Here is a 72,089-nt window from a genome sequence, read left to right on the forward strand (position 1 = left end):
TGATACCTATTGTAATATACAGGTGTGTATATATAGAGAAAGAAAGAGAGAGAGAGAAAGTATGTGAGAGAGATAGAAAACAATATATGCTGTAATTTTAATTACAACGTAAAAAGTTATTGCAATTCATAATCTGGATTTTTACAAAGCGATTTGAACGCTTGAAGCGACTTAATATTCATAAAGCATCTTTTTCTTGAAGTGTCACAAATTGTCCGATGCTTTGTAATATGTGCCAAAGAAATAAATGCATGTTTTTAACAGGATAGTATCGTCTACCTTTTGCTTCAATTGATGGTATAAAATAATGTTGAGTTGATTTTAACATCCCTTTCAGCATCGAGGCTATATGAGACGTTTACCTACTGATTAGCGTGAAATCCGAACCACATGAGCTCACACCGGGAATCGAACCGGGTCTCTTACGTCAAAGGTGCATATGCTAACCGCTTGGCTACGAAGGAACTCGGTATGAAACTAGAATAGCACACATTACCCCATATTATTTCACCGAAAGATTTCTGTTTTATGATCAGTTAAAATAGTATTTCTGGACACCGTAGCGAAAAATGTATTTGCTTTTTCAAGTAGTGTACGAAAAATACAAAGAATAAACATAGTAGAAACGAAACCAAGAAATGAATTCAAAGTAAAGTGCTTTGCCTCTCTCGAATAAATCACTCAATGTATTACAAGTGCATATCTCGTGCATTTCCAGTAGCATTATTAAAACGCGCTGGCTTTATAAATTGGCTGTGTGGTCTAGTGGCTAGCATGTGTGTCTGTGGTGTAAAGGGTACCGGGTTTGATTCCCGGTGGGAGAACGTTTGGAATTTTAAATGTTCTCGACCTGTCTGTGTTTGTGTCCCTATCATTCAAGGTTACTGTAAAACGTGTATAACCGAGTAGGAAATATACAGAAAGTACTGATAAGGGGAAAGTAGACTTTGGTAAGTGAACTTCGGGGCCGCCTTTCGCGACGTAAATTAAGAAGAAAATAAGTGGGTTTAGCGAGGCGCTTGAAATTACAGTAATGATTGACGGTTCGGTTCCCAGTCCGGTTTTCTTTCAATATAAGGATATTTTATTTTTTCTAAATACAACGTTACATTTTTAACATTTGAATTGGTTATAAAAACAAAATCAGATAAACTGTCAGCTTTCAAACCTCTGTCACTTTTATTCATCATCTGTTTGTATACGAAGATGGCGCTATGGAAATGCTAGCACTACCAAAGTTCAAATAGATTTCTGAGTTAATATCAAATTGAAAACACACGCCCAAAAATGAGAATATATGTTTCTGCTTTATATGTATAGTTCAATTATACCAAACAAAATCCGCTATCCCCATTCCCTTTGGCGGTAGGGGTAACTTTAAAATTTTAAAGTGGGACCCCCATTTCTTATTGGACATTTCGATTCTCCAGAAAAAAGTGACTGATTTCACCCAGAATTGAAAACAATTCCTTCACGGATGGCACTTTAATCGATACGGGAAAAGGAGGGGTAGCAAAACGTTATGAAAATGTTTTTTGTCAGATCCGTGCTCTGTGGTCATACAGTTAGCATACTGGACTGCACAGTCAGAGATCCTGATTTCAATTCCTAGGGGAACACCAAATGAGTACATAACAAGTAGTGACTATTTTCATGAATATATGCATCATATAAAAATCGCTTAAAGTTTGATACTAAGATATTATTATTATTATTATTATTATTATTATTATTATTATTATGTTACATATTACTTGAGCTTATAATTAGGAAGACCTAGGCGCAGATGGGAGGACAATATTAAGATGGATCTCGCTGAAATAGGAATACAAAGTAGAAACTGGATCCAGTTAGCTAAGGATAGAAGTCAGTGGAGAGCTTTTGTGAATGCGGCATTGAACCTCCGGGTTCCATAGGCCATAGAATTAATTAGTTAGTTAGGAGGGTAAGTGTGCCTAAAGTCAGCCGTCTCCAGTAGTCAGCCATTTTTCAGTAAAAAGCATATTAAATAAACATACAGTAGCTTGTTATCAAACAAATAATCAACTACAACTTAAATCAGAGCTCCAGTATTCAACCTCATTTGTTCTGGCCTGGTGTGACTCCTCGTGGCAGAAAAGAAAGATTATCATTTGAGGTCTGCTGATGCAAGTGAGCAAAGTGCGCATTTTGTTAATAAAAAAATAAGGAAGAAGCTTTACTTCAAAGTTAAGTTAAAATTATATTATTGTAAAATAGTACGAGTTATTGCTTTCTTCTATGCATGAATGTATCGTAGCTTATCAAAAATTCGTGGTTTATGATACAAAACAAGATATTGCGTAGAAATAAGGGGGGCTGACTACAAGTTGCATTTTTGATAACGTTTTCCGGTAGTCAGCCATTAGGGGCTGACTACTGGAAATGACTCTTCACTTCAATTTCCAATGGTCAGCCCCCCATTACTTTCAACGGACGACTACTGGATACATATACTCCAGTAGTCATCCACTTATCATTCATTCAATTTAAATGACACATGACATACAACTAAGACACTTAACTAATACGTAGAAGACTTTTCTAACGATTTAATGAAAAAGTAACTGTTATGATGTCACTAATTGCATCATACAAGTATAATACAGTTATAATGTACGGGACAAAATTAAACGATCGAAAATGCCATTAAAACTCATGACGATGTTGGTCGTTTATTTTTGTCCCGTACTTTAATATCAGTCTGGTATTGTAACCATTTCAATTCTTGTATTTTTCTAGAACTGAGGGAAAAAAGTTAAGGATTTATGGCTGGTCTGAATTATTTCTCTAAAATTTAAAAAGGACAGGTAATGAGTATTTATTTTACCCTAAGCATACGCCCTACATAAGCTTTGGGGGCCCGGGCCCCCCGGCCCTAGCAGGATCAACGTCCTTGACCCTGATCATAGCTTAGTCTTTTAATCTAAGGTAGCTATGAGGAAGTAAGGGTTATCCATACCTAATTGATTTATTTTTTTAAATTACTCCGCACAATGTCGCGTTTCTGCACGTTTTTAATTCCAAGGCTGCAATTGCTCTTCAACTATTATTATTATTATTATTATTATTATTATTATTATTATTATTATTATTATTATTATCTGTTCTTATCTGCTCTGTTCCTAGAGTTGCTTGATTGCCGAAACAATACAGAATAATCATAAATATTTACATTCTAACTCACTATGAGCGTGAGGAAAATATGTCTAACAGTTTAAGAACGCGTGATTCAGCGTTTCTTTCAACCAGTCCAAAGACATCTACTGGAATAGACTCAGTATCAGATGTTTTTGCAATCAGGTGCGTTGAGCATACTCTATCCAAAGAGTCTTCTTATTCTACACTAATAAACACATATAATGCTATTGTTCTGTCCGAAGAGGATCGATCTGCTATCAGTAGATACTTGCTAGTGAAATGCTCGATATCTTAGTCCTGGAACATACCAAATTTTAGCAATTGGCCGTCTAGAGCCAATCATATCAGAAATAGACGTTACGTCTGACTCAAACCAGGAAAACAACATATCCGTTATGGCATCTTGTACTGAAGCGACGCAAGGTGAAAGGTCTGCTTCTGTTTCTACAGTCAGTAGAGCCAGAAATAACTCCATATGATCTCAGAAGAAATTCAAAGAAAACCTTCGTAAAATACTTCCATATCATCTGGCTTTGATTAGCATCTTTTCTGGCTAGCTCCAATCAAAAACAAAACTACCAAACATGTGCCCAGAGAAAAAGTTCAAAGTGCAGTATCCTCCCAAGCATGGAGAAATTATCAGATGGTAAATAATGAAAAGAAAAGAAAACTAGAAGAGGAACGTCTAAAATGAAAAAGGGAGAGAATACAAAAGAAAGGAAAAATTTTAAGTCAAACAAAAAGAAAAGGACTGTCAAGCCAAGTAGCACTAGTAGTTAAAAAGACGAGACGCAAGAAGTTGTTGAAATGTCGTCTAAGGCCTGAAGAAGAATTCATAAATGATATTGAGAACGATACACTTAAATATATTGGGTGTCACTTTTGTGATCACTGGTACCACTTAAAATGCTCGTGCCTCAGTGTATTATCGTACGAGGAATCTGCTAAACAAGTGCTTATGTGTCCTCAATGTGCTTAATGAACTTCATATTAAAGGGTTAATGTCATAGCTAAATATAAATTTCAATGTAAATATAAATGTAAATATAAATAGGCCTATATATTAGTTTTAAATAGGCTAGTCTAGGCCGAGGCACATTTTTCTTAGTTTATGGTAAATATCATACAAGAAGTCTTTTTTCCTGTATCGCAATATATTTTCCACCAGGCCTGCTTCTAGCCACAGAGGTTTGGGGGAGGGCATAGATATGTTAGGGGGGGCAAGTCATTAAAAATCTCTTACACATATCTAAATTGTGTTTTTTGTGTTGAGGTCTGAAGAGGCCACGAAAAGTTTAGGAGGGCCAGGCCCCCTAGCTCCCTCTAGTTGCGGGCCTGTTTTCCACGTAGTTTTTCTTTGTAGGAACTCTGAGTGCAATATATTTGTCCCTTAATTTGCTACTGAGGAATTGATCTCTAAAATTCCATTAAAAAAGTCAATTCTATAGTGTGGCTGAGTACTGGTTAAGCTGACCTTTGGTTTTCATAGGCCGACTACTGTTTTTTTCAGGGTTTCTGTTGTTTTCTTTTTCCTGTGTAATTATGTATAAAAGATTTCCTATGCGAGCTACACAAACGTAAAATTTAAACACTGTTCTTTCTAATGACATATGCAGTAAAAGTTATTAGTAAAAATGATTATTTTATACTTTTAGTTGAAAATCTCCTTAAATGGTCGACTACTGACACATTTACCCTATTAATTGAGATGCAAACTATAGGTGCAATTTTTTGAAGGAATGTTGCCTAACTGGAAAGTAGAACTTTACATATTGTTTTGTCTGTGAAACATATGCTTGTTTAGCTTTATTTGAAAGTGTTAATTTTGCCAAAAATATTGAACGTTGGAAAACCGCAATAGCATTTCCTTATAGGGGCCAAAAAAAAAGAGAGCTGATATTTCTAAAGGAGGCAATCGTAACAAAAACGGATAGGAGATAAACATAAATCGAAAATGTTATGTTGAAAACATTTTCATTGATTTTGTCTTCTGCCTCAGGCACTGACAAGGTCAGACAAATATTGTCTATTACGTTTAAAATTGCCTAAAGGAAAGTTGAACAGAATACCACAGATCTTATCACTCAGTAATCAGTTGTGAAGTGCTCCCTTGTAGTCAAACAACATATATCGAAATAACGTGTTTTCTGCCTCTTAGCAAATAAAAACTACGATCTTACTAGCTCTTGGAGTAACCAACTGCGCATGTCGTTTAATAGCTTCAACTAAAAGGGGTGTTCATTCAACGTGCAACTCGTGAAAAGGGTAGAAGTCAGAAATGGCTGAGAATAGAAAAGAGCGTGTTCTTGCTTTAGTGCAAGAAGGCTATTGTGCTGAACAAGCCGCTGAAAGGTGTGGAGTTTTACCAAGAACAGCACAGAAGTGGATAAAGCGTTTTCGAGAGACTGGAGAAACTATGCGGCGCCGAGGTAGTGGTAGGCGTCGTGTGACAACACCTGAGCAGGATGCCCAGCTTGTTGCTGCTGCGCGACTTAATCCCAACATGACAGCCAGACAACTTCGGCACGCATCAGCTTTTCCAGGCTCTCGAGATACTGCTGTACGGCGTCTTAGGGAAGCTAATCTTCACGCCCGTCGTGCTGCGATGAAAGAATTCCTCTCGGAAGAGCATATAAGACGACGGCTTCAGTTTGCGGAAGAAAATGTGAACCGTGATTGGAGACATGTTGTCTTCACAGACGAATGCACATTTTCTTCCTCAAATAATGGCCCAGTAGTCGTGTATCGTCCGAGAGGCTCCAGGCATGATCCCAGATACGTTTTCCACAAACGTCACTGTGGACGCGTATCTGTATCTGCTTGGGGTTTCATGACATCACAGTGTCTTGGAGTACTCCATAGGGTAGAGGGGCGTCTTACAGGTGAGCAATATTTACATATCCTTCGGGATGTTATGTTGCCATCTGTGCGTTTTATCTACCCCGATGGAGTAATCCAGTTTCAGCACGACAGGTCTCCGGTTCATATGTGTCAATTAGTTCAGAATTGGCTCTCGCAGCAGGCTGATTTAGAGGTCCTAGATTGGCCACCGCGTGGAGCCGATATGAATATAATTGAGACAGTATGGGCAGAGGTCAAAAGGGTGATGAAGGAGAACTGGCCTAACCCGCCTCCATCCACAAAAAATCAACTATGGGAAATCGTTGAAAACAGCTGGGAGGAAGTCTCCCGTAATGAACGCTTTCTCCGCAGACTTACCGAAAGCATGCCCAGAAGGCTCCAGGCAGTCATCGATGTAGAAGGTCATTGGACCTCCTATTAGACACTTATATATAAACAGCCCTTTTCAGGGCTACGTATTCCCTTCCATTCTTCTTTTTTTTTTGAATGCCAATGAAAATGTATCTACGTCACTTTCACCGTTAAACAATGAAAATGAAAAAAAAAACATAATAGCAGTGGACAAGACTCGATCGTGCGAACTTGTGTATTTTAATCTCTCACTTATCCCCTGAGCTACGAAGTAACACGTAGATTTTTTGAAAAAGATAGTAGTTCATAACAACACACTCCCTTTTTATGTAATTCATGTGCCCCTTGCTGCTATCGATAACGTGAAAACAAAATGCTACACATTACCCCATATCATTTCACCAGTAGATTGCTGTTTTCTGATTAGTTAAAACAGGATTCCTGGATATCTAAGCGAAAAATGTATTTCTTTTTCATGTGTTCTACGAAAAACCTAAAGAATAAACAAAATCGAGACAAGCAACTTTCTCAAACAAACCACTCAATGTATCAGTGTCATTGCAAACAACGTCTCGCTGATGTAATGAATAACAACATGCAGTAAAGATCATGGGGTCTTCAGATCAAATATAGCTTGTCATATGGTTTTGTTTTCTTCAGCACAATATAATTTTTTAAAAAATTATCCAGTCATGTGAGAAAAACAAATTTTGCAGAAATATAACATTTCGTTTTGAGAGGCATATTAGCACGAAGAAATAGTTTTATTTCTTGCAATCCAAACCGTGAAGAATGAGCTAATGAATAGCGTGTATGGGTCTTTCAATAAGCACCATCCAGTGTGTTGTCGTCGGCAACGTTACGTTTTTCCTTTTCTTTTTTTCTCTTTTTCGCGCATCACATTCTGTTTTTCAATGACTTATAATGCTAAATTTTAATCCGCTGTTAATTCGTTCGTCGTTTTCACTTCCACCTACAATATTAGATTTAGGCATAGCTGACTATCCTCTAATTTGTATCGAAGTTTTGTCAAGTTTCTAGTGAACGTCAGCTAACCATTTTCTTCCAAGTACTAAATGTATTCAAATATTTATTTCAAACGGCTGATTTGATTTCCCGTGATGATCGGACAGACAAACACGACGTCACTTTTACATATTGACCGCCTTATTTGGAACTTGCCCCATTTCCCCCTCAAAAGTGGATTTTTAAGGACAACGGAAGATGGGCTCACATATTTTAAAATAAGGTGTTTATATCCATCTGTTCCTCTTACGACATATGTGTTAATGAATCCGACTGGACCAAATGCTAAATACCGTATATTTAAAAGATAATTTCAAGTGCTTCATCCGTTTTGCTGTGAAGACAAGACACAATCTCGATGTCATCATTCTTAAATATTTAGCAAAAACGATACAAATTGCCCCTCTTCTCCATTTAGTACCGAAATTTCTAAACACGGTCGGACACGTGCACACTCGTTTTAAATAAGGAATTTATGTATCATATTTCATCTCACAAACGTGAGAGATTCTATTTTTGGCATACATTTTAACCCCCTCTTTTCTGTTTGGATACGCATTTCAATAAAAATGGCGTGACAACAACCCAGTCCGAGGTAGGTGTTAACTATGTTAATTCATTTCAAACGGTTCAGCCATTTTTCGTTATGATAAACAACGTGTTTTTAATTTATATACTATGCAAATATAGGTTAATAGTATTGTTCTGTCTTGTTATTTATTTATTTAAGTTATTTATTGATATAAAATTGAGGTGTTACGTTTAATGTTTAACAATACCTAGCATTAACATGTTATCAACCGTGAAGTAGCGAATTTTGTGTCTAATATTTATATTATATTCAATTTAATGTGTCACGCTAGTAGCAAATTAAGCATAAATGCGAAAACATTGTTCACTTTCAGTTCTCAAGAGAATTTCTTTCCTGTCTTTCTATTATTTTGTCAATAGCTTACAAAACACTGGCATCAGACTTTTGCAATTATATTTTTTAACGTTTTTCCCATAAACTCCCCTGAAAATTTAACCTGAATCGACCCTTACCGGGAATCGAACCCGAGACTACAATAACTAAAAACACTCGCGCTAGCTACTATACTTTTTTTATTTTTTTCCACGTTAATTAGTAAGCCCACGTTTCATATAGCCTCGCTGTTGAAAGTGTTACGTGAATATAGACTAGACCAAAATTAATTGTTGGTGTCCATTTCAGGATCACTCAGTATTATGTTTTTAAGTGTTAGAGTGTTACAAAATCCAACACTTTTCAGTGCCTTATTAAACAACTTATTTTAAAAAAAAGTCTTGAATGTGTTTTCACGGATACAATAAGAAGAAAAATCACTATTAGAAACAAACATTTTCAGTAAAAGGAAAAGCAGAAACTATTTGTGTAATAAAAATGTATATCTTTGTCAAAATATTTGTGACTTGGTGTAATCTATATTCACGTAACATTCCTCCACTAAAAACATGCTACCGAGTGATCCTGAAATGAACACCAGTAAAAAATTTTGGTCTAGTCTATATTCACATAACAAAAGGAACAAGAAACTAAAAATCAACTCAACACTACTTTTATACCACCAATAGCAGCAAGGGGCAGACGATACTATCCCGACAAAATGCATTTATTCCTTTGACCCGCATTGCAAAGCATCGGACAATTTGCAACATCAATTACAAAAGCTTGAAGAGAAAGAATCTTTATGGACAATAAGTTTCTTACATACAATATTCAATTATAAAATGCCTACTACTTATCTTTCTTATTTAATTTATGGGGCGCGATGGTTCACTGGTAGAGCGCTTACCTTTGGTGCATGCGGTCTCTGGTTTTATTCCGTTCAAGTAAGCTTGTGGTGGACAACATTATGTCCGTGACTTTTCTCAAAGCATTTCCTTTTCCTTTCACTTTCTCATTCCACCAATTCTTATATCATTTTTCTTACTTTAATTATCTTCTCCCTTAGCCTAAAATAGCAGGATTCTAGAACACTGGTCCGTATACCAATTGAGTGGTGATGAAGAAAGCAATCAACCTGGTTAACCTGCCTTCACTCGCTATCGCTTGCTCGACATTACTATATGAATTGTGTATTGAGATTTGATAAAGAAAAGAACCAAACTGGTTACTAATCGAAATTCTCCTCTATGTGAGGACCAGCAATCTAGAACATTCCCGCCTAAAGGGCGTAATAGTGGGATGTTAAATATTTCATTTCATTTTCTAATTTAATTTAGCTCTTCCACATAATATTTTATCTGAAATAATAATAAGATATTATCAAGTGCTCGCAAAGCTGGGAGCGATCTCGGAATCTACCGTAACGTGCGGTAATCTTATTAAATATGTTTCACTACTAGATCAGTTGTTGAATGTTTCATAATGCTATACTAAATTCCTAAACATTCAAGCGAAATAAGTAAAATTGATGAGATTGACAATTTAAATCGCACAGTATTGCAAAGCTGGCGGTGTAAATATTTACTCCATTACGCAAACTCTGTTTCAAATACAACCATTATTATACAGTTCATTTTCATAAACTTGTTCTTATAGCAACTATATCATTTCCTATTTAAATTAAATTTATAGATAATTTTGTGTTACATATCAGCTGATACTCATGCAATAAACTATACAATAAGTTAACATTCGATGTAAATAAATAAGAAATGTATAATGTTACAGATTCTGGAATTGCAATTTAATTCAATTTTAAACTGTATACATTTTCTATATGATTGTTTCATTTACTTTATAAAAATCCAGATTATGATTTACACTAACTGTTTTAATTAAAAATACAAGCTTATACAGGGTGCGGGGAAAGTCCCGGAACGGTCCAATATCTCGCGAAATATACAGATCAGCAAAACAAAAATAACACATGTTAAACAGTTTTAAAAAATCTATCCAATGATACCAAACGCAACCCTCCATTCCCACACGGGGGTTAACTTTAAAATTTTAAATGGAAATCCCCATATTTTGTTGCACATTTGGATTCTTCAGAATAAGTAACAGTGATTTGACCCAAAATTGAAAACAGTGCCTTCACGGATAGCACTTGAATCGACACATAAAAAATGGAGGCGGCAAATCTTTATGAAAATGTGGCCTCTCAGTGTCGAGCTCTGAGCCATGCGGTTAGCGTACGGGACTGCGGCATCAAAGGTCATGAGTTCGATTTCCACGCAGAGTAAAATTTTCATGTGATTTTTTTTACCCACATAACGAATTCATACATTTTAATTTCCATAAAATAATGCATTTGTCCATATTTATTAATTTGCAAGAAAATACAAAAATGGCTTATTTTTGTTGTAAATAACCCTACTACTAAGAACTACTTCATAAAGCTACTTTGCAAAACAATTATCGATATTGTATTCCATGTAACTTCATCTTCGCACACACTGTTTTCAATTTTTGATCAAATCACTATCACTTTTTCTGGAGAATCCACATATGAAATAAGAAATAGGGGTTCCCATTTAAAATTTTAAAGTTATCCCCCGTAGTCCCCAAGGAGGTAGGGATAGGTGATTGTGTTTTCTATCATTGGATAGCTTCTTTAAAACTATTTAACATGTGTTATTTTTGTTTTGGTGATATTTATACTTCGCGAGATATTGGACCGTTCCGGGAATTTTTCCGCACCCTGTATACAGTATTTTATCTCTCTTTCGCACTCTCACTCTCTATATTACACACTCTATATTGCAATACTGAGTGTTGCAATAGGTATCAAGAACATGAATAATTTTCATTTTGGACGTATGGTTTAAGGTTGGTATTCAGATCACAAATCTGTTCTCATTATAACGGATGTGGTATTAACGCTAATAAGGATCGTTAACGTTCCACATTTTAGTGTCTTCGTATATAGCCTAATTGATGAACATAGTGAATAAATGTGACTGAGCTTTGAAAAGTGATTGTTCATCTGGTCTTGTGTTTTTAAGCACTTCAAACTAGACATTTTAAAAAATATTTCACTATATTGAAAAAAAAGCGTTCCGCACTCAGGCTCGAACTGCCACTCTTCGGTTCTAGAATTTCAACAGCATTGCTAAACCCGCTTGGCCACGAAGGCATATTACGAAATAACGCGTTCTGATATTAGAAATAGACTCGCTCCAAGCGCAGGTTTACACTTGGAGTTTTAAATAGCCATTTTCTGTTTTTTTCAGTAATTTCAACTGAAGATATTGATTGATTTCCCATATTGGAATTTCACGTGAAGTGTGAATTGTATGTTCATCTCAAAAATACATTATTTTCTGTTCCTTCAATTTTACGTATTTGTGAGTGCTCCTAATACCTGTGCACTGTATGGAGTGAATTTCCCTCGGGATATTCTTCGCGTAATTATCTGACAGACTAAAGTTTCATAACAATCACAGTTTTTTGCTTATAATTTTCTTATTTTGCTTTATTTTTTCACAAAAATCATAAATAATTATTCATTACTACACTGATTTGTTAAGGAAAGCACAAAGAAGCGATAATATATTAAGAAAACTGAGTTATTAATGAAAATGTGGAAGTTACAGTATATGCGAACTTTTTTTTGCGGATGACGATACAAAGAATTTAATTTTTCACTTACCAGTGCTGTAGATTCAAGAAGTCTGAATTTATAATCCACTCGTTACAATAGGACTAACCTCTGTTTCCACGGTAATTTTCGAAACGACACGATAAGGACATACCTACCTCACAGTAACAGACTTTGAATAACTAACCGCGGCTCGACTTCTTGGCTGATAAAATTGGCAACTATTGAAAGATGTAAGCAAATACTCATAAGTGTCTCAACAATGGCAAAACCACAGGATCTTGTTATAGAGGCGACGGCTCGACGCCATGATATAAATCTTGAAAGTGATCTCAGTTCTCTTTCTGTTGGGTTTCAAATTGTTATTTTTCCTAAACTCTCAAGAATTGTATTGTCAGGCCACTATACTTTGGGCTCCCTTTTATATTCCGCGATAGGAAGCGTGTAAGATTTCATTATTGGTTTTACTTGTACCGACATGACTTTGAAGCTGGCATGGCCCATTCTTACTTTATAGGAGACATGAGTCGCAACAAAATTTTTATGAAACGCTCGAAGAACTTGATGTAGTATGCAGATTGCCGCTGTGACTGTTCACAAGTTGTCGCACACATTCTCTACATTTTTTCTCTTCCTCGTGACTTCCTCTATTAAAATTTTCATTTGGCCCCTGTCTGGGCGGCCATCGCCGCCTAGCCACCTGGGCCAGTCCGGCCTGGTGTATCTGAGGCTTTCCAATAATTTCAACGCCTTTGTATAGAATCAGTCGAGAATGAAGGATTGAATTCCACTCCCTCACTGTGGATTAAAAATGTGTCTTAAGATAGCTTTCGTAAAAATACATATTCATACTACTCGTATATGTGGACTTTCTCCCAAACGTCTTATGGTTTGACGTAAATGATGGAGTCCAGTTGCAATAAGCCGTGTCTTGACTGTCACGTGTGAACATGCTAAAACAGCTTTGTCAAATCAACCATAACTAAAAACGAGTATTCAAACAGGGGCTTTGTAGACCATTTTCTTCATATTTAAACCTTAATCGTACCAAACAGAAGAAACGCCAATGTATAACTACAAAATCCTGTAAAACCTTTAAAAATATTTTTAAAAACCTAAAGAAAAAATTCGATGTAGGGGCTTCTACCAAAGGTAGGTTCTAAGAAGCAAAGTAGACTATTTTAGACATTATTAAATTTAATCAGTTGCTATACTTGCTAATGAATCGGGGGGGAGGCACTGCGGCTTAATGGTAGAGCGCTTACCTCTGGAGTGTGGTGTCTCTGATTCGATTCCCGTCCGGAGCTTCTTCGTGGCTAAGCGGTTAACGTACGCGCCTTTTGCGTGGGAGACCCGGGTTAGATTCCCGGCGGGAGCTCATGTGGTTCGGATTCCACGTTAATCAGTAGGTTCACGTCTCATATAGCCTCGCTGCTGAACGGGACATACTCAGCTCAACTCGATCCCCGTCCAAGTAAATTTGTGGTGGACAATATCGTGTCCCTTGGTATTTTCGAGGTACTCTCGTCTCTTCCCACCTTCTCATTCCATCAATTCTTCCATCATTCACTTGCCTTAATCATCCGCTTCCCTTAGCCTAATGGATATACTTGCTAATGGCAGTTAAACTGACAAGTTTTGCTAATGAACCGTTGATGTCACTTGTTCTTTCTGAGATATACACAAATGAAAATTAGGTTTTGACGTAAAATCCGACATGTAGTAATTTGATTTATAAACAAATCAGAAAAGAGCCAGTGGATCAGTGACCCACCCCTTGCATTTATCGCTACTTTAGTCACTTTGTAACGACAATATTATAGTCAAAGAGACGTCAAACTTGTGTTAAGTTTCTCAAGGCTTGACTCTTTCGAGACTTTAATTCAAGATTAGATGTCTCGTAAGCACGCAAGATACTTGTGTTTTAGCACATAAGGTTGAGTATTTTTGTTGTTTCAATATCTTCCACTTTCATTGGAGTTTGTTAGTATAAATTATTGCTTAATTTACAACAGAATTTTTCATAATGTTTGACATATTATATTCGATATTTTCAAATATAAATGTATCATTTTTTCCACGTATGTATGAAATGAACTGGCACAGCAAGTTGTTCTCTGCCTTGTTTAGAAGATGACTATTTTATTTCTAAAGAAAAGATTATTTTAGTTGTGTTTGGTTCCACAAATAAAGATGATGGAAGCCAAATGCTGACGACAAACCAATATCTGATATCCATTTCGTTGATTGTAGCTGTTAATGGACTATAATGGAAAAGGTTCTCAACTGTAAACCTATTTCTAGTTCTTATTAATAGAAAAATCTAGAATGCTCTTTATATTTGAAGACTACAGGGGAAAAAAGAAGGTAAGTCAGTATTTATGATTTTATACAATTGCCCTGTTTCCCACTGACTTACCTACTTCTTCCCCTGTAGGCGAAATCTTTAGCATGAAATTTCTTAGTTACTACTGTAGGATTTAGTCCATGCAAGCTACACTTTTCAGGCTACATTATTCTGCTGTTAACACATTTTCGACCATTTTCTGACTTACCTACTTTTTCCCTTGTAGTCTTCATTTCTAAAATGTTATTTCATCCTCTTCTCTTGACAAAAAAAGAATCATAGAAAATTAAATCACATTTAATATTATAATCATAATTTACTTTTTGATTAATGAAAAACGAAAGAAACGTAGAATCGAACAGTGGTCGTGTAAGTTTGAGCTCGTAGAAATTCAATGAGCGACTGAACATCATGTAACAGAACTAGTATGTAAATATGTGACTAATAGTCGTAAGTATCTAGTTGTGAAAGAAAGTAGTTTAATTTCCTTCATTTTATTGAGTTCTGTGTTTCTACAGTGACTTGTGTGCACTGTGAAAAGTAAGATTATGCATTTATCGATTTGGACAGGGATTATGAGCAAATCACGAATAGGTAGAAAGCCATGCGTACCGATTTAATTTACTTAGTGAGGGCAAAAGATACTATTCCGCTTACAATATGCATTTTTTATTGTGAAAGATAATATCCTCTGCAGCCTTGAATTTGTCATTATGCAGTATGCCAGTTCTTTTGTTCTATCTACTATTTTGTCATATTTTATGTTTTCTACATGCCATTTGTATATTTACTTGGCAGCAATATACAGATGGCATATTTCTATCTATAAAAAATACGGAACTCGCTCGTGGCTAAGTGGTTAGCGATCGCGCCTTTGGCGTCGGAGACCCGGCTTCGATTACCGGCGGGACCTCATGTGGTTCGGATCCCACGTTAAGCTGTTGGTCCACATCTCATATAGTCTCGCTACTGATACTGTCGCTAAACTCAAAATATAACCTTTTAAAAATTTATAAAGATACGCATGTTGATCCATAATTTGTGGCATGCTGCTCCATTACCCCGTAGATTTCTTAGATATTTCAGTGTGAAGTGGCGTTCAGTTCTATCTGATATTATGTTCCTAAATAAATAAATAAATAACACAATGAAAGGAAAATACGTAGATTTTCCTTGTAAGCAGACCCAAGGGACATAAGGATCTACGTTCAACTTTTGGACTTAGTCTGTGGAAGTTAGTCTAGGTTTTTGGTAACAGAAGTGTACATTTTCTAAGACTCCATTAATTAATTTATATAAAAACGTTAACTCAAATACTTTCCGTCTATTTGTGATAGACTCATAGTTAAAATGTTTTAATATTGACTGTAAGGTACACTATCTAAATCTACTGATTTATGATATTCTTTCTAACAAAAATATCCAAGTATTTTGTTTTGGATGATCCCTATTTGATTGCTATGCCTTCTATAATTGGTATCATACTATATATGCATCCATATTCCAACTAACTTCGAACCAATCATTATAGAACCAACTAATTGTACTAACATCGTAACACTTTTGCGTGTTCCTTATAACGAAACCAATTATTTCATAAGCCTCATTAGTAATATTATCAATATGTAACTGAATGTTACACCCAGACCCTTACATTGATACTTCCCTTCCAGCTCCGTGCCTTATGTGAATGCTCATATAATATCCATGATTTATATCAGTTTTATTAGAAAACTCGTCAGAAAAATTAAATAATAGCATTTCTTTATATTAACGTAACTTTTAGTTTTGACACTTCATTTAAGTATACTACTTATGTCTTCCTGTAATTTGCTTACATATTCATCTTTTCAAAATTGTTTACATCTTCATGCATTAGACATTTTTCATCATCAACGGTTAATGGTAAGTCATTTAATGTATTATCAAAAGGAAGCGTCCTGGATTACTTTGTTGCACCTCAGAGTCCATCTTATTAAGAGACAGGATTCAAGTTTATTGTTTCTCGGGGTTCTCCCGTTTCCTCCCACCTTCTTCATTCCACCATTTTCATTCATCACTCATCATCACCGTCTCCTTTAGCCTAACCGGCATAACCGTGGGACGTAAAACTCAAAGATTTCATTTTCATTTTTTTCAAGTTTATTGTGTGTCACATAGTGCTTTCTATCTTTAAGATGCAACTATCCTTATAAATGAATATCGAAGTCTGAAATCTGACTTCATGATTTATCAAACACTCTCGCAAAATCAAAGGAAATAGTATCAATTCACTTTCAATAGTGAATCATGTACATCTTGAATTAACTTCATTAAATTCGAAACTGTTAATCTACCGCATATAAAACTGTGTTTATTTGGACATTTAAGCTATTAAAATGATGACACGTACGCCAGAACATTATACTTCGAGGATTTTAGTAGAAGCATGAATAATTGAAATGGGCTATAATTTTCAATCTACGTATATTCAATACATTCTTTAAAATACAGCATACCTTAAATATTCTCTAAATATCAGGAAGAACTTAGTTTTTGATAACCATGTCATAGTTCGTAAAGGATCTCTTAAGTACTTTTGACATCCGTTTAGAATATAAAGTGGAAGTAAATCTACTCAACATAACTTTTTCTTTAAATGGTCTAACAATAGTCTCATTCTTTTCGAGTAATTAATTTTGATTTTAATCTAATATTTATTTCATTATCATCTGCTTTACAACTGTATGATTATATCTTTAAAATAAACATACTTGAAGTACATCCTAAAACTAACAATTACAGTCATATATTAAGTCATAATATATGAATATAGAAACAGTTACTATATTTATTATTAAGCACCTGTTTTCATAAAGTTTTTTTTATACGTAACTCTACCTTTTTCATATCATCTTTCTTTACCATAGAATAACACGAAACCATGGTAAGGTGCTTTTATAATTACCCTGTACAACATTATTTTTGTTTCAAAGTGTTTATGATTCCTTCTGTAAAGCAACTTCGATACTTCTCATTTATAAATATATATATATATTGACTAGTATTAAACACAAATCGTACAAATTTACAAAAATACTTTACTGCCTCATTTACATCATTAAAATTTTTCTAGGCAGTCAATATACCTGAGACTTATACATTTCAAGATAAATTGTTGATATTCTGTCATTTTCATAATACGGTATATATATATATTACACAAAGCAGCATTATGCATTATTACTTTTAATTACAGAAAATCCATCTTGAATAACTTTAGTACATAAGATCACATTTAATAATACTAAATGTTATCCTTTTTCCACTATTATTTTTATTCGTATTCATAAATGGTAATTTAAAACAATTCAAAGAATGTTCTGTAATTGGATCCTCATTTCATTCAAACATATTCTGATCCATCTGCTAATGGCAACTTTCCAATAATCTTGGCTTCATTATTTAATAAACTATGGCATTCCTCAAAAAGATATAAAATTCTAAATTATTTCCTAAAGTAAATAAGGGACTAAAATACGCTGCAATAAACTTATATAGCCTATTACATGTATTAATGTTTTAACAAATAAAAAATGTTAATAATAATTCCTTTTCTACAGTGTACTTTTAAGCTCGTTTGATATAATATTGCGCGTCCCCTTTCTCTTGCCTATTCTATTAGAGCAATATACTTTATAGAACAACTTTTCATTATGGACTTCATACTTTAATTGAATTTCAGTTAAAATTATTACACTATACTCCTAATATATTAACATAACGAGTTTTGCTTAAACTTATTATTTTAGTGTACAGACCTCAATCTATGATTAAAACTAGGTAAGTACATAGATACTTCCATTTCTATCACACAAAAGAATCACTACTATCAACATTTACAATATTTTAATTACATCTTCAATTGTTTCCAATACATTCACACTTGTGACTGACTTTTACAATTTGATTGTGGCTGACCGATATATTTATAAATATACAAAATTCATTTAGCGCTATGCTTTCGGTATGTAGTAATCCTCTGATTGATATAAATCGTCTTATTGTTTGTGTAACCTATATGTGTATTACTAAATTTCTATTCACTCGCCGCCCCTTTGAAAACAGTGAGAGTCTAAGGTACTTAACAATTATTCAACTATTTGTCTGATAAGGAATCTCTGGTAGCCATGACAATCATCTGTATTTTTTCTGTGATATGAATATCCAAAACCTTCCCGATGGTTTCATTTTTTTTTTTTTTTTTTTTTTGTACTTTTGATTTACCATATATTTCTACCGAATGTCTTCTGCTGTAGGGTTTAAAGAGCACCCGGCCACATTACATTTTAGAAGTAAATTTTCTTCTTTAAGTTAATAATCCATCTTTACTAAAAATGAACTTAATTACTACTTCTCTATTTATTAATTGAACATTTTCATCTCGTTTCGAATCAGATAATTTCAAAGATTTTCAACTCTTTTAAAGATTTGAATCATTTTCGTTTAAACCATGCAATATATTATAAATATCTGTAAGTGTTGATAAATCTTTTCTAACACAGCTAGTTCCAAAACTTCCAAGTAGTGACTTTATCTCATTGTAGTAGTAATAATATATATATATTAATGAGCGTTTAGTTAAAACTGATGAGGGATAAACAGCACTCTTGTATATTATATAAAATCAATATACAGACTGAAGAGTATTCAAATAGTGCACATGTGTGCTAAAAGTGTACTCATGAATACCGTTCAGTACATGAAATTAACTCATCTGAAATACTTAGTTAGGTAAGTATATTCTACACGTAATATCGCTCATCTTACTAATACTTTAATGTTATTTACGAAGAGTAAAAAAGCAACTGTAAATACACAGTAAAAGGAATTGAAATATTGCGAGAGACAGAATACAAAATGGACGGTGAGTTTTATTACAGAAAACGAAGATAGTAAGAAAAGAAAAATACTTTGATCAGCACCTCCAATTAAAGCAATTAATAAAAGTCAGATAAAGGAATATATCAACTTAAAAGAACAGCATGAGCGGCAACTTCATTTGAAGGCAATGTGACATATTCGATGCGAAACCTTTCATTCCAGATGTTCTGAATAATTAATTCTGGAAAGTTGTTGTCATTGGAATTGTCCATTGATACATGTGCAATGCGTGGGTCCGTTATTATATCTTTAATTAGCACTCCATTCGATGGTTCGGAAGATGTGTCGTGTACCACCGCTTTCCAGCAGTCGAAAGTTGCACAAATATCATTGGAAGTAGCTCCAAGAGCAATCCATCCAACTGGGCCTGCAGCTATACCCCCTACAAGACCTGCTGCTCCAGCACTGGTAGATGAAACAGCTCCGGCAGCAGCGCTACCGACCACAGCTCCTGCACCAGCTGCAGAAGCTGTAGCACCAGTAGCTGCACCTGCAATTGCACCAGTAACAGCTCCAGCTCCAGCTGATCCGGCCACGGTAGCTCCAGTTGCAGCAGCTCCTGCACATGCTGAGTTGACAACTCCCACGGCTGCACCAGCTGCTGCGGGAGCACCTGCTCCTCCGGTAGCAATTGTTGCAGCAACTACGCCTGCAGTTAATACAACCATCTTGAGAAACTCGTGATGCGAGAGACCTGGATGAAAGTGACAGGAAAAAAATTGATTTAGTGTACTTCTTTACACTTCTTGAATAAAATAAAATGCGTTACTTATAAAGGAAATAAGATGATAAGAGAATTGATGTTGGTTACGACAACTGAACTTCTACACCAATCTTTTCCAGTTATCAACAGAAAATAGAAATGAATAGTTGTGTTTGCATCAAGTATATACATCATCGCAAAAGGCCACGACATATGACATCAACTTTTCCTACCTATAGAAAAGGGCCCTTCTTTATGCAAAATGTTACCGAAAATTAAATCAAAAAGCACAATTTGTGCGTTAACATTGGCGATTCTGAATATTCTAACTCGAGCCCAATACACGTTGAAAAACAGACGGAATGGTAATTAAGAAAACGGAAAATATAGAGACAATTTGATTGAAACAATATCATCAACTGTACGCTGAATAAAATAAGTCTTTCCAGAATTAATTATTCACAACCTGTAAAACCATAATTGATTGGTAATTTTTCCATTTTTCATAGAGTTAAACGATACATTGAAAGAATGAAGGTTATAGCTTTCAAGAAGTGGTATTGGTAGAGTTGTTTTACTGCTTTTTCGACATGGTTCGTTTTTTAATGGAATTGTTCATATTATAAAAATGCGAACAGAAACTAGAACAACTTCACAGAGTAGTTTTATTTTATGTCAGTAACAATGTGCTCTTAGTAATATATGTTTCTATTTTTATTATGTGCTGTATAGATTACGATTGTGTACCGTGTAAAGGCATTCTGCAAAATTAGTTCTGCAAAGTGATTCTTGTATATGAACAAACATGAAAATTATCCCATGGAAGGCTGGAATAACATAAGTCATTTCAGTACTGGCAAAGTTAATAACAAAGATAATGATTTTTGAAACATTATTATTTTTAAAAAATATTGATTTCATCTTCACTCATCAGACAAAATAATTTACAGTATTTCGCTAATAAGACAATAACTCACTAATAAGCTATCTACGAAAACAGTTTTAATAGATTACATAAGCAAATATTACGTACAACCTCAGTATTTCCGTTTTATTCATAAATGTATTATTTTTTGAAACATCGTCACGTTTAACTGACAGAGATATAGACTGTTTAAAAAAGGTTGACAACTTTCTCGATAGAAATCTTGTGAAATGAAATAGATAAATTTTGGCAACCATAATTGGAAAATTGACCTCAAACACTGTTCTATGCATATAGGTGTAAACATCTTTATTTAACCATAAATTTATTTCAAATTTGACAATATTTCGATGTCCTGAAAACAAACACTTTATTGGCCCATTTTTCCTAGGACTTCTTTACGCCGTTTTACGAGAGCTTTTCATCGTAAAAGTTCGTAATCTTCTCTAAAACATCTTTATCAAAGAAAATTCTGGCTAAGCAAAACAATATGGTCGAAGTTCAAATAATTCATAAGTATGGGTGAATCGAGCGACTAACAATTAAAGATAGTTCGCATACAAATAGTTTGTGCCTTTATAAATCAATTTTAGAAGTGCGGTAATTGTATATGAAATTGATAAAAGATAATTTACTTTTGAAACTTAGCATACACTGGAAGTTCACAGATTTTTAGCGTATAATCTTTATAACTACATTTCACATACTTAGGGTTAATGCACATACAGCCAAAAGGTACATGATAGCTTTTATCATTTAATTTACTTTTGGTAAAGGAATCTCGTTTAATTTTAGCAACAAATAATACAAATAATTTGAGAAAATATTTTTATTAAGTGAGTTTTTTATGTATGAATATTCACTGCATGAGCAAATACTTCCTTGGATGGCAAAAGAACGTATTCAATTCGAAACTTTTCGTCCCAGCTATTTTGCAAAATGATTTCTGGAAGACTCTGGTCAGAAGTGCTGTTTACGATTACGTTTTTAATACGTGGGTCTTCAACCATATCTTTCAACAGTCTTCCATTTGATGGCTCCAAAGAATATTCATGCAAAATCGGCTTCCAGCAGTCGAAAGTGCAAGTCGCAAATGATTCTTCAGTTGTCGTCCCAAGCACAACCCATCCAAGTGGTCCTGAGAATATTGCTGGTACAGAAGCACCTAATGTGCTAGCTATAGCACTGCAACCACCTCCTGAAACTCCTCCTGCAAGTGCGCTCTGTAGACTTCCACCAATAGCAGATCCAAAGATAGCACCAGCTGATACACTAGCCCCCACTGCTCCTGCTAATCCACTGGTTATTCCTTTACCAATCATTTGACCCAATAGCCCTATTCCTAGTCCAGTAGTTGTGCCGGCGAGTGCACCACTTACAACACCCGCAGACCCAACAGTAGCTGTGGTTCCTGATACTATAATTGTCATCTGTGGGAGTAAACAAAAACAACTTTTTACGTTCATTCATGGGATAAATGACATTGCGCAAAACATTTCCACATTTGATATATTCAAAGTATAATTTAGAAAACTAATAAATTGTTTTGGGAAAGTTAGGGTATTTTCTCACCTTAAGAAACCATTAAGTATACTAAAACAGAAATATCAAATTTAAAATAACTTCTCTTCCTTGGCTTTTAGTTCAAACACGATAAAACTTCATGCACTGAAGAAGTAAGAGATCATCATATCAATCCGCACAAACAACTCGCTACAGACATTCCAGCACCTTGCATTGGTACTTTTGCTTTATTTTGGGCATATGGCCACGCTTTTCTGTTCTGTTTGTGTTCATGCTTTTTTGCACTGAGTGACGCAGCGGATGAAAGACACATCACAAGTTCCATGACTTGTCATATCTTTGGACGCCACTACGATTTCTGTATACATACCGAAATCAAAATGTTTTGCTGGTGTGACTGCTGGATTAAATCCGCCTAAGACTATCAGAAAGTTGTTAAGGGAAAAAAAAGAGAAAAACTGAACTCTATTAAGAAGATAGCGTCAGAGCAATCTGTCGTGAGAAAGTGTTTTCACATACTCATTATAGGAGATCTTTTTCATTAACTTTATGCTTCTTGCTTTCATTGTGGATTTCATTCTTTGGTTTTCTTCCAAAGAAGTTGTCGATCTTGTTTAAGTAAACGTAAACCAGAGTCTCAGTCCTTCAACACAGCTTTCCATTCAGGCCACTACACCACATGTTCTCTCAGTGCACCAGACTCTGCCTCTATAGGCTGCTATCTCGTAACTTATCTCTGGGTAAGAACACCCAACGAGACCCGATGCACACTAGCAGCGTTAGGCCTGCATCTTTGTGCAGAAACATACATTATATGAAGTAATGGAGCGAAAAAAGCGGGTTTTTAGGAGCCAGCGTATCCATGTTTCCGAAAGTGGCACACGGTAGTCTATAATTTCTTCCTTAAAACACACTCTCATGAGAGTGGACCTCTCCAGTGTTTTTCAGCCGGAAGACATGAGATTCCTCTTGCGGCTGGAGAATCTAAAGAAGTTGCAAATGTCCAAAATGGGCTAACCAAGAAGGACATGTCAGGAGTGGAAGACATGGTGAGCTTGTAAAGTTCGTCATGTGAAAATGTAGTATATAGAATAGAGAAGTATGAATCAGCTTTCTAGTCTGAGGAGCCTCAAAGAACCGAGTGCTTTTGTGCATAACAAACTAACAATGAGAATAATTGACATAGTAAGTGTGTTTTCTAAGCATGTCAGTGTGTTGCTCAGGCTCCTGTCCAAAATAAGCAACTTCTTTCTCGTCCGCCGTGCTTTCGCTGTACAGTGTTTTACATTGAGTGTTCAAGTGAAGAGCTTTATGGTTTATTATCTCGTTTTCAGTGTGTCTCACACTCACACAAAAAGCGAAAGCACTGAAAACAACGCAGCATCCCAAGTTCCGTTTTTGAACTCGTAGTCTGTATTTATTACCACCACAAGTGAAAAAAGTCACAATTTCTGTTTTTGGAAAGTTAGCATGTGAAGATGCATAACACTAGTACCTCATTGCGCGGTGCAGACGTACTGATCGCCGTTCAGTGTTTCATACAGAGTGCAATCGCAGGGGCCACCAACAAGTTTAGAGAGTTAAAAAAGAATTATTGTAAAAGCAGTGAGAGCTGTTGGGGACAACAATCTATGAAAGCCAACTTTGCCTCGGGAAGCGATCACAGCGGATACGAAAGCACGCAAGAAACCAAGGGTGAAGTGATGCGACATAAATATCGTAGCATAGGTACAGTTTGGAGAGGTAGTCATAGTAACGTTCATTTTCTGCGATAGACACATCAATTCTGAGTACATCAATCAATCATTGAGACATTTCAACCCTCCTTTGAAATGAATGTAGATATTGTCAGTGGACTGCACACAATTCCTTAATTGTGTGCCTAATGTCATAGGACAAAATTCACCAGCAGCTGGAGGAGCAAAAATCTGATTCAACCTCTGTCGTGTCCTGGACAATCCACAAATATAAATCCTATATAAAATATTTGGCATCTGCAGTAAGTAAATTTGCACAAACGGTCACTGAGACCCTCCAAGAATGAGGAGTTACTTGTGGCACTCTGCAACTAGTGGTACACCCTGCCAAAGAATGCCTTCCACTCCAACATCTCGGATGGTTCCTTCTGTACACTGACATGTAACGTTGGATATGAGCAATGGCTGAAAACATTTAACAAAATGCCCATATTAGCTTGTAAAAACAAAAGCGAACATATTTGTTTCTGATCGTTGTTCATCATTAGATATGTTGTGTAGTAGTTTATTAGTATTCATATACGTAGAAGTAAATATTGACGTATCAATCATTGTAGTGAGACGTTATTGTAGATTAAGTATAGAGAGTAAATTATAATAATTTTACTGTTTATTATGTAGTAATGACTACTGGCTGTTTCTTTGGGTGTCTGTTTACTTATGTCAGAGCAGTGAACATATTTTTGTCTAAATATTGCCTACGAACTCAATTGTTTTTGTAATCATCTAAATTTTTAAATACACATTGAATTAAAAAGCACTCTTTAAAGACTAAATTTCTGCTATGAGTTGACACCTTAGTAAACTATCTCCAGTTGCGTAAGCAGTGGTGCCCACCCCCCCTTCATGTCCATGACGCACCCCCCCTCAATTGTCTATCCGTAGGTGTTCTTCCATGAAAAAAAAATCTTTTCGATTAATTTTTACACACCTTCAAAACATATTTATATAGATTTTTAACCCCCCCTCAAATATTTCAATGACGCAGTTTGCGTCATAGCCCCCCCTTGTGGGCACCCCTGGCGTAAGTGTGAGTATCGGTAGGCATGTCCTGTCCCTTCCAATCTTTTCCTTCGTTTCCCAAACATAATAGAGCAATGTTATCATTCTAAGGAATTTTATTATGCTATTTAACAGAGGTTTGGAGTCCCTTCTTGATAAAGTTTAGTATTTTTACGCTCCAATTTTTCATATAGAATAGCACCTGAATGTTTGAGTTTTTCATAATGTTATAAGCTGAAATTTCTTACAGGTTATATATACAGTAAATAATTTTAAAACTAAAAAGTAACATTATCAATAACGATAAAAAAACAGTTACTTGTTCACTACATATACCAACAAGATGTACGTTAGAACATGTGATGAACTTTTTGCCTATGAAAGATACACATGTACGTAGCGCTTCGACATTTGAAAAAGAGAGTTCATCTTTAAAAAATTGAGGTCGCTATTTACCCAGGTTCTAGAGTTACAGGTTTCTAATTACATGTTATCCTCGTCAATTCTGTTGGCGCGCTAAGAAGTATACCTAGGTATAATCTTCAAATGCAGTCACAAAAGGATAAAGTTAATAGATTTTGTAATTTTAATTAGTCTTAGGAAGTAGGAGAATAAACCATTAATTATATGAAGAATAAAATAGAGTCAATGTTCATCCGCTGAAAATTAAGTTTCTAACGCTTGTTTTGAAAAGAAAAATAAAACATTCAACTTGAAATTGTGAGTCACGCGGTTTATTATTATTAAAATGCGTTGTTGAACATGTATTTTATAGAAGCACAATAAGTACATTTCAATAGCGTTAAAAAATAGATTTGAAAATTTAAAATAATCAGTGATACAGGACTTCCCTTGTAATGAAATATTTTCCTAAGCCACCTGTCAATTGATCTTGCATTGAGTGCTTCAATTCTGATCTCCCCTGTCTTCATTGACAAATTTGTTCTGCTTACTGATACTATGCAGGTCTGTGTTGTTCATTGGTGAAGAAGAAAATCTACAGCGTTAATTCTATCAATTCTCCCACTGAATGTTATATCATAATCTGTTTCTTGTGGTTTGCAATCAATTGACTTACGTAAAAAGTAAGTACTGTCACATACCCGCCAGGAAGGACGAAGAAATTTTAGAATAGTAAATGACTGGTAATAAACGAAAACTGAAATTAAACTGACTTAAACCTGACCTTGCATGCTAACACCCAACCTTTGAGAACTAAATAGAAACTAAACAACAAAAATAAACTGTCAAATAAAAAAGTGGGTGGAAGCAGGGGGTCATCTTATTGCTCTGCATCTCATTATGTCTCTTTAATTTACGACTGCCGAGCCCACAAGCTAGCACGGAGTGGACCTTTCTAAAAAATGAAACTAAAGATGGTGCTGTAAGTTTTTCTTTTTTAGCCTCTTAGTTTGAGCTGTGGGTTGGGTAGTGAAAATTGGTATCCATGAGAGAATAATATATTTATTACCACTGTACTATCTACTAATTTTGTACCAATAAATCATATTTTGTTTAAATTAAATTTTATCGTTCAATAGCTTTTGTTTTAACAACCAAAAGCAACAGTCTAAAACATTATATATATGTGTTTAATATATATGTGTCAAAAAAACTCTCAGAAATAAAATTATAAAAAAATATTAAAAATTTTATTTTTATTTGGCTCTACCGACTTTTATCTAAATTTTATTAATTTCTATTAATTTATTTAGCATAATCTTAAACTTTTCATTAAATTAATATAATACAACATTCCTGTAGGTCGAATTTGCATATAATTTCCATACGGAGATTTCTCTTTTCCTCCCCTGCACTTCACAGTGTCAAGAATCACCTTCCAAACGTTGTGGGTGTTGTTTTGAAACACCCTATATATATTTATTACCTATATATATTTATTACCTATTATATATATATAGGGTGTTTCAAAACAACACCAACAACATTTGGGAGGTGATTCCTGACACTGTGAAGTGCAGGGGAGGAAAAGAGAAATCTCCGTATGGAAATTATATGCAAATTTGATCTACAGGAATGTTGTATTATATTAATTTAATGAAAATTTTAAGATTATGCTAAATAAATTAATAGAAATTAGTGAAATTTAGATAAAAGTCGATAGAGCCAAATTAAAACAAAATGTTTATATATTTTTTTTATATAATTTTGTTTCTGTAAGTGTTTTTTTATACTTTTGGAGCCCCTTTTGGACTTTTTTTGATATGTGGATTTATGCATGAGTTATTTGCCACCTTAGTGTATTAAAGACTAGATGTGTAGTTACTTTTGGAAGAACATCTGACATTAGAAAGAATGTAATTTAGAAGACTTGCAAGAGAACAAAATTAGTACATGGGTATTACTTACCATACTTGTTGAAACTTAGCTTAGAAGGAAACAGTTTCAAGATAATTGAGGGGAAACACATTTATTTTATTCACTTACTATTATCTATATATATAAAAGAGAACGTACAAATCCTTTGTTAGCTCATCACGCTAATACGGCTGAACCAATTTCTTTCATTTTTGGGGGGTTATTAATATTTGGACCCTAGATGGTTTTTATCATATCACTTTAATTTTCAATTACCAGTGTCTTGAGATAATTGACCATTCAAGTGTCCATAACGTAGAAATCCTTTGTTAGCTCATCATAGCTAAATCTAACCGTATTTATATGCAACCCACATGACCGTGTCACTCGGCGGGTTAACATAAATGACAGGCGATATAATGTTAACATTTACTGCAATCTTCTATGGTTTTTATCATATCACTTGAAAGCGAAAAAGTAAAAATTATCTAAGTAACAAAGTTTATTGCGTTCCGGGCTGACCCCAGCGAAGCGGGGTGAACGCTGCTAGTTGAGCATAAAACACAATTATGCACAGATATTTACACTTTACTAAAAAAATCTAACATTACTTCAAATGTCTTTATTAGAAACTTAGCTTAATGAATTAATATTTTAAATTACTTTTGCTAGGTATTCCTTTAACAGTTTTTTATTTATTTTTTGGAGAAGTCTGTTTATTTTACCTTTTTTATTCCTGTAGGTTCTGAATATTTTTCTATTCTGACGAAGAGCTATGCCTTCTTCTGGTGTCAGTAGCATTTGGGCTAAATTAAAGTCCTTTTTGCCTGAGAACGACTGTAATGTCACTAATTGAAATATGCATTTGTATCTTATACATACATATATATATATATATATATATATATATATATATATATATATATATATATATATATATATATATATATATATATATATGGAATAAATATTGTGTATAAGAACGTTTTATTTTCCGGATATTTCACTAAAAACTTGCAATAGAATATTGCCACTTTCTGATGAGTATATACATTGTAACAAGATAGATAATTTTAAATAAAGTGTAGATATGGATGAATGACACAGTTTGAATATGTTTTTTAGTGTTTCAATTTTTCCACCGGTTTTATACTTTATTTCGTTGGTGCTAAGAATAAACTGGACACTATAAGTACATAAAATAAAAAAATTCAGTGATGGTCAGAACTTAAGTGTGACGGTCCTAGTTTTGACCATGCTTTCAAAAGTTAGAACAGTACAAAGGTCTTGAGTGTAAACTGCTTACAACACCACATGACTTGACACTATTGTATTTAATACCAAATTAACTGTTGAAACTTCAAGCTTTTAGTTTTAATTTTTTTGCAGTTTTTTTAACAACATTACACTCCCACCGCATATGATAGTTTTTTTTAATGGAACAATAGGTTTATTTTTTTTTAACTTTAACCACCTAACGGGTTTTGGTAAGTTTTTTAACATTGAATATATTGATTAATTTTATAATTATTTTTTATTATCATCTCACACTAGCTAATATACCATAAGTAGTGATGAGCGCAAGAGTCTTGGTCTTGCAGTTTTTGCAAGAGTCTTGCATGCAAGACCAAGACCAAGACCAAGACCTAGACCAGGAATCCCGATGCAAGACCAAGACCAAGACCAAGGGTGCAAGACCAAGACCAAGACCAAGACCATACCTGCAAGACCAAGACCAAGACCAAGACTCTTGCGCAAGAGTCTTGCACAAGTACCGGTACCACTAAAATTTTTATAGAATGTAAAAAGGAAGGGGAAATATCATTACATCTATCACTTGAACTTCTTGGCTTCAGTAAAGATGCAGCTGGATTGAATGTGTTCCCAGTAGTTTATGCAATCCGTGTGAGTCGATCTGCCCCTGTAGCTTATAGCAACAGTATGTCGTTTTCTGAATTGGTTGTTCGCGTTTTCTGTAGATATTACTCGTTTTCAAGCCACACAGAAGTCATCTCGCACCGTGTGAGCTTTTATTGGTGGACAAGCACTGTGTGCGTGCGTTTTCTCTGTTTTTTTTCGTTTCCTACTACTTTCTTCATTCCACCATTTTAGTCATTTCTCTTCATCACTGTCTCCCTTAGCCTTGGTGCACAATCGTGGGACGTTAAACTAGATACTTCATTTCATTTCAAAGCATATTAGTGGTGTTCTCCCAAAACTAAAGACAAATATAGCATTGAACATAGGTAATACCGTACACCATAGGTGACAACTACATGGGTATGGGCTTGGCTCTGAGACTCAAGCATCCGTTGTAAATTTTCAATGTGTGCTCTTAAAACTAATATCGAAATAACATTTTCATGACATTGACAAAAACTTAGTGCATGTGTCCGTAAGTTTGATTTCATGGGCGAATGCTTATACATTGAACAATTGTTTATTAATATAACTTTTAGCCTCCTTAGGTATACGGCGAATCGAGGATTGAACGATATAACATTATACTACAACAATAAATTTATATTATAAAATTGAAAGTGACTATTTTTGTGACTCCTAATCAATCTCTTGAACCAGCCGACCGATCTCGATCAAATTTTCAACATAGATGAGGTTTGGACCTGGGAGTGTTTTCATCATTTCACTTTGACGGAAAACTTAGGGGAGGGGAAAAGGGAAGTTATAAAATAATAAGTAAAACTTAATAACTCTTGAGCCAAACGACCAATCTCGATCAAATTTTTAACATAGATGAGGTTCAACCCTGGAATGTTATCTGTCAGTTTACTTTGACGAAGCAATGTAGGAAAGGAGGAGGAGGGAGATGTACAAAAATCAATATAAATAAAAATAAAAATGACTAAGTTTATGACTTAATAACTTTTGAGCCGATCTCAATCAAATTTTCAACATAGATAAAGTTCAGGCCTGGAGTGATTTTTATCATTTTACTTTGACGGTGCAACGTAGCGGAAGGGGAGGATATATATATGAAAAAAACTAAAAAATATAAGTGCTGTCTTTGTGACTTCATTACTCTTGAACCAGCCAATCGATCTTAATCAAATTTTCAACATAGATGAGGTTCTGACTTGGGGTGTTTTTTTTTTTTTTTTTTTTTTTTTTATCAAATCACTTTGACGGTAGAACTTAGGGTAGGAGGTGGGGATGGAGAATGTACAAAAATAAATAAAATTTAATAACTCGTGAATCACCCGACCGAACTCGATCTCATTTTAACATAGATGAGGATCGGACCTGAGGTGATTTCTGTTATATCACTTTGACGGTGAGGTGAGAGGGAATGAAAGATATTTAACCCTTTGGGGATCCTATGGTGCAATTTTGTACCATACGCGTTTTTCATGGTACATTGCGTTATTTCTCTTCTATTTGAGCTTTTTCGTCCGGGTTCTTTTTTGTTTTCCAAGTCCGGAGGCCTTGTAGAAGACATTACGTATGGTTTCAGACCGTCCTGCGTCCAGACATAGGAGGTGATGACGTCATAAGTCAAAAATTTATTTTCTCATTTTCTAAGCCTATGTTCAATATTTTTTGGCGGGCTTATTTTTCTACGTAGAAGATTATAATTTTGCACAAACATTCAGTCCACCGAGTAGTATTTACCAGATTTTTTGTTCCGATGTCAGTGCTAAAACAGGGGGGAACCAGAGGGGCAAAGGGGTAAAAAAGGGATTTTTTACCCCCAAAATCCCGTTTTTCGTCATTTTCCTGCCTTACATACATGATAGGACCACGTGAGTCATACAGTCTGAAAGGCAGTTCCATTCTGAAGAGAACGACGGTCGAATTATTATTCTAGGTTAATTAGAGCTGTCTCAGTGAATTTTTATCCAAATATACTTCTGTATAGGGTAAAGGTGGGGCATGGTAGGGAAATTTCTACTGGCGGGCCTATTTTTTCACGTAGAAGATTGAAATTTTGCACAAACATTCAGTCCACCGAGTAGTATTTACCAGAAGTTTTTTTCCGATTTCTGCGTAAAAACAGGGGTGTCCAGAGGGGCAAAAGTTGAAAAAAGGAATTTTTAGACCCAAAAAATCCCTTTCTTCGGGATTTTCCCCCTTTACATACATGATAGAGACACGTGAGTCATACCGTCTCAAAGGCAGTTCTGTTCTGAAGAGAATGATGGGCGAAACATGACCCTAGGGTAATTAGGGATGTCTCAGGAAATTTTTTCCCTGAGATCATGGTGTTTTGCGGTCGTTTTGGGCATGTTGGGAATTTCTGATAAAATCTCTCCCGCCCTTACTATTCAAGATAGAAACTTGAAATTTGGTACACACATTTAGTTTATCAAGTACTATTCATCAGATTTTTGTGAGCTCTCTACGTTCACACAGGGGGGGCAGGGGGGCCCAAATTTGGACAAAAAAATTTCCCATCAAAATTTTCCTTTGACATCAATTTTCCCTCTCCTGGTATATGGTATGGGCATGAAAATGGTAACATTTGAAAGCCTGATCTATTCTGAAGGGAGTGAGGTATCAACCATGATTCTAGGAAAAATAGTGACGATGCAGTAGCTGCTTGACTGAAAGTCTAAAAAATAGCCGAAAATGTCAGGATCCGGAAAGGGTTAAAAATGATCGAAAATGACCGATATTAAAATGGAGTCTATAGTTTTAGGGGTCTCTCAGATAAACAGTGACACTTCTGATGCTATTTAAATCCAAGTTCAGCCCCGTAGCTTGGCGGAGGGAAGAGAAGATATATAAAAACGATCGAAAATGACAACCGAATCCATACTTTCCAGTTCGCTGAGTTGAGTACTGACATTTTCGATGCCGTTACGAAGAAATTCAGCCTCGTAACTTGGGGAGAGGGAGATACATAATAATGATCAAAAATGACCAAATATTGGTGTCGAATCCATTGTTTTCGGCGTCGCTAAGGTGAACAGTGATACTTCCGATCCCGTTTAAATGCAAATTCAGCACCGCAACTTGGGTGAGGAACAAGATATATAAAATTATCAAAAATTACCATTATCAATGTCGAACTCATGGCTTTCGAGGTCATTAAGATGAACAATGACACTTCTGATGCAGCACGTCGCAACATTGGGGTGAAGGAGATATATAAGTTTATTGAAAATTACAGTGCCGAATCCTTAGTTTGTGGTGTCTCTGAGACGAACAGTGACACTTCTGATGCCGTTTAAATTCATATTCAGCCCCGCAACTTGGGGAGAGAAATATAGAAATTTTCGAAAATGACCGATATCAGAGAGCGCTTTACTAATAGTAAAAAGTGACTGACTAACGAAATATTATTTTTTTAAGTTTAACCGAATGAAGTGGGTAATTGATACTAGTAATCCATATTCACAAGTGAAACTTCAAATAACTTTGAGTTTGATGCCGTTATTTCGTATTTCCAATACAGGTCAAAAATATTTATATAGATTGAATTTACACAAAAGACATAGACAGTTGAATCTTTTTCAGTTTTCACTCAAATTATTCTAAAATATTAAGAGGTTTGATAATAATAATTATTATTTTAATTTTCTCTCTCTTTTTTTAATCAATATTGCAAAATATATCATCATCTTCATAATAGTTATTCTGCCATTATTGGCAGGTTACTTGCTGCAACTGAGAAGCTTCGACGTTCGGTGGTCCTTAGCTAGTCTCTTCGTCTTGTCGTAGCAATTTTTTTGTTTTAATACCTTCCTTCAAGTAGTCTCCTTCGCTCCCTCCATCTCTTTCCTTCCACAATACCCTCCAGCACGTCTCTCATAATACAGTTCCTCCTCGGCCAATATCCTAACCAGTTCCTCTTCCTCCTCTTAACAATATCTAAAATTCTTCTATTTCCCCCCTACTGCTAATTTTTTGACTACCTTCTCATTCGTTGTCCGTTCAACACAGCTAATTATCTCCTTTTTCCTCCATGCCCATGTATCGAAAGCCTGCAATTTTTCATCACTTTTGCGTAATGTCAATGTTTCTGCCCCACAGAGTAAATATTGGAATCAGAAAAAGAAAATCTCGATATTTAATTGGAAGTTTGATTAATATAAGTATTAGCTAATCGTGGTTGAAAAGAAAAATCTGACGCCTTTAGAGTTTAAAAATAATTTTGCAATTCATGGTATTTCAATAATCTGTGCCGTCTTTATTTTCTTTCATGCGTCTCAGGAGTAGCCTTCCCAGTTTGGGAACCAGTGGAGTGTTGGATCTGTTAAAAAATATAGATTACGAAACGTTGTGATTTAGGCATATCTTACAAATAGTGAAGCGTGGGCACCCATTAAAAAAGGAAAGGTCATCACCTATGTTGTACACTATCATGATGCTTACACAAACTTAAACTATATTACATTTAGGAACATTCATTGTATTTCCGTTATTATTGGCGCATTGTAGAGTTTATTGTCCCTTATATCCATAGTAAAATTTACCTATGAAAAGCTTGAGATTTCTTAAATGCAAGACTTGCAAGACTCTTGCATGCAAGACCAAGACCAAGACCAAGACTGGGTGTGCAAGACCAAGACCAAGACCAAGACCATGGGTTCCAGTGCAAGACCAAGACCAAGACTGAATGTGCAAGACCAAGACCAAGACCAAGACCACACCGGTCTTGGTCTTGGTCTTGCATTTGCTCATCACTAACCATAAGCCCAGTGTTGGGTAAGTTACTTGTAAAAATGTAACGCGTTACAAGTTACTTTACTTTCTCTTAAAATGTAACGCGTTAGTAACGCGTTACTTGCCCCCAAAAAGTAACTGCTACTTTACTTCGAAAGTAACGGGTTACTAACGCGTTACTTTTAGGTCCGAAACTTTAAAAATGTGAAAAAATGAATACTTCAATTTTCCGTACTAGTATTACTACCGCTATTATTATTATTATTATTATTATTATTATTATTATTATTATTATTATTATTATTATTATTATTATTATTATTATTTCACGTTCTGAATCGCTTTATGTAAATGCAAGGACAAATTTTTACTTGATATAAGAACATTTTCATATAATGCAACATTGATAAAATGCCACACAGGGTTACTCGTAGGGATGGACACGAGCGAGTTCGAGCGAGTTTTCTTTGACACTCGATTCGACTAGAAACAAACATCTTTGAGCTCGACCCGAGAACTCGACTCGAAAAATTTCCTCCAACTCGACTCGAATTGGGGTCGAGTTCCGAGTCGACTCGAGCCAAATCCGGTGTGTAGTTTCGAGTATATTCTTCAAGTATATTACATAGACAGTATAATTATTATCAATGACACTACTACAACTACAACTTATATTATTATTATTATTATTATTATTATTATTATTATTATTATTATTATTAATTATAACAACACTGTATATAAAAAGAAAGACAGGCGGTTTGTATTTGAATACTTAAAAACTAGTTGATTGCCAACTTCGGTAGTTGTGAAGTCTAGGAGTCAAGGACATTGTTCACTAGCTTCTGAATTTGGAAAATGAAATGAAATCTTTGAGTTTTACGTCCCACGGTTATGCCGGTTACGCTAAAGAAGACGGAGATGATGAGAAATGAATAAAATGGTGGAATGAAAAAAGTGGGATAACCCCGAGAAAACCCACGCGCATGGTGTTTGTCCACCACAAAGTTCACTTGGCGCGAGCTGGGATCGAGCCAAAGACCCCAGGCACCAGAAGAATAAAAGATCGACGGATCACACCTGTTTCCTCGTATACAAGGCTTCTTTAACCTTTACCAATTTCGACAGGAAAACGAACACATATCGAGGACAGTTAAATTCCAAAGGCTCTCCCAGCGGGAATCGAACCCGGGACCCTTTCCACCGAACGCGGACGTGCTAGCTACTAGACCAGCGGGTAGAACAGCAACCAGTACAGCCCGTCAGCCTACAGATAAAACCTATATATATATAAAATTGAAAATCACTATGTTTGTGATTCTAAATCTCCTGAACCGCCCGACCGATCTCGATCAATTTTTTAACATGGCTGAGGTTCGAGGCTGGTTTTAGACTTTGATGGTAGAACTTACGGCGGGGAGGGGTATAAAAATAAATAAAACTTACCTCCTGAACCACTCGACCGATCTTGATCAAATTTTCAACATAGATAAGGTTCAGAACTGGGATCGTTTCTATGATTTAAATTTGACGGAGCAAGCTAAGGGAGGAGGACGAGATAATATAAAAATCATATAAGACTGAAAGTAACTATTTTTGTAACTTAATAACTCTTGAACTACCCGACCGATCTCAATCAAATTTTCAAGCTAGGAGAGGGGGAAGGAAGGAGGACGTATAAGTAAATAACTTTTGAACCACCCAACCAATCTCGATCAAATTTTCAACATATTTGAGGATCGGGCCTTGGGTGTTTTTATCGTTTTACTTTGACGAGCCAACGTAGGAGAGAGGGAGGGGGAAGATATATGTAAACAAAATTAAAATAAAAATGACTGTCTTTGTGGCTTCATCACTCTTAAGCCACCCGACCGATATCAATCAAATTTTCACCACACATGAGCCTGTGGGCAGGGATTACTTTAGGCTATTCACTTTACGATGCAACGTAGGGGAGGGGAGGGGGAAAGAAATTTAAGAATGATCAAAAATTACTGATATTAGGTTGAATCCATAGTTTTCGGGGTCGATGAGAGAAACAGTGACACTTCTTATGTTCTTTCAATCCAAGTTCAGCCCTGATAGTTGGGTACGGGGAGGGGGGGTAAACATTTAAAAATGATCGAAAATGACTATTACTAGTGTCGAATCCATAGTTTCAGGAGTAGCTGAGATTAACAGTGATAATTCTCATGCCGTTTGCCATAGCACGGAGGAGAAGGAGCTATATATAATAATGATCGAAAATGGCCTATATTAGTGTCTAATCCATAGTTTTCGAAATCATTCAGATGAACAGTGACATTTCCCATCCGATATAAATCCAGAATCAGCTCCGCTACTTGGGGAGGAGGATATATATATATATATATATATATATATATATATATATATATATATATATATATATATATATGGGGTAAAAATGACCGACATTAGTGTTGAATCTATAGTTCTTGCAGTTGCCGAAATGAACAGTGACATTTCTGATGCTGTTTAAAACCATATTCAGCCCCGACACTTCGGGGATGAGGAGGGGTGACATACATTAAAATGATCGAAAATGAGCAATTGTGCATTTAAATTGTTTATCTCAACCCAGCGAAGCGGGTAATATATGCTAGTATTTCCTAAAAATATGTTCTCAAAAAGAACTTGAAAAACATTAAAAATTTAAAAGTGTACAACAAAGATTGCTTATCTTTCGATAATACAAAGTTTGCGTGTTAACAATCTGCCAATACAGAATTTCGTGAAGGGGGGCGCAGTGGCTTAGTGGTAGAGCGTTCACCTCCGGTACTTGGGGTCCCTGGTTCAATCCCAGCTCGCGCCGTGTGGACTATGGGGTATACAAACATCGTGCTCGTGTCTTTTCTTGGGGTTCTCCCGTTTCCTCCTACTTTCTTAATTCCACCATTTCATTAATTTGTCATTATCACTGTCTCCTTTGGCATAATCGTGGGACGTAAAACTAAAGTTTTTTTTTTATTTCACAATTTCGTGAAGCAAAGTAAAATATTATATCAACATTATCTCGTATGTTGCCATTCAATACGTCACTACACAGTTATAAAAGTGAGTCAATTGCTTGTATTGTTGTTGCTATCTTATCAGTACTTTATGAAGACTAATCTTACAAATTAGAATTCTTATGTGTAATCTTAATCTCTTAAGCTATAAGTTACGATATTCTTATTTACGCAAACTTTTAAAATGACTGCAATATTCCAAGATAGAAAAAGTGTTTGAAGTATAAGATACATGCTTATTTATGAATTAAAAAGAAAAAAAACGTATCCTTTAATTGATATGTAGATTGTCTACATTCACAAAACGCTGATCAATTTAGATCACGTTCATTGTTTTACTGTTGAAATGAATATTCACATCCAGGGTTGCTATTACAAGAACTTTAACAAGTGGGGAGATCCATAACGTCTGAAAGCAAGTAAACGACTATTTATCCTTAGAAATAGGGAGGATCCGTGTTGAAAACCTTTGATGGATTTTCTCAGAAATAGCAACGGTTAGCCATAGGTGTCTTCTTTATAGATTAATTCAGCTGCAACATTTACTTCCACTTCCGTTGTTAACAGGGGTGTCATTTCAGATTTCACTTGAGGGGACAAGAGCACCACCCACATAAGACTTTCGCTTTTTGTAGTAATATATTCGTAGACAATCGATTACAGTATATGTATTCCTCAAACTCTTGGGGCGGGGGATTTCCCCTCCAGTCCCCCCAAATGGCGCCCCTGGTTGTTAATGCTTCTAGGATAAAATTAACTCTTATCAGCTGTATCTGCACTTTTATTAGTATAATAGGCTAGCTAAAATGCCCGTTCTTTCCACGGAAAATATAAGCTTGTGGAAAGTATTTAAATCACTTTACGTTTATATATGTGTGCGGGTTGGACGGCATAGGAAGTGTCACTACTCATCTCAGCGATCCCAAAAACTATGGATTGGACAATATCGGTTGTTTTCGATTATGTTATCCCCTTTCCATCCCCTATACGAATGGCCGCTTAACTTGAAGCTTCAACATAATCGAAAGTATTACTATTCGTCTCAACGACCCCAACAAGTTTGGATTAGCTCTTTAGTGGGCAGTGTTGCTCTCAAGCTACATCGCATTCTATTGCGTTATCCGTATGAATTATAACTTCAGTATTAATTTAATTGACATTATTGCTTTCATACAATATTCATATACATTATTTGCGGGTCGCTTCTTTAGATACTTCTAATCTTCGTCAACAGGGGACAGTCAAATTTAGTAGTGTAGAAGCTTTTATCTCCTACGTTCAGCGAAAGTTCTTTTATTTTTATTTTTTTACTTGTGGTTTCTTGCTCTGTAGGAAAATATTTCAACGAAACTGTTGGTGATTACTTAGAGTATTCTTATGATATTTGACCATATTAGGGCAATGCTGCTCAGTAGCTACACATAAGACCTATTTTATATCAATGTTGCTTTGAAATAAACACCCTGTATTTTGTAACCAAAGTACAAAATACTTTAAAAATTACGAAATTATGATCAGGAAGATATTGGTTCAATCATAAAAGCAAACTAAACATTTTAATGGTAATGCTATCAATGCTTGCCCATTAAAGGATAAGAAATATTAGTATCGGCTGTTTTCGATCACTTTTACATGTCACCTCTTCCCACCCACTCTTCATCCAATATGCTGATGGAGGACAAGTTTGCTTTTTAACAGGCACGGGTTTTCCTATTTATTTATTTATAATGATGCGAAAAACTCCTTGCATCATAAATAAATAAATAAATAAGTGTCCGTTTTCAGCTCGTGGTTACATTCGTATAATCACTCGTATTTAGCTCGTATAATCACAAAACAGCAATTTTGAACATATCTTTTGTATGGACTTTTCTTTTCTTAAAAGAAAGAAAAGATAAAGCTTTTTACGAGAAAATCAGTCATCAGAAAAATACGATATTCAAATTACAATCGATTTCCCTAATCCTGGTTCTTGTTAAATGTTAAAATTAAAACTGGAATATGGTTAAATAAGTATAAGTATATATATATATATATATATATATATATATATATATATATATATATATATATATATATATATATATATATATATATATGGTTACTTTGAAAAGCTAGAGACTTTTACGTCACTAGTATGAGTAACAGAAAACCATGACTATATCTAGGTTAGTTGTCAAACTATGCCAGTTTACCGATTGTCTCGTTCTTTTATTCTCTGAATTTGGTCAGTCTAAGCCAGTGGTTCTCAACCTAATTCCTATCACGACCCCCATTTTATCACATCCTATTGCCAGTGATCACCTTATAATTGCTGATTTCTAATAAGCTTGTTGGGATTTTTAATTATACCTATTGCGGAGATTTCTCGATACCACTCTATTTCTACAATAGTAGAATCCATTTTTTGTATATAGTGGATACAGTAACTTCCCTAAAAGCGAATGGATTAAAACCAAATTTGGTCAATGTATTCATATTACAAACATCGAATCCAATTCGTTTGAAAATTTTAAAACTTCATAACTCTCTTAATTTCGGGTCCTATGATTAAAAAAAAATAGTTAAGTGACTTCTAAGTTTGGTTTTAAAAACCTGGACAGTTGTTAAAAAGGTTACTGAGTATTTTAAATAACTTGGTAATGTGCGTCACGAAGATTGAACCGGACGTTGTCGCACTAGTGAAATCATACCATGCTCAGGTATTTCATTAGCTTTCAATTTTAATTGTATTTCAATATGCACGTTTTTGTTGCATTTGTATTTTTCTGTTATTTCAACGTGAAGTTCTCATTAGTTCCATATCGTACCTCTTTCATTTAAATTGAGTTTTAAACAACTCTGCACCTGTTGAAAATGTCTAGTAGGCCCATGTTTTGTTGTTCGTACCGTAACAGCTATCGACAAACGGTTTTCGGAAATTGATTCAGGGTCTCAAGGAAGCAAACCACTTCCACTTCTGCATTTCTACTAGAACCGAAAGTGGTACATATTCACTATTACTTCCGGTTTCAGTTTATTGTCACACAATTAAAGCGGTAAAATCTATCGACAAGTTATTTTCGGGAATCGATTCAGCATCCCATGAACAGATTCCATCTCCTTCAACAACCTCCTACTTAAACCGGAAGTGGTCGATTTTTACCACTTCCTGTTTCAACAGTAATAGTCATAACCCAGAAACGATAATAGCTAGCGTCAAACGGTTCTCAGAAATCGATTCAAGGTGTGAAGGAAACAAAACACTTCGACTTCTGTATTTCCACTAAAACCGGAAGTGGTAGAAATTCACTACTACTTCCGGTTTCAATATTGATTTTCATTGACAAAACTGTAAGAGTTATCGACAAGCAGGTTTCAGAAATCGATTCAGCATCCTAAGAATATGTTCTATCTCCTTCACCAATCTTAAGTTAAACCGGAAGCTATACAAATCGGCCACTTCCGGTTTCAACAGTATTTGTCATAACTCAAAAACGGTAAGAGGTATCGACAAGAGGTTTCTGAGAATCGATTCATCGTTCCAAGAATAGGTACAATCTCCTTCAACAATCTTCTATTTAGACCGGAAGTGGTAGAAATCAACTACTTCCGGTCTCTACTATTTCCAGTTTTACTATGTAATTTGTATAGTTTGGAAGTCTACCGTAGTTTCACACTGTGGAACGATACTCACTTGTTTCTTCTTTGATTCTGAAACTTTCATATTTGAGACTGAGCGTGGAAATGTGACACGAAATGGCGTCCCAAGCGGCTATCGAATTGTTAACTTGGAACATTTTCTTCAATGGGCATTAACACTTCAAGATAACTATAGAAGAATATGCACTGACGGTAAATTGGACTTTATAAAAGAACGGCGACTAGGACTTGTTAGTTATTTGTACTTCAAATGTCGAGCATGCAACCGGGAAGTTAGCCATTCTACTGAGAAATTGGACTCAAAAACGAAAGTGTCAACTGTTAATACGTCACCAGTTTGGGCCACGGTATCTATTGGAAGTGGTTACTCTCACCTAGAAGAATTCCTCAGCATTTTAGATATTCCATTCACGAGCAAGACTATGTTCACTAACATTGAAGGGAAACTTGAATCCGTAAATATAGTCTTTTTTTTTTGTTGTTGTTGTTGTTGTTCTATATTTATCCAGACACATGCACACAAACCAATCAGACACCATCATATTGTGCGTGTGCGTTTAAAATTAGATGTATTGTATATGTTAACCTATGGCGAGTGACAAAATCTACTATCTCATTTTGATAAAGTATCTGTAAATAAAATGAGTTCATGTGGTTAAAATAAATAATGTACTACAAGTGTCACTAGTGTGAGAAAATTCGTAGTATTTTGACGAAAACAGGAAAAAGATCTTCAATGTTGATGAAGGGATTAATGATTTGGGGAAAACCAAATTGTAGCCTAACGTTCATTCGCTACTATACTGAAAGTGATGAATAAATCTTTTTTCCTTTCCGCCCGAGTCGAGCGGCAAGTTTAGTTCTCTGCCTCGCTGAAGTTGTTCCAATCAGGTGACTAATAAACAGCGGTACAACCCAAACCTTTTCTCATCTTTCTCCCTCTTTCTTTTTTTTCTCTTTCTTTTCATTCTGCGAATTCCTGGAAAGGGTAGTTGTCACTTGTCAGCTTACCCTTCCGCAAAATAACATAGTACAGATGTCAGTTTGTGATCTTTGGGAAAGATTATAGAAAAAATATTGGAATCAATCTAGGACAAATTTGCCCTTTGAAAGCGAGGTCAAAACCCTTTCAGAAATAATTGAAAGATAATTACATGAATAATTTTTGAGGGAAATATGATCAAGTGAAATGGTATGTGGATAAAATTCCTAGGCCCTGTTTTTTAAAAAATCACTTTCGTTCTTTGTTGCCTGTCCACATGGCCACTTCTATACTATCTAGATCTATAACTTTTTTTAAATTTTTCACTCACATATGTCTGGTGACAATACAATATTTTATAAATTACCGTATACTCATGTGTAATATCTGCATCTCCCTTTTCCTGGAAGTGCAGAAGGAAGAAAATATAGATCCATGTAATGTTCACACTTTGCATTTCCTAATTTTAGTTTTTTTCTAATAAATGAATTTCGCAAGGCGCCTGAACGCTGTGGGATTCTACCTAGGTATCATGTGCATAAGTACACCCGTATAAGATCAAATTCGTGTGAAATATCTTGTGCAAACTTTCATTGTGAGTTCGAACAGAAAAGAACCAAGTTTGATAAAGCTGGGTAACGGCTAATGCAACATTTTATGTTCTTGTAACTAAATGATGTTGGCTTATTTTAAAATTGAGCATGATTTAGTAGTAAATGTATTTTGCATTATACAAATTTGTTAAATTACGTAATACGTGTGAAAACCTTGTTGACCAGGCCCGCAACCAGCCACTGAAGTTTGGGGGACATAAATATGCTAGGGGGGCAATCGTAACAATTCTAGGTCTCTGTATCAATATCATACGGATGCATTGTGGTTTGAGGGGCTAAAAAAATTTAGGAAGGAACCAGGCCCCCTAACCCTCGCCGTAGTTGCGGGCCTGTTGACGACTATGTAAGTAGATTCCTCAATACTTTATTTCGCAAAATAAACATTACTTTATTTCGCAAAAAAATATTCTTCACTACGTTATATAAAAATTGGATAACTGGATGGGTCAGTGTGCGAATTGAATATTTTTCCCAGGGCAGATGAGTTTCACTTATATACGCACCCAGCCATCACACACGCAAGAGAGGGGAAAAGTTATCCGTGTCTGGGATGAAAATTTTCTCTTGCAGGGGGATAAAGATTTCTCAGAGCAGAAATCCCTGGCATCCCCTCGTGAATTACCACACTAGGACGGGCCTCCCCCAAGTTATAAGGAAATCGACGCAAAAGGCTGTAAGATGACATTTTTCATGCCTTTTCTTTCCATATGACATATTTTCGACTCGAGACGACAGTGTAAGTCTCGATCAGGGACGGATCCAGGACAGATTCCTGAGGAATAGGCCAGCGGTGAGTTGTAACACTGCTACTTAGGGTTACTTTAGTGTTATTATGTACAGACTTGAACTTTTGCAGCACTGGTGCTTGTGCCATTGGGGGTGGCGAGCGACCCACGACATTTTAAACTTCGTTACTCGGCTGAGTGGTGTTTCCTTGTTTTCTCAAAATCAGCTAAACGGAACGTTTTCCTTCTTTAAAAAGTAGTATTACTGTTTTATTACAAACAGTAATAGTTTTTAAAACTATATTGAGGAATAAGAGCTCAAGATTTAAAATTATCGCACTTTTCCGTACGGTAATCGGGTTTGGATGTACATCTGCGGACAGCCAAATTACTGTACAATTTCCATCTCTAAATCGAACAAAATCTGTTTTTAAATACTTTAGTATTTTATTTCGTAACAGAAGAAAAGACTTGAAGGGTTGAAAATATATAAATATTGGGAACAGAAGGAAGAAGTTAAAGGGTTACTTACAAAAATAAAAATAACGTAAGTGTATTAGCGCGATATTGCGCTCATTGGTACGCGTTTTCGTGCACAGAGAAATAATAATAATAATAATAATAATAATAATAATAATAATAATAATAATAATAATAATAAAACGTATCAGATACTCCATAGAAACACATTATGTACCAAGCAATACAGAACAAGTAATCATTTCATTTCTTCCTTTTCTCTGCAGGTATTTATTAAATGTATTTAATTTACTTGTATTTCGTATTCTGAAAATGTACAAGAATGAAGATAAAACAAGAAATTCCCATTTATCACAAACTTTCAATACTTTTTTTTTCCTTTTTCTGAGACTTCAAGGGGGTCCGAATAATGATGAGAATCTTGAAAATATTTTCATTATTTCGGTCACTGGTTCTTAACAATGGCTTAACGCCCCCACAGGCGTTTTCCTTTCTAAACGAGGCTTGGAACAAAAAAAGGGCGATTGGAGGGTGTTTGAGATTTCATGACATGTTATAGACTGTTTTCTTATTATTAGACGAAAACTATGACTTATTTTACCAATACACACAAACATACACGTATAAATATACAAAAGAATTGTGTATATATAAAACAATTATGTTCTTTATGTTCATTATTTGTCAACTGATTTGACTGTATTTAACACTTTTTCATTATTGAGATGGCAACATCGAATTAAACAACAAACATTTTCACACACGTTTTTGCGAGCGGAGGCAAGACCGACTGCGATGCTAACTCCATCTCTGGACGGAGAAATAAAACTCGTGAAAGTCCTTGGCTGTTAAAAGTTGTTGTTGTTGTTTTGTTGCTCTCATCTTTATATTGTTCTTAACAGTATGGATAAATATAAAGATGTGCCTATCAGAACAAAATTCAAAATAATTAATATTTAGAAATATTTTCCGGTATTAGATTCTAATTATATATATATCTTTCAGCTTATCTTCGTGATCCCCACGAAACCTTCTCGCGATCCCCAGGTTGAGAAATCCTGGTCTAAGCTATGACATACGTTCTTAATAGAAAGCATAGTTATTTACTTCTGAATAATAATAGCGTTAATAATAAAAAGTACCCATCCCCCACAGAAAAGTACAGATCCTCATTCAACTGCTTGTTAGGTTCAAAACAATCTCTGTACACAGATTTGTTATTCCTGTAACGATCTTCAGAGCTCCCTCATAGCTAAGTGGTTAGCGTACGTGCCTTTGGCATGGGAGACTCGAGTTCGATTCCCGGCGGGAGCTCATGTGGTTCGGTTCCCATATTAAGCTGCAGGTCCACGTCTCATATGACATCGCTGCTGAAAGGGACGTTAAATCGAAAATCAAATCAATTCCCATATGATCTTTAACATCTCTAATACCAGAACATTCCGAAACTCCATATCGACTATTGCTTCCTCTCATCTGCAAAATAACTCTGTGGGTACCAGCAATCCCGTGACAATATGTTAAGCTTAGTGGGGTTTAGGGGTGTTAGATTGAGTGAGGTACCATTTCATTTCACACATTCTTTTATGATCACTCATTTCCATTAATCATCTTTCTTTTTTAATATACAGTGATTAAATAACGGATTAGAGGTAAAGGCTCCAACAGAATGCTTCTTTCTGAAAGGAAAAGCATTTTTATACTGTTCCATACATTGATAGCAATTCGATTCAATCCTGTACACATAGCATTTCAAGATGTCAAATGGTTTATTACATCAAGGAACATTAGTTCCAGATATTACTACCAGTGTTTCTGTAAGAAACAATGTTCTGGGGGGACACACTTAGAATTCCGGGGGGCAGTGCTGGTACTATTTTATTTATTATTATATTATAGACGTATTATTTTGGTCTCCTCCGGGGGGCAATCTTATAGCTCCGTGGGGGGAGGGCAGTGCCACCCCAAAAACATGTCGAAAGAAACACTCTGTGTAAAGCTTGTTTTTCGTGAGAAACTTTCTATATAAATCAGTCGTAATTTGCCAATATAAAAGTCAGAACTTGAACATACTACATGAAAGCAGAATCCATTTCGGTATTATTGTACTTAATGGGAGGGGGTTGAACTTGGCCCGAGTCAACCTTCTGCCTAAGCCATTGATACTGATTTATCATCAACTTCGTTACTCTCATTTACCTAACAGAATACATACAGTTGGTATTTTATTAGCTTACTACACTATTGGATAACTGTCTGAGAATGATCTTATTTTTAGTTCTGACAACAGGACAGAAAGTATAGTGGTCGTGGAAAAAAAATCAAAATTCAAGATTTCAGCGAATTTACACATTTCATGATCTCTATATGCCAAGAAAAAGAATTTATGGGTGTCTGTCAGTTTGGCCATTCATCCCGATATCAAGATGTTTACTATCCTAGAGGCTACACCGTCCAACGCAATGGTTCTCAACAGATTTTTCGCGACACATTCGTGTGCCACGCAGTCTCATAAGCTGTGTTGCAAGATTTTAAACTTTTAAGATCAGTACACATTAATTAATTAGTTACAATCAATTTTGAAATAGACTGTACCAGTCAGCGCCTCTAGCGACAGCAACAATGCTTCGTAATACATAAGAATCAGTACTTCATAGAAATGTATACTCTTAACTTATTTCATGGGTGCTCAGTAAAGTGTATCGTCAGTCAAAAAAGATTGAGGTCCATTGGTCCAACGTATAGAGCTCAAATTTGAAACTTGAACCTTTTATAACATTCCATAGAAGCGATTTTTTTTTTTAATTTTCTTCCTACCTCTAAAAATAATGGTAGTTTACTGAGGGGTGAAAGTTAAAATTTTCCAATTTTCTCAAAAACGGCTCTAACGTTTTCGTTAGTATTTCATTAATCAATGTTCCACTTACAACGTTATAATATAGCATACGTTATTTTTCTAGGAGAAATGCAAAAGTAGTAGTTTATTCCTCAAGGTGAATTTCCGGACTATTTGCTCAAAAATGATATACAAGATTTAGTTTCATATTTCGTAAATAAATACACTGATAATATAATAATAAGCTGATAATATTGCATAACTCATTTACCTCGAGCTGTGATTCAGTGATAAGAGAGTACACCTCTGGTGCATGAGGTCCTTGGTTCGATCCCAGCTCTCGTCAAGTGAACTTGCTGGTGGACAAAAACTGTGTGCGTGTGTTTTCTCTGCATTTTCCCGTTTCATCCCACTTTCTTTATTCAACCATTTTCTTCATTTCTCCCCGTCTCCTTTTAACCCAGTTGGCATAACATGGGACGAAAAACTTAAAATATTTCATTTCATTTTTATTTATCTCGAACAATTCCACAAAGGGTAGTTTATTCTTGGGATGATTTTTCCGGTTGATTTTCTCCTAGACGACTCAGGTGTAGGGTTACCAACTGGCCGGTTTTTCACCGGCCTGGCCGGAAATATTGCTGTTATTTTGATTAAAACCGGTGACCGATACAAACTTCTTACCAGCCCCTTTATGACCGATTTTTTTTTTTTTTTAATTTGTATCTAGTTCCAAGCAATTTAATCTACTTCGAAGTATAGATTTAAAAAGTAACTTTCATTCTGTAAATCCAAAACTGTCACCTTTCACCATCTATCAGCGATTAATATATATATATATATCTATATATATAAAAGAGAACGTACAAATCCTTTGTTAGCTCATCACGCTAATACGGCTGAACCAATTTCTTTCATTTTTGGGGGGTTATTAATATTTGGACCCTAGATGGTTTTTATCATATCACTTTAATTTTCAATTACCAGTGTCTTGAGATAATTGACCATTCAAGTGTCCATAACGTAGAAATCCTTTGTTAGCTCATCATAGCTAAATCTAACCGTATTTATATGCAACCCACATGACCGTGTCACTCGGCGGGTTAACATAAATGACAGGCGATATAATGTTAACATTTACTGCAATCTTCTATGGTTTTTATCATATCACTTGAAAGCGAAAAAGTAAAAATTATTTAAGTAACAAAGTTTATTGCGTTCCGGGGTGACCCCAGCGAAGCGGGGTGAACGCTGCTAGTATATATATATATATATATATATATATATAATATATTGTTCATCTGTTTAGATAATTTTAAAGAGATAACGGACTGTATCAAGGAAAATTTGAGATTTACTTTTAAGGAATTTTATACATTTATTGAGAGTGAAACTGGACTTCTTAAAGCAATTTCCTGTAGTTGAAGTATAAGTGTAAAGAATTTTCATTTTCCAAATCCAAAATTGACGCGTAAAGATTAATATATTTTTGTTCATCTGTTTCGATAATTTTAAAGAAGTGGCAGATACTGGTAAATACAATAAAATGATCAATGCCGATTTCATTTATAGCACATTGTATCTATTAAGCTGATTAGTGATTGTACTAAAAATATGCAGAATACAGGTGCTATTGCTTTTTCTTCAGATAGTACATTTCCTTCCCATGGATGGGTCAGAACAAGGGAATTTTGTGGGGGTGCCCGTTTCCTTATTTTCCAGAGTGTGCAACCCTACTAAGATGATTCTCTTCATATGTTATTAATAAATGTTTTAATAATAGTCTAACAATATGACATAACTTTTTGCTCTAAAAAATCGCTACATGTAGGGGTGTCTTTCTCAAAAAACTCAAACAAAAAACAGATGATTTAATTCATATTTCTCTAACAACTCTTAAAATATTGTGCAAATCATGTCTCGAAAATAATTACAAGGGTAATTTCCTTTTTAGTAATTTTTCATTAAAAAGTCTGCAAAGGGTCCAGTTTACTTTTGAGGGTGAATTTTCTTCAAACGAACGTTTCCGAAACGATGATTTCGTTAGTATTTCGAAAATAAATCTTTCAGTAATAACTGCGGCATACTATGATTTAGTTTAAGAAATTAGAGCCAGCAAACTCAGTGCGGTTGTCCCCTACCTCTCATTTACGTACATAAAGGCGAAGTCGGTCAAATTGACTTCCTAAAATATTCTTTTCTTTTCGTATGAATAGTTTATTGGCACATTCTCTACAATCTGTGATTCAAATTTTGCACAATGCCAAAACCCATGTTTTAACTGCAAATAATAATAATAAGAAGAAGAAGAAATGAAGATTTTAACTTTTACGTCACATGTCTATGCCGGTGAAGATAAAGGAGACGGTCATAATGAGAAATGAACGAAATGGTTGAATGAGGAAAGTGAGAAGAAACGGGAGAACCCGAGAAAAACCATGCACACGGTTTTTGTCTTCCACAAAGTTCACTTGGCGGGAGCTGGGATCGAACCCGGGACCCCAAGCACTAGAGGTGAACGCTCTACCACTGAGCCACCGCGCCCCCTTAATTAATAATAAATGCAATATACAGGTAATCTACTCATGATGAGTTATTAATGCGTTGACGTTCTAGGACAGGACCTTCCGTTCTATTTTAATAATGACTTCCGTCCTACTGAAAATATTGACTCCCGCAAAAAAAGGAAAAAAACTTCGGGATACACCCTTAGTGTTATATAATACTAGATGGTCTGCATAATCCAAAATAATTTGTCTTTTTTTACTGAAAACTGCCGAGGATTATACTATACAAATCAGCATCTACAAGACCTCTTTTGCGCCTACTCTCCCTTCCCAAAACGGAGCTAAATCTTTGTAAATATTAAAAAAAAAAGCCTCCTTCCGAAAAATCCAGTAGATGCCCATGACCACATACACACATAATATTCATCCACTTTCATTTAGAACTAACAACACAGAAGTGTGAACGAAATAATAGCAATTACGTATGCGTATTACTTACAGTGTCCTCTTAGCTATTCAGCCTCGCGGGAAGAGAGAACTTCCGACTCCGAGATGTTACAAGACGGCTGCGGAAGGAAGACTGGCGTTGGAGCTCAAGAGACTTCCGATAGACCAAACAGAATGACGCTCTGAGTGACGCAAATTGTGCAATCCAATGTTATCTCTTAGGTAGTAATGTTGCAAACTATGGGCTGAAGAGAGTTTCAATAACTCTTACTTTTAAGTTTTCGTGAATATATATAGCCCTAGTATATGTAGTATATGAAATAAGATGATACTCTCCGATTAATCGGGATTGTCCCGTTTTTTAGAACAAAATATTATCTCGATTCTTATGAAAAGGAAACTCATTTTGTTCTATTATTATTATTATTATTATTATTATTATTATTATTATTATTATTATTATTACACATAAGGCGTCGGTGACTCAGTGGTAGTGGTAGAGCGAAGCTATCTCGTGGCGAGACTTTGACGTAGTAGACCTGAATTCGATTCCAGACAGGAGCTCATGTAGTTCTGATGCCACGTTAAATTGTGGGTACACGTAGTGGCGGATCTAGCCCGGGGCCGGGGGTTCTTGTCCCCAAGCTTTGAGTGACAAAAATAATTTACGATATTATTTATATATTTTTGGAAGTTTATAATAATCTCGTGATACGCCTATCATAGTCTGGATTCTGGCTGGCCCCTCCAATTTTCATTTTCTAGATCCGCCTCTGGGACACGCCTCATAGGCTATAGCCTCGTTGTTAAAAGGGACGCTAAACCGAAAATGAAATCAAATCAAATCAGTAGTAGAGCGTTCACTTTTGATGAAAAATGTCCCTGGTTCGATCCTACTTTACGACAAGTAGCTATATCCCTTCTGTTGTGGATAAGGATGCCCTGCCCATCCCCCCAATGGCTTCAGCGCAACCCTGTAAATTTGCCATTCCCTGCCAATTACAATTCTTTCCAAAGGGCGTAAACAAGGGCCCCGCAGACCCTGCATTGCGGGGGTCCCAGCCATCACGGGGCCCCCAAATCGTGATGTAGGACGTAGAGAAGGGGCCCCATTCCACGTTGTCTGCGGGGTGGCCCCCAAGCCCTTAGTTACGCCATTGATTCTTTCCCAAATTTATCATTGTTCAGTTTGACAGCACCATTTTCAATGAAAAGTTATCCCCCCTTTATGGTCGCAAACTACGCCCTAACTCCGCCTGTATATACTTCTACTTATGGTCAAAAATCGTGCGAGTGGGTTTTCTCGTTTTCCTTCGCAAGAGTGGCATTTTAGATTTTGCATAGGAGCAAGGCTGTCCACTGATATAATAGATTTTTCGTTACAAATAGTGTACAATTGAATGAAGCTGTATATTCCTCAAGCTCAGCTCCCTCCTCTACCCTCCCGCAATTGACCCCCCTAATCTCCCGTTTCTCCGCATAAAATTTGTTTATAATTTATCAGATAATCAAATAGGTATCGTACAGTCATATTCATAAAACTTACTTCCCAGAATCTCTATCGTTAATTCTACACATATTTTTTAAATTAGTAACATTATTTATATTAAAAGGAAGTAATATTCTAATCTTTTTGGGCTTTTTCTCGCTAGTAGATGCATTAAAATTTTACCAATTGCAGGTGCGAATGGAAAGTATCAAAAGAGGAAGTGAATGTTCAATTATTATCAAAAAATATTACTTAAGCCATAATTGGCCAAATTGTTAGCCACTGATGTACCTCGGTGGGAACATAACATTTTTCGATGTTGACCAAACATCATGGAGGCTTCAATTGCCTGGTTACTAATTGAAGTTACCTGAATTAGTAAGTATTGAACTCTGGTCGAGGAAAACAGAAATAATGGCGCCTTGGATCGGTGTACTGACCGGTGTTCGAAATTGCAAATGAGAAATGGCGGCATATTTTTGTACTTTAATATTCAACTATTCCATTCAATAAAATGTCAAATTTTAGCATTAAAGTATTACACAGCTAAATTTGTCACTCCTATAATAATAATAATAATAATAATAATAATAATTATTATTATTATTATTATTATTATTATTATTATTATTATTATTATTATTATTATTATTATTATTATTATTATTATTATTATTATTATTATTATTATTATTATTATTATTATTATTATTATTATTATTATTATAGAGTATTGGATTCTTATTGGGGGATTCTACGATCGAATCTGAGACTGGTCACATTGACTGGACTATTCTGTGATTTATTCTCAGTCACATCATGTAAATACCCGATGGTATCTTGAGTATAAGTTTTGCCGACTCCTTTGTCCCATCACTTTTAATTTTCATGCGCCATCTATGAGAACCTAGCTTAATGAAAATGTAAAGAATTGTTATATTAGTAGCCCCCCAAAAAAGAAAATATTCGTAAGTCTACATAAATTTGTACACTTTCTTAATAAAATTATTATACTTGTTCACTAGAAATTTGACTGATTTATTATAAAGATTTGATCTTACATTTCATATCTACTGTTTCTTTTCTTATAAAAACAATCAAATCCTATCTTTTTTTTTTTTTTTTTTCGAGAATATAAGTGACAGTATTCAACAGTTATTTTCGACTTTTGCCGCGTAGAAAAACACTGGTTGAATACTACATAGACGTAATGCGAGCGGTTTAGAGTCTGATTCCCGGACACTCAGTCGATAAAGTTTACCACCTTGTTTAGGCCAGCCATCCTGAAAGAGGGTTTTCCTGGTTTTCCCTCATTCACACCAGGCGGTACCTAACGGTAATGTTCCCAGGCCACTTCCCTTTGATCGGATAGTGTGCTCGCCAAGAGTCGTCATCCCTTGGAAACGATATACGTGACGGGCTAAATGGTCTTAGATCCGAGAAATCTAATTCCTTCCTTTCTACTATATACATGTACTGCTTTGTAATATTGGACCTCCTCAAAACTGGACCCCTGCCAACAAAATTTCTTTGTGCTCGCATGCCTTAAATTATAGTTATGGTATAAAAGGTAGCTTATTTTGGTTTACAGGTATTTCTTAAAGATAACATCAATTGAATATAATATGTCTGTAAGTGAAGCAGGGGCGTCATTTAGGGGGGGCAGGGGGGACATTTCCCCCCCCCCCCTGCGTTTGAGATTTATATAGATTTTATCAATAAAGTAGTAGTAAATGAGTGAAAAACGCGAAATTCTATTTATATCAAGGGGTTTTGCCCCCCCCCCAAGCAAAATCTGAAATGACGCTCCTGAAGTGAAGGTTTACAAAGTAGCACTCTGTGTTTTATGTTTACGTCCACGTCTTGTAGTTCGAGCACTGAAATACCGATTGTTAACTTTTCTGAATGGAATAAAATGCTCTATGTTTTAAGATTTATAGTAAAATTTAAACTTTGACCGTTACATACACTTTATTGTAATCTTCTTTTACTCTTTTCAAGCACATAAAAATCAGAACTACTGACAGATTTAAAAAAAAAAAAAAATAGGCTACTAACGTCAAGAAGTGAATATCTTTCAGATTTACGTCCGACTGTTATGATGTGTAGGCTAAAGAAGACGATGATGATGAGAAATGAATGAAGAAAGTGAGAGGGAAACCCCGAGTAAACCCACGCACACGGTGTTTGTCCACCACAAAGCCCAGTTGGCTCAAACTGGGGTCGACCAGTAACCCCAAGAACCAGAGTCGAACCCTTTACCCTTTACCATTGAACTACCGTAACGTCAAGAAGTTATAGGCGTCTAACTAATATTCTTAGTTGCCTTATATTTTTCGAGTTCTATGGATATACAGTACATAGCCTATGTATGACTGCTAATAATTGACCACACTTTAAATATTAGTAATTTACACACACTACCGTAGTCAATGAGACGTTCATGTGGAGTACCAATTTCTGAAAACCAAAGTCAATTTTCAATTATGATTACGATTTTTTTTCAGGTCGTGAAAACAGGAGCTTTTTTTGTGATTAAATAGTGTTTTCGCTTTCCGTACACATCAGGTTCGATTCCCGAGGATACATACATGTAATTCGGACAGAGGCGGATCTAGAAGATAAAAACTCGGGGGGGGGGGCTATGATTGGTATATCATGAGCTTACTATAAACTTTGAAAAATATATAAATAACACTTTAAATTACTTTTGTTACTCAAACAACTGAGGGGCTTAGGCTCCCCCGGCCCCAGCCTAGATTCCCTACTGAATTCGGATCTCGGTTTTGTAAACTTAGGTTCTGGGTCCCATATAGTTTCAGAGCTAAAAAGGGTGTTCAATTTCAAATAAATCAAACAATCGGTGGAAGTTTTGATAATGCTAATCACCCAATCAATTTCTTTGTGACAATTTCTTTTTATAGAAATTGCAGTGGCAGCAGAAAATTAACATTTTAGTCTGGTCGCATATTGACTAAGGGTAGCCAAGCGAAGGCAGAAGAGGATGTGGAGAGAGAGAGGCCTGAGTGCAAACTCAATGCATGGACTGTGTGTCGCAGTCACGACGTAAGAGATGCCTTTCTTTAGCACAAGTTCGAGTGAATATGCGGTATCGCCGGTTTTATTGCATTGTTCACTGTACTGAACATCGTCTTGGTTGTCTTGTCCTCATGTTAATATTCGGCCTGCCTTACAGACAGATGTAGCGGTCACTAGGGATGCACCAACTGCGGGAGAAGGGTCCAGCGGATCCGGACCACCCAAATTTTGTAACAGACATTTTTAAAAGAGTTTAAGAGTTATACGGGGCATTTTTAAAAGAGCTATACTTGTTTAACAGAGAAATGATTGTTCTAGGCTGAATCTTACTCTCATCTATTCTCTTTCTTATAAAAATAATCTAGTTCTATATTTTTTTTTCTAAAAATATAGGTGGCAATAATTAACAATTACTTATCATCTTTCGGGTGCAGAATAAGACAGGTTCAATACTACATGGACGTATTAGACCTCCAAATACTTTCGACCCCACCCAGCAAAAATTTCTGGGTACGCCTCTGGCCGACACACACATACAAACACTCACCTACGTCTAACCAATATAAAACATTGTCCTAATCAATGTACGAACTGGCTACACGAAATAAAACTTACTGTATTCCTTTGTATCCATCTTAATGACCATTCGGAAAAATTCGAGAAGGAAACAAGTTGACCCTGCGGGGGATATACATTTTATTCTCTAGAGGGAATAAATTTTTGTCAGGGGGAATCCCTAGCATCCCCTCGTTGATTCGCACACTGACTGTAATACAACTTCATATAAATGTATGAAACTATACTTTTTTATAGGTAGGCCCTATATACAGTATACATTCATATTGATTAATTATTATTAGATACAAAATAATTTATCTAATGCATTTCTTAATTAAATTCATACAATTAACGAATGGATATTGGTCCAAATCTAGAATGTATCGCTTGCGTTAGCTTATTTATTTAGCTCGATATGTTATACATCATGACACTAGTTACCAGATCTAAGGCTAATAACCTTGAGTTGGCAGCACTGATGTAGTAACCATTACTTGCCAAGAAAGAAACTAACGAAAAGAAAGGGAAAGTCCCGATTGGAGAAGACTAGATACTCGTAAAATAGGAGGAAAACAAACAACGGAAATTGCAACTTATATCTTTCTATTTTTAATCCTTTATCATTCTTCTAAATTCCACTCAAGTTATTACGAGAGACAGATTCGATTATATTTTTCATGTATGCATGCGAAAAAATGAAATGAAATCTTTGTTTTACGTTCCACGGTTATGCCGGTTAGGCTAAAGGAGACGGGGAAGATGAGAAATGAATGAAATGGTGGAATAAAGAAAGTAGGAGGAAACGGGAGAACCTCAAGGACACACAGTGTTTGTCCCCCACAAATTTCAATTGGCGAGGGCTGGGATCGAACCCGGGACCCCAAGCACCAGAGGTGAACGCTCTATCACTGAGCCACCGCGGCCTCTGTATACATGCGAGTATGTACATGTGTTACGTATACAGGGTGGTCCAAAAGTAGTTATGCACCCCTGCATTGATCAAGTATAACATTCTACCTTATAGGTTTATTTGCTTTGGCTGTTCCGAGCTTAAGTATAAGTAAATGGACATTAGGAACAAATGATAAAGAAACTAACTTAAGTCTACTTGATGAATAACAATATAAAAAGAAATGAGTTAATCAGTACGGGACTGTATACCCAGTGGTGCTGTTCTATTTTTCTAACAACCGGTTCTCTCTCTATATCTATCTATCTATCTATCTATCTATATATATATATATATATATATATATATATATATATATATATATATATATATATATATATATATATATATATATATATATATATATATATATGAGAGAGAGAGAGACCTACACAGCATAAGCATACAAATGAAAGTAGGTTGCACTTCAAATATCTTGGAAACAAATTATCGAAGATAGATGGTTGTCAAAAAGTATTTAAAAGACCTTCATCCAACAATGGATCGATGATTGTTAATAATGGTATGTATGAGTTTTAAATATAAATAACCCTCACTACATCAGTCATATGATCCCAGTTCTCATTCTTGATATCTAAGCATTTGAGATTAAGGAATAAACGTATATACCTTCTGCGAGATCGCACGTTTAACCCTGTAGCTGTAAGAATTTCTAAGAACAAAGATACTTAAAATAAAATTTACCATTTCCCCCGCCCTCCATTAATCTTCTCATATGTACAGAGCAAACTAATGTTCTTCAAATTGGTCAATTGTTTTTGGCTGTAAAGAAATTTGTATTCTACAAGCACTCCCTTCCAACTGAAATTTGCAATACACACACTTGCTATGCTAATAGAAATACAAAAGATATAGACATCTTATATGTATGGTTTATTTTCGATTGCCTAAAATGGGTTCTGCTACGTGAAGTTGTCACCACCCATTTTGTTTTTTATATAAATTGTTTATAAATCCTGAACAAACTAAAATTTTATGAGAACAATCGATCTCCATTATTTAATTTTCAAATTCTGAAAATGGGTTTTGCCTGGTTTAGACACATACTTTCTTTGGCTTCTTTCTTTCACGTTTGGCTTAGTGTTGTGTGTGTGAATGTAGGTTTGTTTATCTCAGTATAACAAACGGTTCTTCGAACTCGAAATATTTTAACAACCTGTTCGCCCGAACCAGTGCGAACCGGCTGAATAGCACCACTTTGTATACCTACTTTTGTGCCACCCTGTATACATGTGTAGTATAGGGTGCATGTGTGTATATAGTATATACTGACTCCATTCTAGGCATTAGGGGCGGCGGTGCCTCAGTGGTAGAGCGTTCACCTCTGGTGCTTGGGGTCCCGAGTTCGATCCCAGCCCCCGCCAAGTTAACTTTGTGGTGGACGAACACCGTGTGCATGGGTTTTCTCGGGGTTCTCTCGTTTCCTCCCACTTTCTTCATTCCACCATTTCATTCACTACTCATAATCACCGTCTCCTTTAGCCTAACCGGCATAAGCGTGGGACGTAAAACTCAAAGATTTCAATTTTTCCATTCTAGGCACAAATTTTGACCAGTAATATATATTTCAATGTATTTAGAACTTCCTTGTGCTTATATGGTTAGCGTACACATATATGTTCCTGGAGACTCGAGTTCTTACCCCGGTGATAGGTCATGTGGTTCGCTCGTATTTTACTTTCGATCGATGATCGAACAGAAGTATAGTAATTGTGTAAAAAATATCGAGTTCGAGATTTCAACAGATTTAGACACTTCATGACATTCACATACAGAAAAAGGTCTTTATATATGTATATACATATACGAACGGACACACACACACACACACATTATATGCAGGGTGGCCCAAAAGTAGGTATACAATGCCGTACCGATCAGTTCATTGTATTTTTATCATTTCTTATTGTTATCCATTATGTAGACTTAGTTTCCTTATTATTTTGTTCTTAATTCCTTTTTTCTTTTATCTTAAGCTCCGAACAGCCGAAGCAAGTAACCCATAAACTAGAATGTTATACTTGATCAATGCAGCTGTGTTTACCTACTTTTGGGCCTTATATATATATATATATATATATATATATATATATATATATATGGGGGGTGTTTATTTGTGTGTGTGGTGTGTGTGTCGATTCAAGCGCCATCTCCGAAGACATTGTTTTCAATTTTGGGTGAAATCACTGTCACTTTTGCTGGAGAATCCAAATGTGCAGTAAGAAATAGGGGTTCCGATTTAAAATTTTAAAGTTACCCTCGAAGGGAGAGGGGATAGGGGGTTGCGTTTGGTATCATTGGATAGCTTTTTCAAAACTATTTAACACGTGTTATTTTTGTTTTGCTGATCTTTATACTTCGCGAGATATTGAACCATTCCGGAACTTTTTCCGCACCCTGTATACCTAGGTATATAAGCGGTCGTTAAAATATTAGAAAAACATACGCGTGTCAAGTTAGACCAACCACCAACACCAAAACGACCGGAACATATCTCAGAATTATGGGCTATTTATGGGCTAATTAGTTGCTCTAATCCCAATTTTTGGGCTCCTACTGTTTAGCGGGAAATCGGATTCAAAGTGGGCGAGTCCAGCTTGATATCAAGCTAGAACCCCCCCATATGGTTAGAATGGTCCGATCGAAAAAATTCAAACGCCAGAATTATGGGCTATTTATGGGCTAATTAGTTGCTCTAATCCCAATTTTTGGGCTCCTACTGTTTAGCGGGAAATCGGATTCAAAGTGGGCGAGTCCAGCTTGATATCAAGCTAGAACCCCCCATATGGTTAGAATGGTCCGATCGAAAAAATTCAAACGCCAGAATAATGGGCTATTTATGGGCTAATTAGTTGCTCTAATCCCAATTTTTGGGCTCCTACTGTTTAGCGGGAAATCGGATTCAAAGTGGGCGAGTCCAGCTTGATATCAAGCTAGAACCCCCCATATGGTTAGAATGGTCCGATCGAAAAAATTCAATCGCCAGAATAATGGGCTATTTATGGGCTAATTAGTTGCTCTAATCCCAATTTTTGGGCTCCTACTGTTTAGCGGGAAATCGGATTCAAAGTGGGCGAGTCCAGCTTGATATCAAGCTAGAACACCCCATATGGTTAGAATGGTCCGATCGAAAAAATTCAAACGCCAGAATAATGGGCTATTTATGGGCTAATTAGTTGCTCTAATCCCAATTTTTGGGCTCCTACTGTTTAGCGGGAAATCGGATTCAAAGTGGGCGAGTCCAGCTTGATATCAAGCTAGAACCCCCCATATGGTTAGAATGGTCCGATCGAAAAAATTCAAATGCCAGAATAATGGGCTATTTATGGGCTAATTAGTTGTTCTAATCCCAATTTTTGGGCTCCTACTGTTTAGCGGGAAATCGGATTCAAAGTGGGCGAGTCCAGCTTGATATCAAGCTAGAACCCCCCATATGGTTAGAATGGTCCGATCGAAAAAATTCAAACGCCAGAATAATGGGCTATTTATGGGCTAATTAGTTGCTCTAATCCCAATTTTTGGGCTCCTACTGTTTAGCGGGAAATCGGATTCAAAGTGGGCGAGTCCAGCTTGATATCAAGCTAGAACCCCCCATATGGTTAGAATGGTCCGATCGAAAAAATTCAAACGCCAGAATAATGGGCTATTTATGGGCTAATTAGTTGCTCTAATCCCAATTTTTGGGCTCCTACTGTTTAGCGGGAAATCGGATTCAAAGTGGGCGAGTCCAGCTTGATATCAAGCTAGAACCCCCCATATGGTTAGAATGGTCCGATCGAAAAAATTCAAATGCCAGAATAATGGGCTATTTATGGGCTAATTAGTTGTTCTAATCCCAATTTTTGGGCTCCTACTGTTTAGCGGGAAATCGGATTCAAATTGGGCGAGTCCAGCTTGATATCAAGCTAGAACCCCCCATATGGTTAGAATGGTCGGATCGAAAAAATTCAAACGCCAGAATTATGGGCTATTTATGGGCTAATTAGTTGCTCTAATCCCAATTTTTGGGCTCCTACTGTTTAGCGGGAAATCGGATTCAAAGTGCGCGAGTCCAGCTTGATATCAAGCTAGATCCCCCAATATGGTTACGGTTAGAATGGTCCGATCGAAAATATTCAAACGCCAGAATTAAGACTGTTTATGGGCTAATTAGTCGTTCTGATCCCAGTTTTTGGGCTCCTACTGTTTAGCGGGAAATCGGATTCAAAATGGGCGAGTCTAGCTTGATATCAAGCTAGAACCTCCCATACGGTTACGGTTAGAATGGTCCGATCGAAAAAATTCAAACGCCAGAATTATGGGCTATTTATGGGCTAATTAGTTGCTTTAATCCCAATTTTTGGGCTCCTACTGTTTAGCGGGAAATCGGATTCAAATTGGGCGAGTCCAGCTTGATATCAAGCAAGAACCCCCCATATGGTTAGAATGGTCCGATCGAAAAAATTCAAACGCCAGAATTATGGGCTATTTATGGGCTAATTAGTTGCTCTAATCCCAATTTTTGGGCTGCTACTGTTTAGCGGGAAATCGGATTCAAAGTGCGCGAGTCCAGCTTGATATCAAGCTAGATCCCCCAATATGGTTACGGTTAGAATGGTCCGATCGAAAATATTCAAACGCCAGAATTAAGACTGTTTATGGGCTAATTAGTCGTTCTGATCCCAGTTTTTGGGCTCCTACTGTTTAGCGGGAAATCGGATTCAAAATGGGCGAGTCTAGCTTGATATCAAGCTAGAACCTCCCATACGGTTACGGTTAGAATGGTCCGATCGAAAAAATTCAAACGCCAGAATTATGGGCTATTTATGGGCTAATTAGTTGCTTTAATCCCAATTTTTGGGCTCCTACTGTTTAGCGGGAAATCGGATTCAAATTGGGCGAGTCCAGCTTGATATCAAGCTAGAACCCCCCATATGGTTAGAATGGTCCGATCGAAAATATTCAAACGCCAGAATTAAGACTGTTTATGGGCTAATTAGTCTTTCTGATCCCAGTTTTTGGGCTCCTACTGTTTAGCGGGAAATCGGATTCAAAATGGGCGAGTCTAGCTTGATATCAAGCTAGAACCTCCCATACGGTTACGGTTAGAATGGTCCGATCGAAAAAATTCAAACGCCAGAATTAAGACTGTTTATGGGCTAATTAGTCGTTCTGATCCCAGTTTTTGGGCTCCTACTGTTTAGCGGGAAATCGGATTCAAAATGGACAAGTCTAGCTTGATATCAAGCTAGAACCTCCCATACGGTTACGGTTAGAATGGTCCGATCAAAAAAATTCAAACGCCAGAATTATGGGCTATTTATAGACTACTTTTTACTTTAATCCCAATTTTTGGGCTCCTATTGTTTAGTAGGAAATCGGATTTAAAATGAGCGAGTGTAACTTGATATCAAGCTAGAAGACCCAATATGGTTACGGTTAAAATGGTCCGACCGAAAAAATTCAAACGCCAGAATTATGGGCTATTTATAGACTACTTATTTACTTTAATCCCAATTTTTGGGCTCCTATTGTTTAGTAGGAAATCGGATTTAAAATGGGCCAGTCTAATTTGATATCAAGCTAGAAGACCCAATATGGTTACGGTTAGAATGGTCCGATCAAAAAAAATTCAAACGCCACAATTATGGGCTATTAATGGGCTAATTAGTTGCTTTAATCCCAATTTTTAGGCTCCTACTTTTTAGCGGGAAATCAGATTCAAAATGGGCAAGTCTAATTTGATATCAAGCCAGAACCCCCATGTAGTTAGGGTTAGAATGGTCCGATCGAAAAAATTCAAACGCCAGAATTATGGGCTATTTATGGGTTAATGTGTTGCTGTTATTCTATTTCTTGGATCCTAATGTTTAGCGGGAATTCGGAAACAAAACAGGCGAGTCTAGCTTGACATCAATTCGGTAACAATGGTCCGATCCAAAAAACTCAAACGCCGGAATTATGGGCTATTTTTGGGTTAAGTGGTGCTCTAATTTCGAGTTTGGGGCTGCTACAGTTTAGCAGGAGTTCTTCATCAAATTGTGGGATTTGGTCTAACTTCTAGCTATAAACCTAGTGCTATAAATAATCAAATAATTAAAATGCCGGAATTATGGTTTATTTGTTTACTAATTAGTTCCTCTAATGTCGATTTTAGTTCTTCTATCGTTCGCAAGAAATCTCATGCAAGATTGGTATTGATTTCTAGATAACGTGGGATGATAGTTGCAAAGTTGCAGTGAGAAAACGTCGATATCTATTAACTGAAAATTGATTTTTTCTTGCATTCTCCGCGAATGCAAATATATATCTCTACTAGTAAATTTATGAAATGTCTTTTCACGTTTATATGTTCAGTATGTTTGGAAGCAAGTAGTGAATATATAGAATTTATATGGTGAAATATCATATTGTTTTTTTAAATATTTTTTTAGTTTATAGGAAATGCCTCTTCATCGTTGCTGTGGTCCGCAATGGCACAGCGGTAGAATGCCGATAAAACCCAAGTACATGGTGTTTGTCAACCACAAAGATCAATTGGCGCGATCTGGGATCGAACCAGGAATCACACGCACAAGAGGTAAACGCTCTTCCACTGTGCCACTGCGGGCCCCAGCAACGGCAAAGAGGCATTTCCTTAGAAAAAAATTGATTTAAAAAATAATGATATTTCACTATATAAAAAATGCTATATATACACTATTTACTTCAAAACATAATGAACATAAACACGTGAAAAAAGAATTCATGGATTTACTAGTAGAGATATAGATTTACATTTGCGGAGAGTGCAAATAAATCAATTTTCAGTTAATAAACATCGATGTTTTCTCACTGCAACTTTGAAAGTATCATCCCAACTTATCTAAAAATCAATACCAATCTTGCTTGAGATTTCTTGCTAAGATAGAAGAAAAAACTCGACATTAGAGCAACAATTTAGCAATACAAATAACCCATAATTCCGACGTTTTAATTCTTTTGATCGGAGTGTTATGCCCCAAGGTTTATAACAAGAAGTTAAGCCAAATCTCACAATTTGATAAGGAATTCCTGCTAAAATGTAGCAGACCCAAACTCGGAATTACAGTATCAATTAAAACATAAATAGCCCATATTTCTGATGTTTGATTTTCTTCGATTCGAGATGTCTAACCTTATGGAGAGTTTTTACTTGATGTCAAACTAGACTCGCAGAATTTGATTCCGATCAAAAATTGGGATTAGAACAACTAATTAGCCCATAAATAGCCGAAAATTCTGCAGTTTGAATTTTTTTGATTGGACCATTTTAAAAGTATTGGGGATTCTAGCTTGATGTCAAGTTGGGCTCTCCCACTTTGAATCCGATTTCCCGCTAAACAGTAGGACCCCAAAATTGGGATTAGAGCAACTAATTAGCCCATAAATAGCCCATTATTCTGGCGTTTGAATTTTTTCGATCGGACCATTCTAACCATATGGGGGGTTCTAGCTTGATATCAAGCTGGACTCGCCCATTTTGAATCCGATTTCCCGCTAAACAGTAGGAGCCCAAAAATTGGGATTAGAGCAACTAATTAGCCCATAAGTAGCCCATTATTCTGGCGTTTGAATTTTTTCGATCGGACCATTCTAACCATATGGGGGGTTCTAGCTTGATATCAAGCTGGACTCGCCCACTTTGAATCCGATTTCCCGCTAAACAGTAGGAGCCCAAAAATTGGGATTAGAGCAACTAATTAGCCCATAAATAGCCCATAATTCTGGCGATTGAATTTTTTCGATCGGACCATTCTAACCATATGGGGGGTTCTAGCTTGATATCAAGCTGGACTCGCCCACTTTGAATCCGATTTCCCGCTAAACAGTAGGAGCCCAAAAATTGGGATTAGAGCAACTAATTAGCCCATAAATAGCCCATAATTCTGGCGTTAGATTTTTTTCGATCGGACCATTCTAACCATATGGGGTGTTCTAGCTTGATATCAAGCTGGACTCGCCCACTTTGAATCCGATTTCCCGCTAAACAGTAGGAGCCCAAAAATTGGGATTAGAGCAACTAATTAGCCCATAAATAGCCCATAATTCTGGCGTTTGAATTTTTTCGATCGGACCATTCTAACCATATGGGGGGTTCTAGCTTGATATCAAGCTGGACTCGCCCACTTTGAATCCGATTTCCCGCTAAACAGTAGCAGCCCAAAAATTGGGATTAGAGCAACTAATTAGCCCATAAATAGCCCATAATTCTGAGATATGTTCCGGTCGTTTTGGTATTGGTGGTTGGTCTAACTTGACACGCGTGAAAAACGCCACTGGTCAAATGTATCTAGTAATTGTGTAATTAATTGTATACAGAAGTATTTCTTTACAGAGAAAAGGACAGATAACTCTAGTTTATGATTGAAAAAAAGAATAATTATAAGACAACAGGATGTATTTCAAAGATAGTGTTTAAATTGGAAGCATTCTACATGAGTATTATTCTATTGAATTTTAGAATGTTGCTGTACGTTCTCTGTTTCTTTGTTCAGTTGATTGTATGTCCTTGAACTTTCTTGATTATTTTAGTAAGAATACAGCTAAACTGTTTGAAGTTAGTATGAAATAAGATTAAAATAATACTCCATCATTTACATTTAATTTTATTAGTTGTTGACTTGTGATGACAACTCCAGCAGTACTATTTAAGCGATGATGATGCCAATGATTTTGTCTGGAAGAGGACGAAGCATTCGTAGAATATCCAGTCGCTTGAAATAAACAATCCGTTCTCACTACATTACAAGTACAAATCATCTCACCAACATCAAACTTGTTTCTAAAAATAGCTCGCCGCGCCTCCATTTCGTCGATTGTTGATTCAATGTCGATTGCTTCCTGTGACGCAGGAAGTTCTTTCGCGGGGGAAGGGGATCCAACTTTTTCCATTTGGCACATAAGCTTAGCGAACAAGTTGAGTTGACTTTAAGTTGAACGTCCCTTTCAGCAGCGAGGCTATATGAGACGGAAGCTACTGGTAAACCTGAATCCGAACCACATGAGCTCCCGCCGAGAATCGAACCGCTAGCGAACAACTATTTGCATTTGTACTACTATTACTACCCATTCTACTTATTATTATTATTAAATCAGGAAGAATTTGCTCAAACTTGCTGAAAATTGCGTGCCGAAATATCTATTACATCTATTCGCTGCGTGTGCGAGAACCATACTTCGAATTCATGTACAGTATATTTAATTCACTGATTTTATTGTCTTTTTTTAATATACAAGCAACTTATTATTGTATGTAAAAAGATAAAAGTGAAAAAATACAAAATAACAACCTTTTAAAGTGAATTTTTAATAAAATTTCATAAAACATAGGATAGCATAGCATTTAGATATGAATATAGTTATCTTTTGCGAGGGTTGTTCAATAAGTTTTGCCTCCAACTCTATATATATTCTACTGCGTACGTTGATTGTTGTACGTGAATAATTATGAGCCCCAAACAAAAGCTTGAAATTTTTGCTTTCTGACAAGTAAACCTTACGTTTGGGTGAATCGAGTTGCTGACTGAGACACATATGAGAAAGTAGTACTAAATGTGGTCAGTATTTCAGTGAAGTTGTAGGTGCGAAGCTCCAGGGGTTTAGGAGATACAGCTACCAGAACAGCACATGGAAGTACAGAATAGTCTTCATACAGTTGGAGGTAAAAGCTCTGTAAGACCTCTTGTAACGACAAAAGGTGAATAACAAATATATGGGTACATATTAGGACTAGGGGGAAGTCATATAGTAAGGGTATACCTGACGGCGGCCATCTTGAAATTCACCATTTTGAATTAAGGTTAAGTTTTTAAAATAGGAATAGGGTCATGTGATACATGATTTAAGGCGCAAATTTAATCAGAAGAACGATGGTGATGTTAATTTTAATTTACGCGCAATTGGTAAAAGGTTACATGGAAATTAAATATTGTTGCAGCATATGTATTAGTCCTTTACCCCACCTTGTAAATTTTGTTTTAATGATAATAATTAAATAAAAAGCAGGTGGATAAATATTAGGTCTATATTACTTCAGTCGTTTACAATTTACCAGTTCAGTGCTCCTCGTTTTCGGAATGTGATTCGATTCGCTTTCAATCAGGCTGGATATTTGAATGAGGAACCTGGACGTTGGATCGCTCCTTACGACTACTGCTTTGACGGAATTGTTAACGACAAGTGTGTCAAGTGTAACTCGATTGCCTTTGTCATGTGTGCTCACTGTGAGCAGAGCATTTGTGCAAGTCATGCACTCTTTTCTGAACTAGATATTGATTGTACTAATTGAGGACTTTTCTGGAAGAAAGACCCAAGTTCTATTATGACTCAATTCCACTTTGGTCATTTTTCCTTAAATTAGCAACTTGTTTATGCGATAACAAATGCTGGTTAATGATAAAGCAAAAATGGTTATACCGTTGGAGTTATGGTAAAATTTACTATTAATAAGGTGTCACTGTTAGCGTTTTGTTTAAAATTTTTGTCTGATTCAAAATGGCGGATTTGAACATGGCCGCCATCAGGGCAACTCTTACCATAGACTTAATATTTATCCACCTGCTTTTTATTTAATTATTATCATTAACACAAAATTTACAAGATGGGCTAAAGGACTAATACATGCTGCAACAATATTTAATTTCCCTGTAACTTTTTACCAATTGCACATAAATCAAAATTAACGTCACCATCGTTCTTCTGATTAAATTTGCGCCTTAAATCATGTATCACATGACCCTATTCCTATTTTAAAAACTTAACCTTAATTCAAAATGGTGGATTTCAAGATGGCCGCCGTCAGGTATACCCTTACTATATGACTTCCCCCTAGTCCTAATATGTACCCATATATTTGTTATTCACCTTTTGTCATTACAAGAGGTCTTACAGTGCTTTTACCTCCAACTGTATGAAGACTATTCTGTACTTCCATGTGCTGTTCTGGTAGCTGTATCTCCTAAACCCCTGGAGCTTCGCACCTACAACTTCACTGAAATACTGACCACATTCAGTACTACTTTCTCATATGCGTCTCAGTCAGCAACTCGATTCACCCAAACGTAAGGTTTACTTGTGAGAAGTCTTTCATTTTCAATAGAGTCTCCACCGACGTCGACATACTTGCTCCAGCAGTGCAATAGTTGTTGCATGCCGTCGGTGAAAAATTAGACCAGTTGCTGACGACACCAAGAATGCACTGTCTTTATTATGTCCATGCAGTGTTCGAAACCTGTTAGGTGCTCCTTAACCTTTAGGAGTAGCTCAAATTCACAAGAGGTCAGGTCAGGGCTGTAAGATGGGTTGTAAAATATCCCCGAATCAGAGCTTCTAAAGTGTAGCGATGGTATCCCGGCTTGTGTGCGACCTTGCGTTTCTCGTGTTGAAATATGACACTTTTGTAAGGACGAACTTTACGTAGGCGTGCATGCAACTTTGTTAGTGATGCTCGTAACGCTCGGCACGTTGCAGTGGAGTCACGTTGCAAGAAAAGAATCAGCATTAACACCTTCACTGTCTGGAAAGATAGTGGTCGTGACTTTCCTTGCTGATGGCTGCGTTTTGAATTTTTCAGGATGAGAAGAGGGTGTATGTCTGTACTTCATGAACTGGCGCTTATTCTCGGGTTTAAAGTGATGAGCATAGGACTCGTCCCCAGTTACGAGGCACGAGAGAAAAAGATCTTCCTCGGTGTTCACCGGAAACCAGTACATCAACCTCTCCCACTTTCTCTGGAGTGTACGCAGTCGTTGCCTGTCCATGTGGTTTTTGTCATTTCATATTACACACTTTCTAAAAGAAATTAGAAGTGTTATGAGTAAAACATTCTCTAAATTATTGTGAACAGATCTGCTGCATTTTTATGAAGATCTAACTCGCAGTTACAGAGACAATTGCCAATAATCTCGAATCCATAAAATAACACCTATATAGAAGAATCTACATACATTGAAATGTTCTACTTGACATCTTCTCTAAGCTATTCTTTTTGAAACATCAGTAAATGTTTAAACAAAAATCAACCCAAAAGTTGCTTAGGTATTCATGAATATCATCATATGTCATTTAGATACACACTCTTGTAGATAACAAAAACTTTCGATTTACATTAAAATGTAAATAGACTTGTTAGTTGAAAGTAATACTTTAATATAAAGAAGCTTTTAAGGAAACTATTTAAGGAGACTTCCAATTAGGAAACCGCTGCTCGTCAGCTAATTATATTAGATTCGTTGCACTTACATTATCATCTTTAAAGTAATTCAGGCTTTTAAGTGGCATTATTCGCATGTGTCACAGCTTAGAATATCGGTAGAAATTCAGTAAAACTTACCAAGAAAGTTTTATTTTAAAGCACAAAACTGTAGTTAGTTCGGTCTGGCTTTAGACAGTTCATATATTCACAAAATTTCACCTAAGTGTTTGAGTGGGTATAGAAATAATGGATACAGAATTTTGAATCACGTATATAATACAAAATTTGAACAATAGAAATAGGAATGTACGAATAAGATCCTCTTCATGTCCTAATTACATTACTTTGGTATCATTGTTTCTACATCGTATTGCCTTTAAAATAAATAACGGATTCGAATGATGTGTCGCGTATCCATAAATTCATTAAAAACATTTCCATTTTTCCCCCGAAAGAAACCCTTGATTAACGTTTACGTATTCCTATTGGTATCCGAAGTTCACGTACCTCTACAAAGTACCTCTAAAAATACTAAAGTACTTTATCTAGTTTATATATTTGTCATTTTTATTGAAATGTGTTAACAAAAAAACTCCTAAACCACACACACACACACACACATATATATATAGACCCCTATATATATATATATATATATATATATATATATATATATATATATATATATATATATATATATATATAAAAGAGAACGTACAAATCCTTTGTTAGCTCATCACGCTAATACGGCTGAACCAATTTCTTTCATTTTTGGGGGGTTATTAAGATTTGGACCCTAGATGGTTTTTATCATATCACTTTAATTTTCAATTACCAGTGTCTTGAGATAATTGACCATTCAAGTGTCCATAACGTAGAAATCCTTTGTTAGCTCATCATAGCTAAATCTAACCGTATTTATATGCAACCCACATGACCGTGTCACTCGGCGGGTTAACATAAATGACAGGCGATATAATGTTAACATTTACTGCAATCTTCTATGGTTTTTATCATATCACTTGAAAGCGAAAAAGTAAAAATTATCTAAGTAACAAAGTTTATTGCGTTCCGGGGTGACCCCAGCGAAGCGGGGTGAACGCTGCTAGTATATATATATATATATATATATATATATATATATATATATATATATATATATCAAATGAGACCCTTTGAAAAAAATTGAAACACCTTCTAATCTCCTGTTTGTATCGTAATTACCTTGGATTCATGCTCTAGAATGAAGCGATCTTTCGAATAAAGCCATACACGTGTGTCACTCCGGAAATAAATCTGGGAGAAATCAGGAAAAAGAATTTTAGGGCATTTCCCCAAAACAGGATTGTTTACAGCTAGGCACTCCCATTGGTATCGTAGTTGAATTCAACTCCAAGAAAGATCTTTTCACAAGTACTATACATAACATATTTTTAATACGGTTAGTAAATATAAAGATAAAAATATTTTGAAGCCAGATTGTGGTGATATTTTGGCGGGTCATTGATACTTTTTGTTTATTTGTATTAGTGTAACGCAGTGGTTCTCAACCTAGTTCCTATCACGATCCCCATTTTATAACCCTCTTGCCAGCGACCCCCTTATAATTTCTAGTTTGTAATAAGCTTATGTGGAATTTTTAATATACCTATTGTAGAGATCTGACGATATCCATCTATGATAGTAGAATCCATTTCTTGTATATAGTGGATAGAGTAACGTCCCTCAAAGCGAATGGATTAAAACCAAATTTGGTCAGTTCATTCATATTACAAATATCGAATCCGGGATCCGTTATACGGTTTCAAAATGTAGGCCGCTTGAAAATTTAAAACTTCATAATTCCCATAATTTTGGGTTATGTGATAATTACATTGTCGCATTAGTGAAATCACATCATGCTCAGATATCTCATTAGCTTTCAATTTTAATTGTATTTTTTCAATATGTATATTTCATTGCATAATTATATTTCAATTGTTGCACTTGTAGTTTTCTGGTATTTCAATGTACAGTTCTCATTACCATCAACTCTGCACCTTTTAAAAATGTTTAGTAGACCTATTTTTTGTTGTTAATAGTATGTATAAAAATAAAAATATACCTATCAGAACCAAATTCAAAATATTATTCAAAAATATTTTCTGATATTGGAGTCTAATTATATTTATCTCTTCCGCTTATCTTCGCGACCTCATGAAACCCTATCGCGACCCCCAGGTTGAGAAACCTGGTATATAGTTGTTAATGACTCATTTGTCTTCACGTTTTCTTGTATTTTGACAAGAATGATACGACATTTAAGAGACCATCCATATACTAATTAGTTCATCGTCGCTGAAACATTGGTTTTTCTCTGCATCCGAGCTGACCTATTCAAGGAATCTGGCCACCGATTATGTGGAGAACATACACCATAGAGAGAACAACAATACACTGAGAGAGTCATCGTTCGAGAATTGCCGACAATATCCGGCAAGTGCTGTGTAGATCTTACCTATCCCGAACATATCCTTATTCTCTTTCACCCTTTTTTCATCCGCTTGTCATCACAACCTGTTTCTAAATAGAAAGTGTTCTACTTCATTTATTAAGCAACCCAGATTACGAATCCGTTACATCTGCTCTAGAAATTCGTCTTTACAAAATCGTGGGGTGGCTTGTCAGTTCTAGATCTCCTGCACCTTAATTTTGCTGTTATTTTCAGCTACGAGAACTGGCAATGCCGCTCTGTGCAGTAGGAGTAAAAAATCTTCCACTCGAACGACGCAGTTTAAGCTGTGCCCCCGTCCCCGTAAGTTACGGCACTGGAGAAAAGACATTAACAGGAAGAAATGATAATGAAAATTGTGCATGATATTGCTGAATATAACGAGAAACACACGTTGTTAAATGTAAGCAAATACGCACTGAATAGGCCTACTGTTAGACAGAACGAAGTAATATTCAATATCAATTCGCTTGTTGAGGTTGAGATCTAAAGGGATATTATATTGTTAACCTAAATTAGAAGTTTTAACCCGCTGATCTGAAATTGCTTTGCAGGACATTAATCTTCGATGAGAGCCAATGCTGTAACAATGGGCGGTGCAAGCGGTGCAACGCCCCGGGGTCCCCAAGCCTAGGGGGTCCCATTGAGCCCGTTAATTAATCAGTAGACTACTGAATACTTATATCTTATTATACTTATATCTTATTATGTGCGACAAAAAATAATTGTCAATTTTAAAATTGCCAACAATTTTAGTAATATTTTTTTCCGTTTATGGGGGCCCCCAAGCCTAGAGGCTTCTCTGAACCCGTTTATTGCTCAGTACTGAACAGGCCTACTTATATTGTTATTCTCTTCCTACATGTGGGAAAAAATCATTATCTGTGTTAAAATTGCCAGCGATTTTAGTAACATATTTTTTGTTTTAGGGCCCTTTAAGCCTATAGGGCCATTTCTTATGTATAAGAAATAATCATTGTGGTGAAATTCTATTACTGACAAGTTTCGTAACATTTTTGTTTGTTTGTTTGTTTTTGGGGTACCCAAGTCCAGGGTGCCCTGTTAAATTTGTTTATTACTCGGTACTGAATACTTATAGTCTGATATTTATTTCTTATGTGTAAGAAATAATCATTGTGGTGAAATTCTAGATTACTGACAACTTTCGTAACATTTTTGTTTGTTTGTTTATTTGTTTGTTTTTGGGGTACCCAGTCCAGGGTGCCCTGTTAAATTTATTTATTACTCGGTACTGAATATTTATTTCTTACGTAGAAGAAGTAATCATTGTAAAAATTTACATTTTGAGTAAGTTTGGTAACATGTTTTCTGTTTTGGGGTTCCATAAGCCTAGGAACTCACTGAACCCGTTTATTACTCAGTATTGTATTGAATAAATACTTATATTATATTATTCGCTTCTTATGTGTGAGAAATAATCATTGTGAAATTCTAGATTAGTAGAATTTTGATAACATTCTTTTCTGTTTTAGGTGCCCCCAAGCCCAGTGGTCCCTGCTTCCCGCTAACCCGTATATTACTGAATACTTATATTCTGTTTTTTATTTCCTATGTGAAAAACTATGAACATCTCATTCGTAAAATTTTACTCAGCAACCAAATCGACATACAACGGTGCAAAAGGGAGAGATAATATGATGGAGCATCAGTAATAAGCGGAGTTTATAGTGGTTTACAAGCAAGAATTAGTAATACTCAGTGGCGTATTTAGGGGGCAAGGCTTCCGGGTTTAAGACCCCCCCTAAATCTTACTTACTATAGTAAAGTATATGAAATATGTTGCAGAATTTTCACATTTTCAGTCAAAGTCCCCTCCGAAAGTTAGCAAAGCCCCCCCCCCCCGAAATAAAATCGTAAATATGCCACTGGTAATACTACTCCAAACACTCCGTATGTTCATTGCTGTGTGCATAATCTAAATCTTGTTACTGCAAATGCTGCAAAAGTCTCCACATAACGTTTCCCATTTTTTT

General features: G+C 35.8%; 2 protein-coding genes across 3 annotated transcripts; one reads left to right on the forward strand and one right to left on the reverse strand.

Moving 5' to 3' along the window:
- The first annotated feature begins 5,437 nt into the window (after window positions 1-5,437).
- On the forward strand, window positions 5,438-17,565 carry LOC145689329 (uncharacterized). The gene is made up of 2 exons (XM_081763474.1): window positions 5,438-5,831; window positions 17,552-17,565. Exons 1-2 carry the CDS (start codon window positions 5,438-5,440, stop codon window positions 17,563-17,565), a joined length of 408 nt encoding a protein of 135 aa, XP_081619600.1.
- Window positions 16,540-49,611, reverse strand: LOC145690391 (uncharacterized). Of its 2 annotated transcripts, none has more exons than XM_081765231.1 (2): window positions 49,408-49,611; window positions 16,540-19,930 (listed from the first exon to the last, which is right to left on the reverse strand). In XM_081765231.1, exon 2 carries the CDS (start codon window positions 19,902-19,904, stop codon window positions 19,320-19,322), a length of 585 nt encoding a protein of 194 aa, XP_081621357.1. In that variant the 5' UTR covers window positions 19,905-19,930; window positions 49,408-49,611; the 3' UTR covers window positions 16,540-19,319. The 2 variants fall into 2 exon arrangements, with proteins under 2 accessions (XP_081621357.1, XP_081621356.1); XM_081765230.1 differs by having other exon boundaries at window positions 16,540-22,294.
- Between the last annotated feature and the right edge of the window lie 22,478 nt (window positions 49,612-72,089).

Source organism: Thermobia domestica, chromosome 7, assembly GCF_964235325.1.
Source record: "Thermobia domestica chromosome 7, izTheDome1.hap1.1, whole genome shotgun sequence".
NCBI lineage: Eukaryota > Metazoa > Arthropoda > Insecta > Zygentoma > Lepismatidae > Thermobia > Thermobia domestica.

What these genes read in the sequence shown, in the direction of transcription:
- LOC145689329 (XM_081763474.1), top strand. Translation starts at nt 5,438, where the DNA reads ATGGCTGAGAATAGAAAAGAGCGTGTTCTTGCTTTAGTGCAAGAAGGC.
- LOC145690391 (XM_081765231.1), bottom strand. Translation starts at nt 19,904, where the DNA reads ATGGTTGTATTAACTGCAGGCGTAGTTGCTGCAACAATTGCTACCGGA.